This window comes from Diadema setosum, chromosome 5 (assembly GCF_964275005.1).
Source record: "Diadema setosum chromosome 5, eeDiaSeto1, whole genome shotgun sequence".
NCBI classification, from domain to species: Eukaryota; Metazoa; Echinodermata; class Echinoidea; order Diadematoida; family Diadematidae; genus Diadema; species Diadema setosum.
The window spans coordinates 3,775,309-3,847,397 of NC_092689.1; the positions used below are offsets into that span (position 1 = coordinate 3,775,309).

The 72,089-nt window shown below is 38.2% G+C and overlaps 2 protein-coding genes and 1 pseudogene across 2 annotated transcripts; all 3 read right to left on the minus strand.

Annotated features, from left to right (window-relative positions):
* The window catches only part of LOC140228434 (uncharacterized), a 6,647-nt pseudogene extending 6,389 nt beyond the window's left edge, over nucleotides 1-258 (minus strand).
* Nucleotides 259-6,473: 6,215 nt separating this feature from the next.
* Nucleotides 6,474-9,885, minus strand: LOC140229145 (uncharacterized). The gene is made up of 2 exons (XM_072309410.1): nucleotides 9,602-9,885; nucleotides 6,474-7,134 (listed from the first exon to the last, which is right to left on the minus strand). The coding sequence occupies exons 1-2, from the start codon at nucleotides 9,883-9,885 to the stop codon at nucleotides 6,474-6,476; spliced, it is 945 nt and encodes a 314-aa protein (XP_072165511.1).
* A 4,062-nt stretch (nucleotides 9,886-13,947) lies between these two features.
* On the minus strand, nucleotides 13,948-39,758 carry LOC140228435 (uncharacterized). Its single transcript, XM_072308653.1, has 4 exons — nucleotides 39,675-39,758; nucleotides 21,342-21,677; nucleotides 16,804-17,117; nucleotides 13,948-14,602 (listed from the first exon to the last, which is right to left on the minus strand). The coding sequence occupies exons 1-4, from the start codon at nucleotides 39,756-39,758 to the stop codon at nucleotides 13,948-13,950; spliced, it is 1,389 nt and encodes a 462-aa protein (XP_072164754.1).
* Between the last annotated feature and the right edge of the window lie 32,331 nt (nucleotides 39,759-72,089).

A 72,089-nucleotide genomic window follows, 5' to 3' on the forward strand; every position in this document is an offset into this window, starting at 1 on the left:
TTAAAACCATACCAATCCTATCAGCAGCTAATTGGAAGTCTTCTTCGTGTCCATCATACAGTTTCGGAATTCGGCTCTTTTCCAGCCTTCTTCATTTTCCTCTTCGGCAAAATGGCAGAAGCCGTAGGGCTCGAACCACACTTCGCAGTCGGGAATACCGCTCATACATTTAGAGAAGGCCGTGGAGATCATTCGCGGCGTCATCCACAGGATGGCTTTGCCCGTCCCTTCGACGACGTTGGGATGTTGATGAGCCATGGCTAGGTGTTAACACGGGAATGCTATGTGATAGAGGCGGCACTCGATCAGATAGGGTTGCGCATGAATATTTGCGCGCTTTGTTGTGTGAGCAGGTTTGGAACATAACCAATAACGCTTTGGGGTGCACTAACTTCCCTCGGTTTTATTGATTCAACAAAGGTAATTACGGTTCGTCCATTTATAAAAAAAGAAAAAGAAACAAAGAAAGGAAAATAAAACCAGTGTGCAGGAAGTAATACATAGTGTAGAATATATAACCTTAATATTCCCTTCTCTTTTTCCACTCTATTTTCATGATTTTCTGTCTCTTTATTAATGTTAAGATAATTTTTAAACCTTGGAAGTCTAGGGATTGTTTCTTAAGTTAAAAAAAAACACACAAATGAACATAAATACTTTGTGCAACTTATAAATACATGTATTTGAACGTCCTGCAGTTTTTGGAAGTGGGTATAAAGGAAGAATTCGGATGCACAAGATAGTGATGTGTGTAGGAGAAAAGGGGGTTATGGGTCACCTAGGACCTCACGCATTAACTTTTGTTCCTTGTGTTTGTCGCGGAGCATTTTTGGAGCAGTTTTCGGAGGAACATTATGCCTTGACGTTGTCACCGTCACCAATCTGATATAAACGCCTTTTCAATACGGCAATTAAAAACATACAAAAATGTGCGTTTACGATCGGCGATTCTCCCAAAACGATGTTCCTGGGGAAATATACATAACGCAAAAATTACCGTTACGTCATGTCAACACCTTTCCGGCTCATGAAAATACGTGCGCGCCGCGGTATCGCGGTTAAGCAAACTCTTTCGAATGCCGCGCAAGGCACGCAAGGTGCAATTCGCATATACCGTACGTCCCAATAAAAAAAATTACAACGGGACCCTCCGCAATGATATTTTTAAAAATATTGAATCAATCTAAATACAAATTCAGGGTATGAAAATATAACTCATTGTCCACATCTTACAGAAAACCCCATTCAATTTGCTTCATTGGTCAAAGAGAAATGGGGAATTTTGTAGAGGATATCGGGAATCTCTTCCTTCCAAGTTCTTTCTATTATTAACACACATTTGGCCCCGTTTTATCAAAAGATAAAATCGATTTTAAATTTCCTTACCACACAGGCCGCCATAGACTTACAGTTGAAATTAACTATATAATCGATTTTAACTCTTCATAAAACAGGGCCCTGTATCATCGAAGTGCTAAACTTGGAAGAATCAGACTCATGACATGCTTTACAACAATCCACATTTCTCTGTGACCGCTTAACCAAATCGAATGGGGTTTTCTGCAAAATAGAGCTAAAACGTTATATTTTAAGACACTGAAGTAGCATTTAGTCAATTTAATCATATTGGCTGTTATCAATGCGAAAATCTGATTGTATTTTTTTTTTGGGGGGGGGGGGGGGACATACTGTATAGCGCTGTCAAACTCGAGTTCCCTCGCTGTTTTGGTTCTGTATATAGACAAATATACATGAACAGCTCGCTACAATAGAGGGATTATAAGTTTTCAACAAGTAAATCTCCACAACTATACTTCGTAACGATATGTCAATATGGAGTCTTTCTCTCTCAATGGCTACACTCTCGTTCATGTCGAGGTGGTGATGTCGCCCTCTTTCAAAATAGAAGGGATGGTATGGAATTTACATTCTTTTCTAAAAAGCCGGCCATGCAGCAGTACACTGTTTATTGAAATACAATAGTACCTCAAGGAAACAAATCCATTGTTGTTGCTACAGACTAACCAATACTGACATCTCACGCAGATTCTTTCCGGCTACCTATGAGATATCAATGTTGGCAAAAAAGAATGTTGATTTGATGGGCAAATTCAATATTAATTTGCTCAATTACAAAAGAAATAACAAAACTATGTATTAGTTTCCTCGAATCATTCTTTTAATTTGGTTTATTTTCCTCTATTACAAAACCTACAAGGATTATGCCTCATATTGCCATCTTGATTGATAACACATTTTGCATTTGTATTGACATAACTTACAAATGTGGTCTTATTTCTTTTAATATTTCATATCGCTTTCTCATATTTCATATAAGCACCCAAAACAAAACCCATGAACACTATATATATATATATGTAAATTATGTACACACACACACATACACATAAAAACCGACAAAGACAAGACTGATAACAATGAGTAAGAAAGGCTATTTTTATTCAGCAGCTCAAATCTGTTGATTGGTCTGACATCTATATGATACTGACAATGTTACCAAATCATATCATGTGTTCAGTCAAAAACTCTGCCACTAACATGAAATAGGTCATTCTCCGTTTGTTCGAGTCGCCGTACATGTTTTTTTTTTTTTTAACTGATAAAAAGAAAGCATGTTGAGATTGTACAGAATTTTTATCAGAAATCCAACCGACAAAACACGCATGGCTTATGTCACTCATAAAAATAGATTGACGAAAATTTGACAACGTCCGAGCATCATTTTGCAAGGACCATCCTAACAGGCATGGTGAAAAAAAGAAGAAGAAGAAGAAAAGATTACCCGGAGTTGTCGCCGTAACTCTAGTTTGAACGGCTTGAGATAAGCATCTGTGATGTAAAGGTTACTCAAATTATATTTGCCAGCACATCCACGTACCTGTCAGCAATAGTGATATTTCGCAATATCAATAGAAAAAACTTTTACTATTGATGCAAAATAATGAAATGGATGCTTTCCATCTTTCCCTCTGTGAGTGTTAAGAGACCGTTTCTGTAATTATTACAAAGCATGGATGTTTCTTTTCCTACAGTCTAGTAATGCTGCGTTTACACCATGTTCCCGGCGGCCACGGCAGCCCCGTTTCAGGTGACAGTGGACAAAGCGGGACGGACGTGAAACAAAGCGGCGAGAAGGGATAGGTAAACGTGACATGCCGTGATTGTCGTGGATGCCGTGTCAGATTTTCAAACTCTCAAAAAAAAAAAAAAAAATTGCCACGGCAGTCCCGGTGCTAATGAGGAATATTGTATACCGTCATAAAACGGGGTGAGAGCAACGAAACAGGACGGCACGTGATAGGCCATAACAGAACTTAGCGGCGGGCAGTAGCGGGACGCGACGGAAAATATTGATAGTCTAACCTGACCAGACACCGACACCAGACACCAACAATGAATAGGACCTAGTAAAATGTCGAAAGAATGATACAGCACTATAACCATAGCATTTTTTTCGAAATTGATCAGTTAAAGTACGTAAATTTTGTTATTCTCGTGTGCCCAATTAAAGACTACTGTGACGTATATATGGCTACTAAGCAATCTCTGCAAATCGGCACACAAATAACCGAGTCTTCAGTCCATAGCTTGAAACTGTGCTGTGGTGTCCTATTCTCTGTCTTTGCTATGTACAGCTTACATCTCACACTTTACACCTTGCATCTTGCACTGTGTCTGTACACCTTACACCTTAGTTGCACCGTACACCGTACACTTTGCATGTTCAATCGTTAAGGTCAAATTAAATGAACAACAATAATAAGCATTTGTGCTCAGTTATACATCATGGATTTTGTATGAATGATGGATAAACAAAATTAATGCTATAACACTGCTCATTTAGCCTGACACTTGGGTTTATAATCACATCCAACCCCTTTCTCTTTATCTCCAATTATTGTCAAATACACCTGCTGTTTCCCTGTTTCAGACCTAATTCAACGCACACGGTCCCAGAATCTAAACAATACAAAACTACTATCTTATACTTATCCTATAGGGATTGCATCATCATAACCAATTAATATCCAAGTCCTATGGAATTCATGCCGTACAACTGCACTCATTAGTATTCACATACTAGGTGATAGGCCCTGTTACAGCCTTGTAACAATTCTACGCACCAAACTTGTTTGCTTAATCAATTTTACTTATTAATTCCTATACACCCCGTTGTACTTTATACATACAGTACGAATATTATCCTTCCTCCTACTTTCATCTGTCATATCACAGCACCTTCATTTTCATGCTTTACGCAACCCTTTTTTTACACTGCACATTCATACGCTACTATTGACTTGCACATAACTAACATACATGTACATGCTCCAGCGTACATACACATGTAAATCGTTCAAACTTTTACACCTACATTTTCGCATATACAATTATACCTTTTATCATCTTTATACTCATACATCATTTCAACATTCCTCAACGAAAATCTTATCTTTGCAATACTTACAACATTGGACTTACACCGATTAGCGTGAATTTACTTGTAGAAATCACTGCCCACAAACACCCTGGTCTGTGATTTTTTAGTCTGGCAACCAACGCCCCCTATCGACCGAATAACTCAATCCAAACCATAGAGCTGTAGAGCTCTATGATCCAAACAAATCCCCGCTTCTGACGCCACTGAAACAAACACATACTTCGAACTTACAACTACACAAAAGTAAACTGTGTTTTCGTTATTCATTTGCTTGATGATCCCAGTGTGAAAGAGCGTTGAGATAATGAAGCACAACAGACGAACAGGAAACAAAATTTTCATATTTAATCTCTTTGTGTTGCATTGATCGACATTCATTTTCGAATGTTTTACCTTTTCCCACTTTGCTCAGTTTCTAACCTGCCTTACAATACCATACGTCTAGTGTTTACACGGGTCGATGAACAGACAAGGAGAAGAGCGGGGCTCAGATTCAACATAGTGTGGAATCAATATTTTAAAATCAGAAGTTTGAAACAGAGTATACTCGGGGGTCTCTGTTCACTCCTATGTCTGTCTCTTCGAAAACAAAACCAAATAGGATCGTTTTGTGTTGTTGTTGTTTTGTTTTGTTTTGTTTTTGTCCCACTCTTGGTTTAAAGTATAGATGACTTTTTTTTTTCTTGACCTAAAGATTTGAAACAAATAGTGTAGAAAGGAACATCTTTCATGACCGAGGAATAAGCGAACTAAGAACATCATTTCCTATTCACTAGAAAGTGTGTACTCTTGACCATTATTGTTGATCCGCAGGAAAGTTATGTTACATTTTGAAATTAGATAACCTTATCCTCGATTTTGATCAAACTCCTGGCATTTGACTTGTACGACTGTACGTTTCTGTTCATAGTTTTCACCACTATAATTATAGGAACAAGAACAAGGAGTGGGGTGGAACTAGAACATGTAGCAGTGGAGCTTTTGTAATTCAGCTGCCAAAGGAAGAAAATAATGCTAAGCAGAAACCTGGAAAGTACATCGTGCTTTCTTCTTGTGTGTGCTCCTTTTCTTCTGTCTGCCCACGGAGATGTTTAGTGATGGAGAAGACTAACCTTTGTACCAATGCTACGCGGGTCTATCGCATGCAAATGTTGATATTGCTATGACAAAAGACGACGCTTCTGTTGTATGTATACGCATCATTCCTCAATATATGCGTCATTCCTCAATGTACGCGTCATTCCTCAATCAGAACAAGCAAGCAGCAGTTTGCTTTCGCTAGTTTCAATATTTTCGGCAGCAGTTATTTAGTGTGTAGAGAATAGGACACCAGAATGAAAATCAGTATAAAAACAAAACAAAACAAAACGAAAAAAGAAACCCCAGTACTTCTTTTACTGTACAATGATACTCAAGTACGCAGAACTACGCATTAACCAATTACTTAATCTGGAAGATTTTTTTTTATATACAAGTGCTAAGCCTGGAGAACAAGACTATGCTAAAAACATTTTCTTGCAGTCTCATAACATTCTAGAACTCTCTGGCGATAGACACCGTCGCGTCGATTGTTTGCTGTGCATATAGTTGTCTCAGCAGGAAAATGAATCGACGGGAGAAAAAATATTGAACTTGCATGTAACTTCAAGGGATGGTTTTAAAAAATGGATGAGGTGAAGATTCAGCATTCAACTTTTTGCGAGATATCTAGAAGCAACTTTATGAAATGTTAAAGAGCATGCAATTCTAAGAGGAATTCAAAGTTTATCTGATGAAAGTCAGTTTCAAAATAGCTGCGATATAAAAAAAAACAACAAAGAAAAACAAAGCAATCGTATATAAAAGGTGAGTCCCACCTTTTATTAGGATCGCTCTGTTTTGGGTATTTCAGCCATTTTAAAGGCAATTTCCATCAAATAAATTTTGAATTCCTCTCAGAAATGTGTGCTCTTTCAAATTTCATAGGAGCGTTCTCATCATCTCAAAGAAAACCGAAAACTATACCATCCTTTTAAGCAGAAACATTGACTTTTAGTCTATTTCGATACATCTCTTCGTATAGCGGCATCGCCTCTTCTCCAAGAGCGATGACGTCGGGGGTCAGCTTGTCCTTAGGTGGAATCGGTGCACTTGCATTAAACTTCGAGCTTTCCAGAGCCACGCCCATGAATGCTTTGTTTTGGTATAAGGTGTCTGCAGGCCACTTCCAAGTCGCAGTCACTTCCCGTGAAGCCTCCCACTCCAACATGGACTCGGAGTAGGGGAAACCCATGGCCTGGCAGTACTTGGACATCACCTCACCGGGATGGTTGAGTAGGTCGGAGGCATCGATCACCATCGTGGACGGGTCGATGTTCTCCTTCACGTACTTCCACAGATTGTAGTGATGCTGGTACGCATCTTCGAAGTAGTAATCGGCTAAATAGTAGCGCATGTCAAATGTATCTTCTTTGTTTTGTGATTCATCTAGTAGGTTGCCGGCGCTCAGTTGCTTGAATCCAGCCTTACGCAGGGAATTGTAGACCAAGAAAGGATTCCGGATTAGAAAGGCGTGTTTGAATCCAGCTGGGAGATACATCCGTAGACGTTCATCAGTCATCCCCGAACTCTGATCTTTTACAAAGACGTATTTCCAGTCAGATTGTTCTAACTTCCTCTTCACGTTCGGGTACCTAAATAGCAAAGAGAGAAAAAAAAAGGTGAACTCTGGGAACTCACATGAAATGAAATGCATAATATATCTTGATTAATTACCTCGGTATCCAGTACGTATATGTACGAGTGAATATGAGCAATGCATACTTTGCGGTGGTAACAAAAAAAGAATAAACAAATCGATGAGGTGACTTATTGAAAAGCAGAGCTTGAAAAGCGTAGAGCACTAAAAAATGTCAAAACAATATCTAATAATGTTATATCTACAGTGATCTATTTACAGTTATCACTGGTTAGAGCATCTTACGACAAATAGATACTACAGGTAATTTAAGAAACCCAGATCATACATGATATCTATTTTAGATTATTTTAACGTATCATGGAGGACACACAAACTTAAAATGAAATAATGTTGCGGCACAGACACTATTCATTGAGCCATACGTGCAGAAATAATATAGTGACAAAAACTAACAGTACATGCAAGCACACACCCATTTTGATAAAACACACGTAGGGCAAATTGAAGAGTCTGGGAACATGTCATGAGATACCATGACATCATTGACGAGAAGCTGACCTTTCGGGTTTAAAGGGCAAGTCCACCTTCATATACATAAGGATTGAGAGAATGCAGCAATATTAGTAGAACAAATCAGTGAAAGTATGAGGAAAATCGAACAATCCGTTCAAAAGTTATGAATTTTTCAAGTATTTGCGCAGTCACTGCTGGATGAGAAGACTACTGCAGATGACTACTGTCACATGCGTACAACGATATAAGAAAAATAAAGAAAGAATTTCACAAAACTTTACTTTTTGAATAAAGTGCGTATTTCTTCGACTTGCTACTGACGTATGTTAAGGTTAATATTATTCCCCAAGCCTTCTGAAAGAGAGAAGTCGAGTGTTCTTTTGTTACGCAAGAATACGTTGAATTTTGTTTATTCTTTCTTTATATCGTTGTACTCACGTGACATCACAAGCTATAGTAGTCTTTTCATCCAGCCGTGACTGAGCAGAAACTTAAAAAATTCATAATTTTGAACGGATTGTCCAATTTTCCTCAAACTCTCACTGATGTGTTCTACTAATATTGCTGCATTCACTCAACCCACATGTCTATGAAGGTGAACTTGTCCTTTAACGGGCGTAGTATTTACATTGCATTATGCCAACATTCTATATGCCCTGATATTTACCTAAAGTCAACCTCTTCCCTTAAAGCAGCGTGGGAAAATTCATGTTCAAATCATTTACGTGTTAAAGTGCATGCAGCAAAACTTTAATCGACTGCTACGTTTGAAGCAGCACAAAGCTGGCACAAAACATTTCAATGGGAAATTGCCCATTTTGTATAATGTATTATTATGTTTCTTGTTTCCTTTTTGAGACTCTGAGGCTGCCATCACTATCAAGCACGTGCTTAAAGACGGCAGGCTCCTGCATATATTTTTCCTTCCTCTTTATTTGGAAACAAGTGTATCATCGATTCCTTTGATCTCATTGTTGTTATCTTTAAACTTTAAAGATTGTGATTATGATATTATGAATGTAATATTGCTCTTTTCCTTATTCTGTTGCCAGATACACCTGTTGTGATTTTCATAATGTATGAGTTCCTTGAAAAAATGCAGAAATAAATCGAACTGAAACTGAAACTGAATGGCTTATGGAATCATTACGTCTGAAGTTGCATCAATAAAGGGCCAAATAATAGTGAATAAATATTTTTAAAAATCACTCCTTGGAGATAACCTAACAAAAGAATCAGGTCATAACAATAGCCTTATATAGAAAAGGTTAAAACATCTGAATACAGTCGAAGCTATAAGGAAGAAATTCGGTATAAAGAAAAACAAATATCCAATATTCTGTACATTACATTTCTTGGTTTTGCACCTTTCGAGTCTTGTAATGAAATAAACAAAAAATCTAATTAAAATCTCTATCAAAACTGAAAGGAGAGGATCGACGTGTTAGTTATTTGATCATCGCCCTCCACTGACCTTTTTGTTTCGTTCATTTTTTTTAACTGAACTTAAATGGAATTTTCCGTGTCTGATTTTGTTCAAATTATGAACTGATTCATTCGAATACTGAGGACTTTACCTCACAATGTTTCAGTTTCAGTAGCTATTACAAACCCCGTAACATAATGTAATCATAAAGATGTGTTTTTTGTTCAAGGAAATGATTTTATTTATCTACATAAACCCTTATTACTTTGTAGTGTTGTGGTGTACCTGTTATATCATTACGGGACATTTAAAAAAATCTATTGCACTGGGTACCCTATTGTTGCCTTATAGTCTTCATCAACTACCTGTCAACTGGAGTATTATAAGAATGCTTTGAACAACTTGTAACATTTGGGTGCTTCTGGCTGCAACAAAGCCAGTGCCAAAGTGGTTAGGAATACTCTCGAATTCACGCACAAATCAGCAAGGGCATCAAACGAACATTGAGTATGATACTTACTGCAGTCTTTCGATGTCAAAATCACAAGAGAGAATTTTACCAAGTCTCTCCGCAGCCATCTGAAAGGGTTCTTCGTAGCCAGCGGAACTGATCGGCACATCAGTAGTTCCAGCTTTCCCCATTTCTTCCCGGGCGAAATTGCAGTAGCCGTAGGGCTCGAACCAAACTTCGCAGTCGGGAATACCGCCCATACATTTAGCAAAGGCCGTCGAGACCATTCGCGGCGTCGTCCACAGGATGGCTTTGCCCGTCCCTTCGACGACGTTTGGCTGTTGGTTTTCCATGACCAGGCTTCAAAGCCACCGTCAAAGATACAAATGCTAGGAATCTCTTTGACTGTGAGAAAGAAACGGTACAATTAAAAAAAAAAAACCAATGTGCGTGAGACAGCGGTAGACGGTGATTCCGGTTTTAGTTCAGGACCCCATACGTACACCTCCAAGCGTTTATCTCAACAGTGTGATAATGATAAAAGCACTGGTAATAACATGTGGAGCACACAGGTTTGTCGATAAATGGGGGGGGGGGGGGTGTGCTGTCACTGTTTCACCGTCACTGCTATGACTAATTGCTATATTTGGGTATTACATAGTATACTTTTGTACACTGCAAAAGCATCAGTTTTAGATTTAACACAACGGGTTTTAAATCTATCACCGATCAAGTGTCAATAGAGGACCACACCCACAGGTGTAGAAAGTATGTTGTGATGGTGTTGGAAAGTGTTCACCTGGCACTACGTGTTAATTTGACACTGCAGCTGGTGATTTTTTGACACTGCGCTGGTGTTAATTCAACAATGACACCGCATGGTGTTGGTTTGATATTGCTGGTGTTAATGTCAATGGCAAAACACCCGCCCAGCTTCAATAGCAGACCACACCAACTGGTGTTTCTGTGGTGTAAATGTGTTCACACCTTTTTTTAAAAACAAAATCAAGTACTTTATCGGAAAATTCTTGATCGTCTTGTTGAAGTTCAAAATCAACAAGAAAAACAGTAACTAAGAAACTATTCAACAAAAATTGTATATTTTGAAATGACACCCGGAGATGTTGATCTAACACCACAAATGAGCACCGAAAATTTGACACCAGCTCGGTGTTTCGTATTTAACACCGGACTTTTTGCAGTGTACTAATTAGATAGATATTATTTGGGCATTACACACGCATTATCGATTATGTATATATGTATATATATATATATATATATATATATATATATCGTAATATACAACTGTGACAATAAAGACAATAGATGTCGCATGATTTGTCTGTTCATACAAACACTGAATATAATGGATTGAGTATGATTCAGCATGAGCTAACGTCTTCAGGGTGTATTTTGGCAACATACTACTTTGGCAATTACAAGACATAACACAATGAGGATAATCGTAGTTACGGTAAATGAAAGTAAATATAAAGGGCATATATGAAATTACAGACATGTCGTATTCAATTCAATTCGATTCAATTCTAATCGTCCAATAGAAAACATTATAGGAAATTCAATGCGGGATTTCTAGATTATGTAAATGATGGTGCTTAAAATGTCGAGAACACGAAAAAGCACATGATAAATAAATAACTGAACATACATATAACGAAAAATGGTAAACAGAAATAGATAAAGATAGAAGACTATAGTTTACCTGCTTGGCAGACGTGTGTGCTGCTTGGGATGTGTTGAGGCTACTATGTGGAGGAATGACGAGGAATCATGTGATATACCAGCAGTGGCGGATCGGCGGGGGGGGGGGGGGGGGGGGCGCCCGACTGGCGTTTGCGCCCCTTTTTTCTTTGTCAGCCGATGAAACCCGGAAATGGCACGAGAAACAAAAAAAAATTGCACGTGTAAGCCGATGAAACCCGGAAGTGGCTTTTTGGTTTTGATTGTTTGTTTGTTTGGTTGTTTGTTTGTTTGTTTGTTTTTGCTTGTCTGCTGATAAGCTGAGCAGTATAAGCCATGATGTTATGCCTTTCCAGAGGACGTCAACAAATTCAAGCTTCAGCGTAAGATGACGGTCTTCTGCATTTTGTTTGTATTAATTCGATTGAAATATCAATGATTTTCCATGATTTTGTTTTTGTATGATTATAACTCACCTTTACAATATTTCATTATTGGCACATTATATATGATTATATTTATATTAATTTTGTGTTGGATATAGGCCTAATATGATTCGTATTATAAAAATTGTTTGTTTCGTTGTATATACTTTGTGAAAAATGCAAAAATTAAATCAAATCAAATCAAACCCGGATGTGGCACCATTTTTTTTTTCTCCACCCCCACCTTTCTGGAATTCCTGGATCCGCCCGTGTACCATGTATAGGGTGAGAAAGATGGTGTGTGTGCGGTGGTGGGTGTCTGGCAGGGTTTGGGTTTGATGGTGGCTTTAAATAGGTGAGTATGTCAGTAGAGGATTGTTTGGAGAGTATAAACTAATGGACATTCTGGTGGTTATTATCATGCAGTCTTTGACATTATATTCATGTTTATTTACATCAACTTGTTATCCTTCATTGTTCATCGTGTTATGTCTAATAATTGCCAAATATGTTGCCAAATCATGTCCTCAAGTAGTTAGCTCATGCTGAAATCAAATCAATTTAGATTTAGTATGTTAATTTCTCTCTATGGTTTGTTATGGTCAAGACTTGTCCATGTTTGTAAAAGCAGACAGTAATGCTAAGGAAGACCAAAAGTCGAAGGCTGCTTCCCTTTACCCACCTGTCGTTGTGCGACATCTGTTATCTTCATTGCCACAATAATCATCAACCTTCCCAAGATGACAAAAGCGTTTAGCAAAAATATAAGCGTCGTACCACTATAGTATTATGATTCCTTATTCATATGGCGCGAAAATATATCACATTATAAACGCCCATCAGACCGCTGAGCGCTTTCTTTTATGCCGTCAAACGGTGTATATATACGAGGTGTGTAAGACCCGTGGCGACGGGGGTGGGGTGGGGTGGGGTGGGAGGGGAGGGCAGATATTGTGTCGAGCGACCTGGACCTAACAGAGATAGAAAGGCCACGTTTCGGGAAGATCGGTAACCCCTGTATAACCCGATTCGAATCTACACATGCTCTGGGGTATTTTGGAACAGAAGAAACTTCATTATGAAAAACCACTCCTACCTAATAATCAAACCTCTGCAAATTGTTACAAACGTTAAGATACTGGGCACTTACTAAAAGTCTTAAGCCATAAAGCAAACTTAACGGATACGGACCATATGGCTTGCAAAAAAAAAAAACACCAACAAAAAACAACTACTTAATCATTAAATCAAATCAATGAAGATGAGATTGAATTGTATTTCCATTGATGTCATGCCAAATATTTGTTTTAATATGAATCATAAATGCGCGAAATATTGCAACAGCTCTACGCATTAGACTTTTATATATGACATTTTGACGATCTTTTGTCATTGCATAAAAACAGTTTGATACTATAGTTTCTGAGATACAGATTATAGGTATGAGCTTTAGATGCCCCTCAAATAATGGGGATGTGCTATACTTCATCACAATTCATGCCGAACACATCAGACTTCATGCAAACATTTGCTAACAGATTGTCCTAGAAATTCATTTGCTTTTCACTTGATATCGTTGGGTCAGTACACCGCGATCCCTTGTTTATCAGTCAACTTTTGCTCGGCCAACAAACCTCTATCCGTTCCCCGGAATCTGGCAACACCAACGTTTTTACGGGACCTGGGGCTAGGCATGTTCTGTTGAATGGTGTAGATCCCACAGTTCCTGTAGAGATTTGGAAGTGATTTACGTAATATGTCCACCTCACTGATTCATACGCACGTGTCATTGTGCACCGTGACTTTTATACTACATGGGCATGTTGCAAACTTTGGTGGCACAGATTCTTCTTGCCACGGGGATCTTGAAGATCGACCTTGATAAATGATTCCTATGGATCACGTATCTCCAAAGAACAAGTCTCCTATGAACATACTCTCTAAGGAAACCAAAAAGTCAAAAAGTGGCACGATAAGTCCCTAAAAATTAAATGGTTGATAGTTTTCGCGTTCATCACAAACTGCTCAATATGGCTTACTTCTGATGTCGCAAACCACATACGTTTGGCGGTGCGGTCCGAACTACTTGTAAAGTGTCGAGAATCCTAGTGTTTAATCCCACAGATTACCTTTTGAATAGATCTGTGAAAGCATTATATGAATATCATATGTGATAAGATTAAAACACAAACAATGGCATTTAGTCATGAAAAAAAAAGTCTTATTGGCAAATACCAATAAAAAAGGGTAAGATTACTAAAAATGAAGCAAAGAATCCTTGATTGCCTAGGAAGCGGAAACCTTGATTCTGGAGAGAAACATCTCCTCGTAATACGGCATTGCCTCGTCTGCCAGGTCAATGACATCGGGAGGGAGATCATCCCTTGGTGGAACAGGTGGAGCTGCCAAGAACCCGGTGCTCTCCACGGCAGCGGCCTTGAAGATCTTACTACGATACCGGTTAGGTGACGGCCACTTCCATGTCTTGAGCACCTCTTCAGAAGCCTCCCACTCCAACATGGACTCGGAGTAGGGGAAACCCATGGCCTGGCAGTACTTGGACATCACCTCACCGGGATGGTTGAGTAGGTCGGAGGCATCGATCACCATCACGGACGGGTCGATCTTCTCCTTCACGTACTTCCACAGGTTGTAGTGATGCTGGAACATATTCTCCAAGTAATACACAGCTACGAACTGACGCAAGTCGAAGGTTTTCTCCTGTGCGTCCGTTGGCAATATGTTGCTTGCTTTCAGCTGCCTGAATCCAGCTTTGCGCAAGGAGTTGTACACCTGGAGGGGGTGTCTGAGAAGAAAGCAATGTCTGTATCCCAAAGGGAAATATTTCTTCTTGTCATCTGTATTCATCCCGCAGCTTTCGTCCTTCACAAAGACGTACTTGCTTTTGGATTCCTCTAATCTCTTCTGTACACTGGAATACCTGTAATGACACACAATATATATATATATATTTTATATATATATATTTTTTTTTTTTTTGGGGGGGGGGGAGGGGGAGGGGAGGTGGGAGTTAATCAACGGAAGTGTACTTTCAAATGAAGATTACTCAGCTAGTACGGCTTGATTGCTGCAAACGTTCATGTTCACTTTCGTGAGGCATTGGTAAATTCTAGTCAATTCAAAAGTAAATTTATTGAATTTATAGCCATAAGAATAGTGCTAAGAAAAGGAGACAAACATGAAGTGTACAATTTAAGTACAGAACAAGCTATTCAATATACCATCCTTTCGAAAGATTTGAAGGAAATTATATCAATATACAACAATGGAAATGATTTAGAAGGCCAGAGAATAATATTATACAATATTCTGTGGAGGCAGTCCTCAGTAAGAACCATGATTACTTGTTCAATGCAGTACAATGCTCTCAGATACAATGCGAACTAATTTTGCACGTCAAATTGCGAGATTTGTTGGTAGCAATAAATAGTGCCATAGAGTATTTGAGTACCGTCAATATGGCTTTACGTTGGCTTGAGGTTTGAAGGATATGCAACTGTTTTGAGGGTTTTGAATACGCACCACGTGGAACGTATTGGTAAAATTTCGTTTTTCATAACATGTAGTATTTTCAGGAATGACATGCGTTTTTCAATGCAAATTTAAGGTGTTAATGGTCCTTTTTGCTGGTACCGTTACCTAATATAGATACTTCATAGATATTTCGTTCCACATTAAAGTTAGATGAACATTCCAGGGTAAATGCTGTTAGAAACTAACAACCAGAATTGCCTGGACGATTTGATTCATTTCATAAACTGCAGAATTCAACACATGTGGAAGTTTAGTTAACAGTCTGCCAAGCTATGATTCTGTCTAAGTGAGCAAGTAAACCTCACAATGTATTAACACAAACTATCTATATTATAATAGTAAAGAATGTTGATGTCCCTATCAGACAAGACACATTTAAGAGCAATGCTAAAATGTAAAAAAGAAAAAAATGACATTAATCAGTCATTATACAAACATGCAATGCCGGCATCACTGTCCTGCAGATACTAGGTGTTACAAAAAAGATTTCCCACTTTTGATCCTTAATAGTTCAAAAACTATATATCAGACAACACTGACATTGATATGAGCAGTAGCTGAATTGTGTACAATTTTGTTGAAGGCAATTTCAAAATGGCAGCATAATTCAGTTTCATTAAATTAAACATTAATGTTTCAGTTAGGTTTCAGATTTTTCTCTATTTTCAAACCTTTGTACAAAACTTTAACTTTGCACAGATTGGTGTGTATGGGAGTGTGTAGTTGACACACAGACAATGGTCCTGGACAATGACCAAGGTTTGAATACTCCATTATTTATTCATGAGAAATTCCACTGTCACAGCTAGACCTCCATGCATTAAAAACGGAAAACGCTAACAATTTTCTCCATTGCATTTGATAATTTTCATTCAGTACTCCTCAGAGTCAAAGTACCGGGGGCATTTTGGGCTTGGATATACTGTATTTCTCCCTCTGCTACAGTTTGTGTAATTCGATCTATTCATGCTGGTTTAAGCCTAAAAGGTTTTCAGCTCTTTATAATTATTTAGAATTCGAAGGGAAATGTTTCATAATCGTTAGATTTTCCCGTTACTTCATGAAGGAGATCCTGTGTACGTCACCCCTGAAATCATTGCAGATTTCCTTTCGTCCCTCTAGCATGATGTTTTTCATATCAATTAAATGCTATCATTCTTATTTTCAGCATTTTATTACTTTAAATATCAGTTGCCTAAGAATGATTTGTTGTATTTTTTTATTTTGTACATGTATCTTCAGTTTTTGCTTTATTTTGTTATTAACATTTTGTACTTTTCCATTTTTTTTCATTTTTTTCTGAAGAGATAAAAGTGTGTGTGTGTGTGTGCGTGTGTGTTTGCGGAACGATGTTGGTGTGGGATGGGGTCTGCAGCCTAAGCCGCCCCCCCCCCACACACACACACATACACGTTTGGTTTCCCGGCCCCAAATATTCCTTCAACAGTTATCATTTACAAACCTTTGTACTCACATTATCATCACAATGAAAGAATGATGCAGAAATAAAGACAAATTGAACTCGTCTAAGATTTGATGACAATGTCAACATGCTCATTGACATTGAGACAAACACTTTAAACTTACGTCAGTTGATCGGCCACAAATTCGCAGTTGAAAACTATACCAAGCCTCTCGCTGGCAAGTGAGAATTCTCTTTCGTGTCCATCATAACTTCGCGGGATGTCGATAATTCCTGCCTTCTTCATTTCCTCTTCTGCGAAATGACAGAAACCGTAGGGCTCGTACCAAATTTCGCAGTCGGGAATGCCGCTCATACACCTAGCCAAAGCCGTGGAGATCATTCGGGGTGTCATCCACATGACGGCCCTGCCTGCTCCCTCCCGATCGTTTGGATCTTGTTGCGCCATGGCTTTCGGGTTCACTCGAGCAACTGCCGGCTGATCAGGCCAAAGTAGTGCCGTTATGTTTTTACACACTCTTAACTGGATAGAGAAACATAGGGTCTACTTTTAACGAGCTTGATCCGGCGCCCCGAGGTTTAATAGGTATAGGCTACTCAGCGAGGTTCATAACAACTGGCATAGATCGCAGTGGGATAAGGGATAAGACTGCTCGGTTTGAAGGTTATCTACATTGTCATGCGGATCGCCTTTTGACTTTGTTAGAATGTCTTTGTTTGTTTATTCTTTCTTTCTGTAATCTATAATTTCTTTTCTGTATATTTTGGAATCGTATCATCATTCAGATCATTTTAAAACAAAAACTCAAATCAATGCTGTTTAATGATTATAGTTTTGTCTGGTTAGAATCTTTTTGCGTTATCCTCTTTCAATGCATGGCGGACCAATTTGAAGTGTACGCTTGCTTTGCCTCTGGTTTCAGCGTTCACGCTCCTATAAAAATCATTACACTAGTACTCATACAAACATGTACTTTGAATTCGTTATGAACTTGATTGTAGACACATTATGCTCGTATAATTGTGTATTTATATACTGGTTTTTTTTCACTCAGTTCTTTTTTTTTCCCTTTTCTTTCTCTTTCCTTTTACCTCTTTTGCTCTTTATTCCTTCCTATTTAAGCTTTTATGTATAGTTTTGTCATTAGTACTTTGTGCCCTATCTCCACTGCAAAACGAATTCACGTTGGCATTTTGTTTTCCTTGAACCCGCGGTTACAAGCTTTGCTTTTGCGGTTCTTTCAGATTTGACATGTTAATGAGAATTGTTTTTTATGTACATATGCTGACACACTTTCTAGTCAAGATCCACTTTATATCCATGGTTTGTATCTTGCTTGTATATATATATATATATATATATATATATATATATTATTATTATTATTATTATTATTATTATTATTATTATTATTATTATTATTAATGGTATCTTTATTCAACAAATCATTGATCGCAGCCTGAGGCTGAATTACAAATGATTTTACAAAAGTGAGAATATACATACACAGTATTACATAAAAATACAAATGTAAAATTACAAAATCAAGCTGACACGCAGGCTCACACAAAACAAGAACAATTCGAACAAGAAAGAAACTCTCAGACACTGCATACACAAGAAATAATGAAAATTTGAATTGACATGGACCATTGACCCTAAAGTTTCCAAAATAATCACTGCCAATCAGTACATGAATATTCATTAAATTCCATAAAATTACATTATACCTTAAACCATTTCCGGGTATGAGACAAAAAAAAAATATCACATATTAATTTTATGTTTGACCTTTAACTGTAATATTTTCAAAACAATTTCTGCCCACCAATACATACATATTCATTTAATTCCATGAAAGTTCCTTGAACCATTTCCCAAATATATATAAACAAAATTATTTTCACTTGGCGTTTGACATTTGAGCTCAAGCCCCCCCCCCCCCCCCCCCGGAAAAAAAAAATTAAATAATACGAATACACACTGAGTTTCAAAATATACCCTCCAGCATTGCACAAGCAAGGGAAAAACAAAGAAGAAGAAATATACATTTGGCCTTCATCTTTAATCCTAAAATTTCAAATATATATAACATAACATAAACATAAATATTCATTAACTTACATGAATGTACATTGTACCTTAAACCATTTCCGGGTATGAGGGAAAAAATATAACATTTTCACTTTATGTTTGACCTTTAACCCTGATATTTCCAAAACAATTTTTGCCCATCAATACATACATATTCACTTAGTTCAATGAAAATTCCTTGCACCATTCCCCAGATATATAAAAAAAAGTATATATATATGAAGAGTTTGTTTGCAAAAACCGATAAGTCCATTTTTTAAGATCCCGAAGTACGGTCTCTGTCACAAAGCACAAAACAATACCCTTCAAATGACACATTGGTCACTACACACAAAGGTACATTCTTGAAGCCATGGTCAAAAGAACCAAAAATTCTCTCACTATTCCCCCATTTCTCTTGACCCTCAATCGCAAATATCTCCATTTGACAAATATGGACTTATCGGTTTATGCAAACAAACTCCTCATATATATATATATATATATATATATATATATATTCACTCCACGTTTAATCTTTGACCTTTGACTTCACGGCCCGAAATATTCTCTCAAATAACGTAATTACACCTCAGGTCATTGATATACATAACAGGTTTGAAATCAATTTAAAAAAAAAAATGTTTACCATGACAACGCTTTTCGTGACCAACACAATAATCATACCTTTCACATTCATATTTCAATACCACAATGTACACCAACTTTAATTTCAGTTACTTCACAATTGCCTATAATAAAAAAAATCTCATCCAACTATTTCCCTATTTATTGTGAAGTATTCAATAACCCAATAAGATATGGAATTGGGCTTCTCTTGTACCTTTCTGTTCTACACCTCACAGTGTGATATTGTGTTGACCTTATTAATGATGAAGAGTACCTGGTCTGTCGAGGTGCTGGTAACCAGTGCCTGAATTGTTGTGACTTAAGCAGTGACTTGGCAAATTTGCAGCATACATCATGCCTGCGAGCCTCAAGAGACTGAAGTTGTGTTATTTCGAGAGCATTGAGATAAGTGCCATAGGATTCGCCTAAGATCGTTCGTAGGGCTCGTTTTTGCACCCTTTCAATTTGGAGTGACAGCTGTTGTGTAAGACCCGGATGCCACACCGGGACAGCGTATTCAACCAGGGGTCTGATGTAACCTGTGTACACTTTTAACAAATCTTTCATTGGAAGTTTAAAAGATTTCAATGATCTTAACATGAACAATCTCTTACTAACCTTTGACAGCATGGCACTCACGTAGCTGTCCCATTTGAGGCTAGACTGCACAAGTACACCTGGGATTTTTACCACATCCACTTCAGCCAAAGTCTGGCCATTTAGACTACATTGTGTAAAAGGCAACTGGGTTTTACCAAAATCAACCCTCATGACATGACATTTAAAAGCATTCAGTTGCATGTTATTTGTAGTGCACCATCTGTCTAATTTCTGAAGGGTACCTTGCATTTCACCGACCGATCCTCGTTGTGTTGCTTCCGCTATCGTCATGTCGTCTACATATTTCCAATGTTCAATACTGGATGGCATCAAGGCGTCGTTAATGAGAATCAGGAATAACACTGGGCCCAAACGTGTTCCTTGTGGTACTCCCGCATGGAGAGATCTACTTGAGGACAGGCAACCACGGTAGTGAACACGCTGGGGTCGGTCAGTGAGGAAGTTGGCAATCCAAGATATGAGAGAAGGATGGACTTGTAATTCAACCAACTTTGACATGATTATTGAGTGGTCTACTCTATCAAAAGCTTTGGAGAAATCTGTTGTAACTACCACGGGAGTAGTACCTAGCTTGTCGGCGTTTTTGGATAAAAAGTTGACAATATCCACTAAGCAGTGCGTACATGACATACCAGCTCTACTACCAAATTGTTTACTGTCAAGGGAGGGATCAATGGCAGACACCAACCAATTAGTGATAAACAACTCAGCAAGTTTTGCAAAATGATCTGTAAGTGCTATTGGTCTAAGCTTATCGATTCTGGCTGGTTTCTCTTTCGGGACAGGAACTACTATTGCTTGCTTCCACTGATGTGGCACAACACGTTCAGTATAGGAACTGTTCAGAATGTGACATAACGGGGAGCTTAATTCAAGTGAAAACATCTTTATCACTCTCGCCGGGATTCCATCAGGTCCACAAGACTTCCCTGGACTCACTTTTTGCAACTCTCGCATCACTTCCCATTGTTCAAGTCTTGGAAGTGGTGGGGTATCAGACGTCAAGGGTGGGAGTTTGGATATGTCAAGGGGTGCGATACCACTTGAGACGCTTATGAAATGGGAATTGATGGTTTCAGCGACACTAACGTCTGCTTTCGACTGATCAACATCCGGAACATGGATTATCTCGTTTAACTGGCTACGTGACGTCATGAGCTTAATGTTTTTGTACCATGACGCAGGATCATCATTCTTCAATTTGGCAACACGATCATGATAGAATTCTTTCTTCGCTCGGTGAATGCTCCTGCAGATTTTATTGCGACAGGATTTCCAAGCACTTATGGGGCCGTTCACAAAGAGATGTTGTCGTTTACTTATCAGCGATTTCACTTCAGGGGTGATCCATGGTTTGTCTCTGTTGTGGGCTCGTACCTCCTTCTGAGGGAAGAATGTGTTCAGGGCTTGGTGAAGGATGGAGTAGAACTCATCACATTTAGTCTGGGTATCTGGGGCATCATGAACACCAGACCAGGACTGATTTGAGATCCACCTACCAAAACATCTTGCGTCAGAGTCACGGATAGGTCTCAAGACACGCCTAGTCAACACATTGGGCTCTCGGGGAAATACTTCCTTGGGAAACCAGGTTACCACGTTGTGGTCACTTTTGCCGAGGGGGGAAAGAATGGCAACTTGTTTGTAGAAGTCCCCGAGATTTGTTAAGATCTTATCCAGGATTGAGCCAGATCTTGTGGGTTTGTCCACTACCTGTCGAAGAGAGAAATTGGCATAAATGACATCTGTATCTAGCCGATATATATATATATATATATATATATATATATATATAGATATATATATATATATATATATATATTTATTTATTTATATATATATATATATATATATATATATATATATGTATATATATATATATATATATATATATATATATATATATATATATATGTATATATATAACACATAACACATAGACATGAAGTGAAATATGCAAATAAATGTGCTGGAACTATTCACTGTGTCTCGAGTGTCCAAGACCAGTGCAGATTCAGCAATTCAATTCAGTTCAATTCAATTATAAAAATCGCCAAAATCAAATCAAAGTCACCTTCATTCTTGCACCAGTCATTACCCATGGCCAGGGATAGAAAACCTCCTCTTATCAATATAATCTCTCAACAGTGACGTCAACTAAACTGCTAAACGCCATTTTGTGAAATCATAACCATACGTCACTAATCACTAATTGGTGTGCATAAACATAAGTTCATGAGTCAACATACTCTTCATCATGCATTATCCACGTGTGCCGCATGAAGAGCGCCTTGAAATTTTACTCTAAAGGGTATCTCAAGCATTTGAAAATACGCACGCACAGCTCTTACAGCTCTTAAAAAATGGACATTTTTCTTTTTTGTCTTTGTGTTTTGGTCTTCTTTTTTGCATGCATCAGATGCCTCGGAATAAGTTCAGCGAATTTCAAGTCGATTTGACTTCATAATAACATGACGTCATACGAGACCAGTAAATTTGAAATTACTCGCGGGCAACTTGTCGCATGGAATATTTCGTTAAGAAATCAGTCATTTCGTCGATGAAATGATTATTTTGTAACGAAATGACAACGTTTTGTAACTAATTGAACATTTCGTCCACGAAATGATAATTTCGTTAACGAAACGGTCATTTTGTCGACGAAATGACCAATTTCGTAAAGAAATATTCCGTGTGACACTTGGCGCTCCATGGTTTTTGTCCATGGTTTAAACCATGGTTTCTTTTGTACCACCTTCGTGAATTCGGGCCTATGGGTTTTAAAATTGTGCCCTCCATTTTTCAGTGGTGGTCGGAATCACGTCCACAGATTCGGTTGAAATTGAAACATAGGCTTCGATTTGGAAGGAGATTTTTTTTTTGTGTGTTGTTTTTGTTTTGCAAAACGTATTAAGTATGTGGGTAGAACCTGTAGATTATCGTGTCATTTTACTATCGCTGCCATATTCTGCACACATTTCGATCATGTCACAAGCATCATTCATAAATTAGCAACTTCTTGATCAGGCGCAAAAAGTTTAATAAATATTCATTTCTGTATCATTTGCAAGAATACATATCCTATCGCTTCCAAACGGATTATTCATGGAGCAGAAGTTCTTAATCAGAAAGCATCTTGGATATGCAAATGTGTGTCCAATGTAAAAATTCTTTATTTCTGTACTTAGTATCTTGGCAAATGCATGTTATATTGACCCCATATTTTGCACACATTAAAACCTTGTGAAATAGATCATTTCACAAAGGAACAACGTCTTGATCAGAGGCCATCTGGGCTGTGCAAAGGAGGTTCAACGTTCAACAATACTTTATTCAGTCTCTTGCTCAATGTTTGTCTGATCGCTCACATATTTTGTACACATAAATTATAGGCTATGCTAGAATCATGTCATAGAATAACATTTTTTTTTTTTTTAATCAGACGAGATCTTGACTATGACTATTAGGGTAAAAGGTCTGCAAAGTAATATAGGCCTATGGATCTTTGAATATTGTATTGGCGACTTATATTTGTCGAAGATGGGCAGAATATATTTCCTATTCTGTGAAGGTCCCCAAATAAAATCTCGCTATATGTTGAAATTCATTGTCGAAGGAATAAGAAGAAGCATAAAGTCTGTCTTATATATCCCTTTCAAACAAGCTCCTCTTGTTCGAGAGAGATAGAGAGGACCAGTCATGAAGGTCACGAGAAAGACGTTTATCGCGCTGCGGGGTATATAGGAGAAAGACGTCTTTGAGCACATAGATAGGGAGCTCAAAGTCATAGGGAAGGAGATGATACAAGGGCATGAGAAAGTCAAAATAAGAAGCAAGCACAAAGGGCTGAAGGACAGTGAGAGGTAAGGGCGAAGGATGAGGACAATAACTCTGAAAGTCAGGACAAAGTTGAACTTGGGAGAGCAAGGCAAGAGTTCTGACAGACCAAGCAAAGTCAAAATGAGTAGGGACAGAGGGAAAGTTCTGAAGTGAGAGCAAGGTCAAAGCGAGGGAAGGACAGAATGGACATGTGAAGGTCAGAAGAACAAGTGAGCACATGGTCAAAGTGGTGAGAGCATAAAATAGACTTGTGAAGGTCAGTGAAGTACAAAGGAAAATGAACAAAGAGAGAACTCCGCTGAATGCAAAGCAATTGAGATTGGGCTAGCTAAATTAGTAATTTGCAATAGCGTTAGCGAGACATCCTCTACACAGACTAGTACAACGATCATGAAAGCAATGAAAAACGTGTAATGCTATATACATAATGTTACATCAAACATCTTAACTAAAATGCGTGACAATATTTTATCCTGTATACAGGTAATTGCAAATACATACCCGACGCCCTCATTATACTTTGCACACATTATAGACCAGGATACATGGATCATTTTTATAACATAACACCTTCTAGATCATTTTAGATCTTGACCACGTAACTGACGATCAAAGGTCAAATATCATAATTTGACTTTGTCTGTAGAACTCATTGCTGCCATATTTTGCATAATAATGGCATCAGATTCATTTCAGATAACTTTATTCCAAGAACATCTTCCTTTATATTTTTAAGACTGAAGATGGAATTTCATATAGTCACCATTACCATGATTACTGTGGAATATAGCTAGCTGCAGATCACCTCATTCGTCATCAATGACGAATTCAAAGTCTAGGTTATTTATCAGTGACGACAAAGAAGGGCATAAGGATGGTCATTTCCATTATTACTGCTATTTCTATTGCTGGAAGTAAAGAAAAATCTTGATTTACTCTCATTTCCTCAGTTCACTGTCCTCATTCAATTTGCTGTTTCTGTTCCTCCCTAACTTTCATCATTTTCTCATCTCGGATGTAGGCGATCTAGACTGCGGCTGCCGTCTACAATGAGGTAAACATTAATAAATGTCAGTAATGCTTACACGTATCTATCGTTATTCTTTGATGATTTATGCCTCTTTAAAGGACAGATGTTAGCTAAATGAATGTTCGTCAATCATTGCATGCGATGCACTTTGAACAGTCAAACAGTCAAGTACATAATGATATCCTTGAACATCGTGAATGTTATCAAGCACGCGCCAGAAGCTCCCGCCCACAAATGATAATCGCACAAAATCAACGTGAAATACAAAGTCAACGTTGGAAAGAACCCCGCCGCCTTCCATATAGACAAAACACAACAGAGCATCAGAATCGAAGAAGAGCCATACGGGCGATGTCTACACTGTTGACGCGTGCCCATGAATTTATCACTCATGTATAATAATGAACCTGTTGCACCCCCCCTTTATTTTCGCCCCTTACCCTCCCCTTGCGTTAGCACAATATGTGTCGTGCCTTAGTGGGTTTAAACAATTTTGTGGTAGCAAGACGTACATACACATATCATAATGAGTCCTGAACATTATTTTGTAAAGTGTGAGCAAGTTCTTCAATTAAAAAAACAACAACAAACAAACAAAAACAAAAACAAAAAAACACTGTTCTACAGGACCTCTAATCGAAGTCGTGCAGGTCCTATTAATAATGATGAATATATTAAACGTAGTGCTTTACAAGTTATCGGGGTCAAATTTTCGCCAAAATATGGCAATGCGAGTAGGTTTGGAGGTATAGGAGTTGATTGTTCAAAGATAGATGTAATTTAGTCTCCTTTTCACTCTATTTGGAATGTAGAGCCCTTGTATACAGGCCTCTTCTTCTGGAATGTCAGCTAGGACGCCCTCTTTGCCAGCATTTCCGCTGCGTTCTGCTACAAAGATCTCATAAGTAACTGTGGTAATATAGGAATAAAACTGATGATCACGTCATATATAATAATATGAAAGATGTAATGGATCAACGTGATCGTTTTGCCAAAGTGCGGTCATTGCTTCAAACAAGGAGTATCTGCCTTATCAAAGAGTAATATAATGACCGTTCAACAATAAGAAGGTGAATTCCGATTTACAAATTAATTATCATACATGTATTTATGTGTTGTGACTGCCAAAGATTTAATTTTTCTTTTATTGTGTGTTTTATACTCATTGTATTTCTTCCATGCCCCGGGAGGGGCCGTTTTAAGAAATAAAATTCATTGTCATTGTCATTGTCATTGTCATTGTCATTGTCATAACATTTTTTTTTTAAATCTCAGAATATGGCTGGATAGTCCACATTCAGCTGCACTTTGGCCTTCCATGAGGTCCAGTTGGGTGTGAGGCGGGACCACTTCACCGGGTTAACACCCTGCTCTTTGCGATGAATGAATGAAGCGGGATCTTTTACATGCATGAGTTGAGCCAGCTCTTACAAAATAATGACACCTCCATTTTATTCCCTATCAGGACAAGAGTGGACGATATGATTACACACAACATAACAACATAGCTTAGACAGAAATCCAACCAGGATCCTTTGACACTGGCGGCAGACGCGCTACCGATTGAGCGAAGTCACCGTTCATGTCTTGTCGGCTCCTTTGCCAACAATTACGTTCACGATTGCTACATGACAGGTTGTATAGGATTCTGTCATCACATGCATCTTGATAATGGGTAGCAAAGAGCTGTGAGTGATACCGTAGTGTAGCGCCAGCTATAGTTTCAAATTGTTCACTGTGTTCATAAGATTTCTATTATGTATGAACTGATGACATTTTATTACAATTTCACATGGCAGCCATATTAAAGCTGTGTTCGCACATTGTGCATGAATCACAAGAGATAGCATTCGCATATCTGCAAATGATTATGTATTTAGATGAGGTAGAGTATAATATAGCTTTATTGCGGAAGCTTCTTCCAAGATCGGTGATAGCTGAGCTTGCAGTGCAGCACGTGATGATAATCATAACTTAGAACTATGACATTATAGCAACTTTGAAATTTGCACGATGATGAGAAAGATTGCAGGGAAAGACAAGGTAGATTGCTTTCTGCAGGAATTGAAGATATTTGAACTTAATGTAAGATAAATGGGCATTCAATTTAACAGTCTACGTATGACACTAAAGCCCTGCTTTAACAGACCTAACCCCGACAACGCAGAGACAACCTGAGAACAAAGTTCCTCTCCAGCAGGGGAGAAAGAGAGGGGTACCGTTTAGATACACACCGAAAATCTTCTCCGCGTAAGTTTCCATTACAACCTTACCTACCCCTTATGCGCGAAGGGGTGTGGTTACAATCCACGCACGCGTGATCGGCGAGCGGTGCGACATTTTGTTTGGACTATTGCGCATGCGTGTTGAGTATATCAAAGAAACGCTTTGATAGAATGGTTATCGGGGTATGTCCGGGTAATTACCCGAGCTATCTTGAGTAGAATTAGGCAAGAGTTACCGCTACATTGTCCGAGCAACATTTTGCTGGGATTGTTTTAACAGGCAGGGTAACAAAAAATGATAATAATAATAACTAGAAATGTCGCTTTGGCGACTGGTATGCCTCCGCCATAATGCATGATTTTCCCAATAGGTCTAGATAGTACATGTGGACAATGTGTGATTACATTTTCACAAAATTGGCAAAATATTGAAATGAAAAGTTTGTCACAAATGTGTTGAATGTTCACCTTCCTTGACCTAGGTTTAATTGGATGAATAGGAGAGCATGTATCTAGGGATTTAAGGACTTTAACTTGACTTTGACCCATTCATACATTTAGGCATTGAGTAATTTTCAAGGTACAGGTGTGGAGAAAAAGTGCAATTTCTGAATTGAATAGTAAATTGTTACCATTTTCATCTGGCCCTTGACCCTAAAATTCATAAGATAATTACTTTCAGGTGGAACATGCATATTATGTACTAAGTTTCAAGATAACTTGAGCCACTTCCGAGATATGGAGGAAAAAGTTAGTTCAGCACTTTCACTTGATCTTTGACCTTTTGACCTTTGAGGCAAAAAAAGAAGAAAAAAAAAAGACTTTCCAGAGAATTTCTATTAGGTTACACACGCATACACCAAGTGTAAAAAAAAAATAACCCTGCTGGCACTGCATAAATATGAGGGTAATAGTAAAATTTTGAAGTCTTGCACTTGACCTTTGACCCCTGACCTTTGACCCCATGAACCCTACATTCTCTAGATAATCACTTCCAGTCAGTACATGTATATACTATGTTCCATGAAGATACCTTGAACAATTTTCCAAGGTACGGAGAAAAAAAAGAAGTTTTAATATTTCTACTTGACCTTTTGACCTTTGACCTTTGACTTCATGACCCAAACTTTCACCAGAGAATCTTAATTGGGTAATACATGTATAAACTAAGTTTCAAGAAAATCTCTTCAGGCATTCAATAGATATGGTGGAAATAGTGAAATTTTATGTATTTGACCCTGACCTTTTGACCTTTGACCTCATGATCCAAACTTTCACCAGAGAATCTTAATTGGGTATTACATGTATACACTAAGTTTCAAGAAAATATCTTCAGGCATTCAATAGATATGGTGGAAATAGTGAAATTTTATGTATTTGACCTTGACCTTTTGACCTTTGACCTTGAGCATGTGCACCCAAAAGTTGATAGGCACAACTTCACCCCCTAATACACATACATGCCAAGTTTCATTAGGATACCTCAACAGGTTTCGATAGTTACCTTGTCCACAAAATTCATTACGGGCGGACGGAAGGACGGACGGACGGACGGACGGACGGAAGGACGGACGGACGGAAGGACGGACGGACGGACGGACGGACGGACAACCCGAAAACATAATGCCTCCGGCACCACTTCGTGGCGGAGGCATAAAAATAAGGGGGAACAAAGATTGCCCGGACGTTGTCGCGATACCTCTTGTTTGAAAGGCTCTGTGAAAACGGGGCTTAATGATCTTGAGGCTGGGGAGGTATAACAATGGAACTATTTTTTTGTGCCACTCGGGCCTCCCTTGCATCTAGTCGCCAGAAGGATGGAATGGTAGGGGTGGGCACAGATGAAAGTTGGTACTCATTAAAGGGTGTGTACAGTTCTGGTCGAGGAGAGGATTTAGCTTTTAACGTTTTGCGAGATATTCAGAAACCACTCTAAGAGATGTCAAAGAGCATGCAATTCTAAGGGGTATCAAAAGTTTATTTGATGAAAATCGGTTTTGAAATGGCTGAGATATCTAAAAACAAGGTGAAGCAAAGAGATCCTAATAAAAGGCGTGAACTGTTTCCCTTTATTATTATCACTCTTTTTGGATATCTCAGCCATTTGAAAATCAATTTTCATTAAACGTTGAATCCTTCTTAAAATTACAGGCTCTTTCATATTTCATGAGATGTTTCTCATTATCTCACTTAGGAATGTTCAAAACATGAATCCCCACCTCAACCAGTACTGTACAGTCCCTTTAATATGGTAGAGGCAAATCCCGTGATTACTGGCAGCCATAGAGTGCAGTTTCCTGAAGCCTCCGAAAAATTGGGACAAGTTTCCAGCACACCCTCGCTGAGTAACTATAGAGTCAGGACCTCGATCCCCATGAACCCGCATGCAGGGTTTCGTTCAGTAGTTCTTACTACGCGACCTAGCGAGCCATCCGTAGCATGTTTGCAGATACCCTTCTATACTGATTCATGTCATGATAAACATAAGCGAAATAACTTGGTAATTTGACAACTTAATCAGGCTAAAAACTAACAAATTTATACCATGTATGCATAAATGCATTCTATATTAAAAAACGTGTTTCATAAGATCAATACAATTTGGATTAATTTCAAATTCAAATTTGTAAGATCACAAGTGCTGATCTACATTTTTAACAAACATGTCGGACAAAAAGAACCAGCGTGAATCGAACCTGTCATCTACTCCTTCCTAGGCAGCGACACTATACCACCAGATTATCCCTGGTTGCCGGCAGTGACACGATGAACTTGGAACAAGATGATCCACATGTTTGTTAAAAATGTAGATCAGCAGCTGCGATCTTACAAATTTAATCTGTACAGAGGGTAGACTAATTGAAGAAAACTCATACCCCATATCTTCACCACTCTGCTTAATAATCACTTGCTTTCATCTGATATGCCTTGTCTGCCTTGGACTAAACAATGTCGGAATTTGGAGCTTGGGTATTTGGTTCCAAGCACCACATCTTGCATCAATAGACACTGAACAACACAAACGCAACTTTGAGAAAACTAACCACGAGACACTTAAAAGAAGATTTTCTTCCAATAGTGCAGACGATATGCAAACATTCCAGTTAAGCATTTATAAGTCGATTCACAATATTTGACGCCAGCTGCGCGCGTAGCAAGGTTTTATGGCAAACATTCAGATACACTGTACACTATTCCAGATATCCTACATCAACATGTTAAACTTTTCCCACCACGATTTCAAGGTACATAGAAGCAAACACATTACAGTGCAGAGAATGTAACAGCGTTTGTCATGTTAACGTCGACTCATTTGCTTTTGCTTGCATACACTTGTGTGTTTTGATTCAGGACTGAGTGCGCAGTGGAATTTCTTGAGATTGACGAGAAAATTGTCCTAGGCCCGAATTCACGAAGGTGGAACAAATGAAGCCATGGTTTAAACCATGGACAAAAACCATGGAGCGCCAAGTGTCGCACGGAATATTTCGTTGCGAAATTGGTCATTTCGTCGACAAAATGTCCGTTTAGATACACACCGAAAATCTTCTCCGCGTAAGTTCCATTACAACCTTACCTACCCCTTATGCGCGAAGGGGTGTGGTTACAATCCACGCACCGGTGATCGGCGAGCGACGCGACATTTTGTTTGGACTATTGCGCATGCGTGTTGAGTATATCAAAGAAACGTTTTAATAGAATGGTTATCGGGGTATAATGTCCGGGTAATTACCCGAGCTATCTTGAGTAGAATTAGGCAAGAGTTACCGCTACATTGTCCGAGCAACATTTTGCTGGGATTGTTTTAACAGGCAGGGTAACAAAAAATGATAATAATAATAAAAATAAGGGGGAAAAAAGATTGCCCGGACGTTGTCGCGATACCTCTTGTTTGAAAGGCTCTGTGAAAACGGGGCTTAATGATCTTGAGGCTGGGGAGGTATACCGATAGAACTATTTTTTATGCAACTCGGGCCTCCCTTGCATCTAGTCGCCAGAAGGATGGAATGGTAGTTGTTGTTGTTGTTGTTCATTGTCCATCTGTGAAGATGGCTGGATAGCCCATATTCAGCTACACTAAGCTGTTCTTCCATGGGGTCCAGTTGGATATGGGGTGGGACCACTTCACCGGGTTAGACACCCTGCTCTTTGCGATGAATGAATGAAGCAGGATCTTTTACGTGCATGAGCTGTGACTCTCTCATACACGGGACCTCCATTTTATGTCCTATCCGAGGTAGGGGTGGGCACAGATGAAAGTTGGTACTCATTAAACGGTGTGTACAGTTCTGGTCGAGGAGAGGATTTAGCTTTTAACGTTTTGCGAGATATTCAGAAACCACTCTATGAGATGTCAAAGAGCATGCAATTCTAAGGGGTATCAAAAGTTTATTTGATGAAAATCGGTTTTGAAATGGCTGAGATATCTAAAAACAAGGTGAAACAAAGAGATGCTAATAAAAGGCGTGAACTGTTTCCCTTTATTATTATCATCACTTTTTTGGATATCTCAGCCATTTGAAAACCAATTTTCATTGAATAAACGTTGAATCCTTCTTAAAATTACATGCTCTTTCATATTTCATGAGATGTTTCTCATTATCTCACTTAGGAATGTTCAAAACATGAATCCCCACCTCAACCAGTACTGTACAGTCCCTTTAATATGGTAGAGGCAAATCCCGTGATTACTGGCAGCCATAGAGTGCAGTTTCCTGAAGCCTCTGAAAAATTGGGACAAGTTTCCAGCACACCCTCGCTGAGTAACTATAGAGTCAGGACCTCCCCATGAACCCGCATGCAGGGTTTCGTCCAGCAGTTCTTACTAAGGGACCTAGCGAGCCATCCGTAGCATGTTTGCAGATACCCTTCTATACTGATTCATGTCATGATAAACATAAGCGAAATAACTTGGTAATTTGACAACTTAATTAGGCTAAAAACTAACAAATTTATACCATGTATACATAAATGCATTCTATATTAAAAAACGTGTTTCATAAGATCAATACAATTTGGATTAATTTCAAATTTAAATTTGTAAGATCACAAGTGCTGATCTACAATTTTAACAAACATGTCGGACAAAAAGAACCAGCGTGAATCGAACCTGTCATGTACTCCTTTCCAGACAGCGACACTATACCACCAGATTATCCCTGGTTGCCGGCAGTGACACGATGAACTTGGAACAAGATGATCCACATGTTTGTTAAAAACGTAGATCAGCAGCTGCGATCTTACAAATTTAATCTGTACAGAGGGTAGACTAATTGAAGAAAACTCATACCCCATATCTTCACCACTCTGCTTAATAATCACTTGCTTTCACCTGATATGCCTTGTCCGCCTTGGACTAAACAATGTCGGAATTTGGAGCTTGGGTATTTGGTTCCAAGCACCACATATTGCATCAATAGACACTGAACAACACAAACGCAACTTTGAGAAAACTAACCACGAGACACTTAAAAGAAGATTTTCTTCCAATAGTGCAGACGATATGCAAACATTCCAGTTAAGCATTTATAAGTCGATTCACAATTTTTGACGCCAGCTGCACGCGTAGCAAGGTTTTATGGCAAATATAATATCAGATACACTGTACACTATTCCAGATATCCTACATCAACATGTTAAACTTTTCCCACCACGATTTCAAGGTACATAGAAGCAAACACATTACAGTGCAGAGAATGTAACAGCGTTTGTCATGTTAACGTCGACTCATTTGCTTTTGCTTGCATACACTTGTGTGTTTTGATTCAGGACTGAGTGCGCAGTGGATTATGTTTTTGAGATCATGTTACAATAAAAAAAAAAACAACAAACACGCTCAAGCATATAGTTAATTTCTTGAGATTGACGAGAAAATTGTCCTAGGCCCGAATTCACGAAGGTGGAACAAATGAAGCCATGGTTTAAACCATGGACAAAAACCATGGAGCGCCAAGTGTCGCACGGAATATTTCGTTGCGAAATTGGTCATTTCGTCGACAAAATGTCCGTTTAGATACACACCGAAAATCTTCTCCGCGTAAGTTTCCATTACAACCTTACCTACCCCTTATGCGCGAAGGGGTGTGGTTACAATCCACGCACCCGTGATCGGCGAGCGGTGCGACATTTTGTTTGGACTATTGCGCATGCGTGTTGAGTATATCAAAGAAACGTTTTGATAGAATGGTTATCGGGGTATAATGTCCGGGTAATTACCCGAGCTATCTTGAGTAGAATTGAGTTTATTTTTATTTCACCACGGGTCACTCACTTCAGCCAATGGCTGTTCTTCTGTGAGTCCGTGAAGTAAAAAATCATACAATTACAAAATACAACATTTTATACATAGTATAGGAAACTTTAAAAAAAAAAGAATTAAATACAAAAATCAAACAAACAGACACTCAAAAACAAATCATAGGAAATCATGCATACTACATAAAGAAAATGAGAATTAAGATACTGAAAAAAAAAACAAAGGAAAACGATTAATGCACAGTGTTACAGTTCAATGCAAACAATTACTGCGTATATAATTTATCCACCTTATGTTTAAATGTAAAAAAAGATACACTTTGCTTTACATCATCTGATAAATTATTCCATAATTTAGCGCCTCGATATGTTACACTACGTTTCTTAAAATTAGTTCTTGGGTGTGGTACATCTAGTTTCAATATTCCTTTTCTCAGTATATAAGTAGTCGGCTTAAATAGAAATAAATTACATACAATTTGTGGCATAATCCTATTTACAATTTTATACATCACATACAATAACTGTTTATCACTTCTTTCAATAAATGTATCTATCTTTAACTTTGCATTTGTTTGTATCAAATCAAATAATGCTTCACTCGAAAATCTCCATTTTACATTCATAGAAACTCTCAATGCTCTATTTAATAATTTCTGAATTTTATCAATACGTCTTTTCCCCGCGTTTCGCCAGATTATACTACAGTAATCAATCCTACTTTGAATAATAGTTTTACAGAAAATCAATGCCATTTGCTCTGTTATAATTGCTCTGTTATAATTAGGCAAGAGTTACCGCTACATTGTCCGAGCAACATTTTGCTGGGATTGTTTTAACAGGTAGGGTAACAAAAAATGATAATAATAATAAAAATAAGGGGGAACAAAGATTGCCCGGACGTTGTCGCGATACCTCTTGTTTGAAAGGCTCTGTGAAAACGGGGCTTAATGATCTTGAGGCTGGGGAGGTATACCGATAGAACTGTTTTTTATGCCACTCGGGGCTCCCTTGCATCTCGTCGCCAGAAGGATGGAATGGTAGGGGTGGGCACAGATGAAAGTTGGTACTCATTAAAGGGTGTGTACAGTTCTGGTCGAGGAGAGGATTTAGCTTTTAACGTTTTGCGAGATATTCAGAAACCACTCTATGAGATGTCAAAGAGCATGCAATTCTAAGGGGTATCAAAAGTTTATTTGATGAAAATCGGTTTTGAAATGGCTGAGATATCTACAAACAAGGTGAAACAAAGAGATCCTAATAAAAGGCGTGAACTGTTTTCCTTTATTATTATCACTTTTTTTGGATATCTCAGCCATTTGAAAACCAATTTTCATTAAATAAACGTTGAATCCTTCTTAAAATTACATGCTCTTTCATATTTCATGAGATGTGTCTCATTATCTCACTTAGGAATGTTCAAAACATGAATCCCCACCTCAACCAGTACTGTACAGTCCCTTTAATATGGTAGAGGCAAATCCCGTGATTACGGGCAGCCACAGAGTGCAGTTTCCTGAAGCCTCCGAAAAATTGGGACAAGTTTCCAGCACACCCTCGCTGAGTAACTATAGAGTCAGGACCTCGATCCCCATGAACCCGCATGCAGGGTTTCGTTCAGCAGTTCACTACGCAACCTAGCGAGCCATCCGTAGCATGTTTGCAGATACCCTTCTATACTGATTCATGTCATGATAAACATAAGCGAAATAACTTGGTAATTTGACAACTTAATCAGGCTAAAAACTAACAAATTTATACCATGTATACATAAATGCATTCGATATTAAAAAAAAACGTGTTTCATAAGATCAATACAATTTGGATTAATTTCAAATTTAAATTTGTAAGATCACAAGTGCTGATCTACATTTTTAACAAACATGTCGGACAAAAAGAACCAGCGTGAATCGAACCTGTCATGTACTCCTTCCTAGGCAGCGACACTATACCACCAGATTATCCCTGGTTGCCGGCAGTGACACGATGAACTTGGAACAAGATGATTCACATGTTTGTTAAAAACGGAGATCAGCAGCTGCGATCTTACAAATTTCATCTGTACAGAGGGTAGACTAATTGAAGAAAACTCATACCCCATATCTTCACCACTCTGCTTAATAATCACTTGCTTTCACCTGATATGCCTTGTCCGCCTTTGACTAAACAATGTCGGAATTTGGAGCTTGGGTATTTGGTTCCAAGCACCACATATTGCATCAATAGACACTGAACAACACAAACGCAACTTTGAGAAAACTAACCATGAGACACTTAAAAGAAATTTTTCTTCCAATAGTGCAGACGATATCCAGACATTCCAATTAAGCATTTATAAGTTGATTCACAATTTTTGACGCCAGCTGCACGCGTAGCAAGGTTTTATGGCAAACATTAATATCAGATACACTGTACACTATTCCAGATATCCTACATCAACATGTTAAACTTTTCCCACCACGATTTCAAGGTACATAGAAGCAAACACATTACAGTGCAGAGAATGTAACAGCGTTTGTCATGTTAACGTCGACTCATTTGCTTTTGCTTGCATGCACTTGTGTGTTTTGATTCAGGACTGAGTGCGCAGTGGATTATGTTTTTGAGATCATGTAACAAAAAAAAAAAAAAAAAAAAGACACGCTCATGCATATAGTTAATTTCTTGAGATTGACGAGAAAATTGTCCTAGGCCCGAATTCACGAAGGTGGAACAAATGAAGCCATGGTTTAAACCATGGACAAAAACCATGGAGCGCCAAGTGTCGCACGGAATATTTCGTTGCGAAATTGGTCATTTCGTCGACAAAATGTCCGTTTAGATACACACCGAAAATCTTCTCCGCGTAAGTTTCCATTACAACCTTACCTACCCCTTATGCGCGAAGGGGTGTGGTTACAATCCACGCACCGGTGATCGGCGAGCGACGCGACATTTTGTTTGGACTATTGCGCATGCGTGTTGAGTATATCAAAGAAACGTTTTGATAGAATGGATATCGGGGTATAATGTCCGGGTAATTACCCGAGCTATCTTGAGTAGAATTAGGCAAGAGTTACCGCTACATTGTCCGAGCAACATTTTGCTGGGATTGTTTTAACAGGCAGGGTAACAAAAAATGATAATAATAATAAAAATAAGGGGGAAAAAAGATTGCCCGGACGTTGTCGCGATACCTCTTGTTTGAAAGGCTCTGTGAAAACGGGGCTTAATGATCTTGAGGCTGGGGAGGTATACCGATAGAACTATTTTTTATGCAACTCGGGCCTCCCTTGCATCTAGTCGCCAGAAGGATGGAATGGTAGTTGTTGTTGTTGTTGTTCATTTTCCATCTGTGAAGATGGCTGGATAGCCCATATTCAGCTACACTAAGCTGTTCTTCCATGGGGTCCAGTTGGATATGGGGTGGGACCACTTCACCGGGTTAGACACCCTGCTCTTTGCGATGAATGAATGAAGCAGGATCTTTTACGTGCATGAGCTGTGACTCTCTCATACACGGGACCTCCATTTTATGTCCTATCCGAGGTAGGGGTGGGCACAGATGAAAGTTGGTACTCATTAAACGGTGTGTACAGTTCTGGTCGAGGAGAGGATTTAGCTTTTAACGTTTTGCGAGATATTCAGAAACCACTCTATGAGATGTCAAAGAGCATGCAATTCTAAGGGGTATCAAAAGTTTATTTGATGAAAATCGGTTTTGAAATGGCTGAGATATCTAAAAACAAGGTGAAACAGAGAGATGCTAATAAAAGGCGTGAACTGTTTCCCTTTATTATTATCATCACTTTTTTGGATATCTCAGCCATTTGAAAACCAATTTTCATTAAATAAACGTTGAATCCTTCTTAAAATTACATGCTCTTTCATATTTCATGAGATGTTTCTCATTATCTCACTTAGGAATGTTCAAAACATGAATCCCCACCTCAACCAGTACTGTACAGTCCCTTTAATATGGTAGAGGCAAATCCCGTGATTACTGGCAGCCATAGAGTGCAGTTTCCTGAAGCCTCTGAAAAATTGGGACAAGTTTCCAGCACACCCTCGCTGAGTAACTATAGAGTCAGGACCTCCCCATGAACCCGCATGCAGGGTTTCGTCCAGCAGTTCTTACTACGGGACCTAGCGAGCCATCCGTAGCATGTTTGCAGATACCCTTCTATACTGATTCATGTCATGATAAACATAAGCGAAATAACTTGGTAATTTGACAACTTAATCAGGCTAAAAACTAACAAATTTATACCATGTATACATAAATGCATTCTATATTAAAAAACGTGTTTCATAAGATCAATACAATTTGGATTAATTTCAAATTTAAATTTGTAAGATCACAAGTGCTGATCTACATTTTTAACAAACATGTCGGACAAAAAGAACCAGCGTGAATCGAACCTGTCATGTACTCCTTTCCAGACAGCGACACTATACCACCAGATTATCCCTGGTTGCCGGCAGTGACACGATGAACTTGGAACAAGATGATCCACATGTTTGTTAAAAACGTAGATCAGCAGCTGCGATCTTACAAATTTAATCTGTACAGAGGGTAGACTAATTGAAGAAAACTCATACCCCATATCTTCACCACTCTGCTTAATAATCACTTGCTTTCACCTGATATGCCTTGTCCGCCTTGGACTAAACAATGTCGGAATTTGGAGCTTGGGTATTTGGTTCCAAGCACCACATATTGCATCAATAGACACTGAACAACACAAACGCAACTTTGAGAAAACTAACCACGAGACACTTAAAAGAAGATTTTCTTCCAATAGTGCAGACGATATGCAAACATTCCAGTTAAGCATTTATAAGTTGATTCACAATTTTTGACGCCAGCTGCACTCGTAGCAAGGTTTTATGGCAAACATTAATATCAGATACACTGTACACTATTCCAGATATCCTACATCAACATGTTAAACTTTTCCCACCACGATTTCAAGGTACATAGAAGCAAACACATTACAGTGCAGAGAATGTAACAGCGTTTGTCATGTTAACGTCGACTCATTTGCTTTTGCTTGCATGCACTTGTGTGTTTTGATTCAGGACTGAGTGCGCAGTGGATTATGTTTTTGAGATCATGTTACAATAAAAAAAAAAAAAACACGCTCAAGCATATACTTAATTTCTTGAGATTGACGAGAAAATTGTCCTAGGCCCGAATTCACGAAGGTGGAACAAATGAAGCCATGATTTAAACCATGGACAAAAACAATGGAGCGCCAAGTGTCGCACGGAGTATTTCGTTGCGAAATTGGTCATTTTGTCGACAAAATGTCCGTTTTGTTAACGAAATTATCATTTCGTGGACGAAATGTTCATTTAGTTACAAAATGTTGTCATTTCGTTACAAAATAATCATATCATCGACGGAATGACTGATTTTGTAACGAAATATTCCATGCGACACTTGGCGCTCCATGGTTTTTGTCCATGGTTTCATTTGTACCACCTTCGTGAATTCGGGCCATTTTTTGTCTTGCTTGCATTGTGTGAGCCGAGTGTGATGGACCACAATCACAGAAACAAACGAATGTCGCCCTCACGTGGGCTTAACCATACAGCATTGATCAGTCCTACCACAGAGGAGAGATTCATCCGTCCTCAGTGGGATTATTTCAAACGCAGGAAATTGGAAGACGCTCGTTGAACCATGATCGTCATTGGAAAGCTTGCTGAGATTTATCTATGATGCCCAGACACTGGCGACCGGAGCTAACGTCTCTCCAGGGAGCTTCGAATGAGGCTGGTATTCGTAGTTTCTGTGAAATAAAAGTGTGTTAGTAGTTTACGTACAAATTACTTGTGTGGAAAAAAAAAAGGATTGTAGAAACAAAAACCGAGAGCGGTTGGTTCTGCACACGTAGACAAGATGTATTGAAAAGAATACGTTTTATTTAAGACAAGAAAAATTACCTAGATAGATTAGATCAGTATTTTGGCAAAACTAAGCGAGACTTGATGGTTTTAGTGGAGTTTGCATTGTCAGGTTGCCAATTTGCAGTGCGCTCATGCTAGATCTAACCAAATTATAGGGAACGAGGCTGGAATTTTCAGCTTAAGCTTAAAGGTAATATGAGTTACTTTTTGACGTATGTCATTTGAATACCAAATGCCACAATCTTCGCACGCAGACTTACAAAGCTTGCCAGCGAAGACTTATACTCCAATATTAACCACATCATGACTAACTAGTAAGCATCCCATTGTTGTGTCACGGCACAAAATATCTCGTGGCAATAGCAGGGTTAAAGTAAAGCATTTCGCGATACGTCACACTTACGTCAGTGTGGTAACAGACAGGCACCAGCTGATGGGATGATCAGAATCCGACAAGCATATTACCTTCCTGAGTCCTCGATACAACTGAACCTCACCAGGGCCTTCACCGATGCAGACTGGATTACAGGAAACGGCCGCGGTATCCATACCGGCAAGTTCCGTCGTAGTTGAGCATGGCTGTAAATCCCTCGATTTTAAGCAGTCTATCCAATCAGCTCGAGCTTATCGAACCTGAATTTCTCACGTTTGCCCCCTGTGTGAACCCGATGGACTGCACTCTAAAATCTCTGCCAATATTTTCATAAAAGCTTTCGATTGAGTCCTCATGCGCACTCTGCTGAACCACAGAACAAAGCATTTTTTTTCAACTACCTGTATAACGACACGCTTTGAGGTAACTCTTCTAAAGGTGCTTTGAGTCATTGTGAATTTTATTTTACATGTAAACAATATATCGGGAAACTTAACAGTGACGTTAAATATATATATATATATATATATATATATATATATATATATATATATATGATTTAACCATGTTACATTTCAGCGTCCCCATTCAGCTTCCATACAAGTTGACGCTTCACATTATTCTTTTTTTTTAAGGAACAAAAGAAAAAAGAGAATAAAGTTACATAGAGTGCCAAACGTAGGCATTAACGCATGATATGCGTTTTGTGCTTACTTCCTGCTGCCCTCTGTGCATCGAATTTCTCCTGCATATACATATACATACATACATACATAACATGCACAATACATGCAGGAGAAAATGGCATACAGTACTGTTTTAATGACCTGTAGGTCTTAAAAACAGTTTCGTTTGATGGATTAGTGATGAAAGGTGATCAACGGAGTCATCCCACTAGACCGACACCCACGAGTCATACAGCCCACGAGTTTGACATTGAAAACAGGTTCATGAGTCATACAGCTCACGAGTCATGCAGCCCATGAGTTCGACACTAGGCAAATAAAGCCCATGAGTTCGACACTAGGTTAAAAACAGCCCATGAGTTCGAAAGATACAACACGGGGCTTAATGTGTCGGTCTCGTGGGCCTTGTTAGCTTAGTGTCGAACTAATGGGCTGTATGACTCGTGAGCTGTATAATTCATGGGCTGTATGACTTGTGAGCTGTCTGACTCGTGGACTGCATGACTCGTGGGTGTCGGTCTCGTGACGTGCACCCTCATCAACATGACAAACACAGCACAAACACATTGCAATGAACATGCAGTGGGAAGATCTAGCCATGAAAGTAGCATGTGCGCCCCTGGTCCCATGGCTACGCACCAAAGCACTTAATTCCGGTATAAGAGGAGGCATTAGTAATTGTCTATCATACTTAAGTCTCTACAAAGTCTAATTAGTGTGACGGATTAGTCTAGCTTTGGTCCGTTGAGGGTAGTGGAGAGCATAGATCAACATCAAGAGCTAAATTGTGGTTCATGACACAGAATTCTCCCTCCCCACCCCCATTTTCACTCTCTCCCTTTCTTCCTGTTTACGAGTCTTTTCGTCGTATTTCTCTCTCTTCCTCTCTTATTGCACACTTCTGAATTCCCTCTACTTCCGTCAAATCTACAACTTGCTCCACTTTAGCCAATCTATAAAAAAAATAATAATGTGCCATACATATAGGTGTATGGATGTGTGTGTGTGTGTCTGTCTGTCTGTCTGTCTGCCTGCCTGTCCGATTCTATATATATCATTATGCACGTCATAGAACAGTACATTATCGACTACAGTTTTATCTTTTTTGTTTTCCTGTGTTTAATAACGTCAATTAAAACAAACTATTTTTTTCTAGCATATCCGTCTTCGGCATTTATTTTTTGTTTTGTTTTTGTTTTTAATAGGAAATTGTTTGTCTTCATGATTTATGTGTAAGGAAGAGTCTTATACATACTGAACAAAATAACTTTAACACTATTGATTGAAGCAGATTCAGCTTTCTTCGCATAAAAAGGAATGATCAGGTAAGACCATCACAATCTATGTTTAAATATAGCTATGGATCAACATAATGCCTCTTTTGTTTCATGATAAAGGGTCAAGTCATCCATGTTATAAGTTGAAAATCATTGAGTCAGGCTGTGATTGTTATTTCCGGGTTTTTTTTTATTTGTTTGTTTGTGTGTTTGTTTTTATCAACATTCATACAATGCGGTATCAAGGTATAGAATAACCTCCATTTTACGATCTGCCTGACTGAGATTTTGTTGTTTAATATTGCAATATTTGATATATAAATAACAACCATTTCCCTACAACTACTCAGACCACTTCTATAACTAATTATCAATATCACTACGGCTACAAGCACTTCCACCACTTCTATATACTCTTTCTGCCATCATTATTTCTACCATAATAACTGCTAATGATGGTACTTTCTATACAGCCGCTACCCCCTCTAGTACAACTATTATTCTTATCACTATACTTCAGCCATCATTACCATTACTACTAGGACCATAAAGACATAGTACTTCTAGCACTACCTATGCCACCACTGCTGCGAGTGCAGCTGTTACTACAACTACCACTGGCACTATTACTGCAAGATGACTCCTACAAATTAGTTAGTTCTACTACTCCTGTTGCAATGATTTTCATCGCCACTGTTTAGTTGACACCAAAGGCAGTGAGAATGGAGCAGACATTCCATCGCAAATCCCTGGAAGACAAGGAAATGCCAGGCAGTTTTCACTGTAGTTTCCAAAGATATAGGTTAAGAGGTTTCATGTTTTTTTAAAGTACAATTTGGAGTGATTCCCAAGATAGTTTGGCACAAAGGGTAGTTTAAGAGGGAGGAAGGAAGAGATAGAGAAAAAAATTATGTAGAGAGATAGGGAGATGGAGCGTCTTACTACTAAGAGGCAGGATTTAAGAGGAAGTAACAGGAGAAAACTGTGAACACTGGGGAAAACTGAGGTGACTGTGCATGGCTAATGACTCTGAAATGGTTCTGCGAGGGTAAATAGGAACATGGAAGTACATCCATGGTAGGAATTGGTTGGTATTGGTACATTGATCATATAAGAATTAAGTGATGACGGAGGTTCGCTATGTTCGAAAAAAAGTAAAGCAAAGCAAAGTAAATGGGAAAAAAAAAGAAAATCAAAGAGAGCAAAACAAAAGAAGCTGTGGAGCAGGAGCGAAGTGTGAGACGCATTTAACTCTGAGATGGTTGTGCGAGGGTAAGTGGGAATTAGTTGGTATTGGGACATTGATCATATAAAGACTGAAGTGATGACGGAGGTGTGCTAGGTTAGAAAACAAAGCAAAGCAAAGTTAATGAAAAAAAATCAAAGAGAGCAAAACAAAATAAGCTGTGGAGCAGGAGCGAAGTGGGAGACGCACTTGCTTGGGAAGAGTTCTGTGTCGTCTGAGATATCACGTTGTATGTATGTGTGTGTGTTGTGTGTGTGTGTTTTTAGTTTAGGGAAAGCATCCACATTTGAATGGATAACGTGAATTCACGAGTGGATCTTATCTTCGACAGTTAAGTTTTCGCAGTTTGGCAACTGCGTGTGAAGAGTGGAGCAGCCTGACTTGTCGTGACACCGAACACCAGGCACAGCGATCATCACCACGTTTTTCCTCTCCTCTCCGGTGACCTAGCTGATTGATGAATAGGATGCAGACTGGCACTTCAGGAAAAAAAAATGCTCCTGAAAAGCGCGTACTGATCAGAGTAACATTTGTTTTATGAATTCCTCAACATTGTTCTTCTTTCGCCTACAAACTACGAATAGAGACGAAGATGAGCCGCATGCCCAACATTTCGTCATGGGTTCACGTCGCTCTTCTAATTTATTACTCCGTCTTTTTTTTCTCAATTCAATTCAAATGAGAAATTGGGAATTTTCTGCATTGAATATATATATCACAAATGAAATACAGTCATTTCTTTTTATTTTCAAGACAATAAAACATACAGTGTGTACATCCGAACATGATTGAGATATACGTGTACAGATTGAAGAAAAGGAATAAGAGAACACGTCAATTGGGAACCACTCGGGATGTAATGAATCAAATGATCTGACTGAATTATGGCACATGCATTAGGAGTGTGAATGCAGAATACTGTCGTAAAATAAGCATATAGCTTGAAGAAAAGACAGCCAAATATATACAGCCTTTTTCTCCGATGAGTATAAAAACTTCAAAATTTAGGCATCTACGCACTTTCAAGCTTCTGCGTCTCGTTCGTCCGCTGAGACTTCTTCACCCTGATGTATTTGATCCGACCAGTACAGGTCTTCATACTGACCAGGGAGGTGAGCGTGTCCCAGCATTGACGCACCCACAAGGATCGAGAAGGGCCTGAGATACCTTGGGGTGACGTACCCATTAACTGTTCAGAAACAAGCCATCATGGTCAAAGAAAATGTGTTTGAAAAACCAGTAGAAAGTTCGACCCCACCATAAACACGGCAATCAGGGACTATACCTATACCTCATGGGCAGGAATTTGAGGTCGCCTCGTGTGTTTTTTTTTTGTCTAGCAACACAACAAAGCAACCCTCGTACGCTGCAAAATAAAAGAAGCAAAAGATATAACAGAAAAAAAATACAAAACATAAAATTTTTCGGCATCATTGAGTTGTTTGTCGACAGTTTAGAGGTTACAGCTAATTTAGATGATCTTGTGTCGCATTTGCTAAGCTCGGTCGATTCCCTGGATATATAGTATTTCTAAGGTAACAGAAAGGCTTGTTTATAACAGACTGTATGATTTTTTTTTATACAATATGATATACTTAACCAAGACCAGTAGGGTTTATTCTAATGATACAGATATGGTACTAGCCCAATTATACGATAGAGTGTCGACTGCCTTAGCTGAACAAAAACCTGTTATTGGTGTTTTCATGGACCTAAGCAATACATTCAGTGCTCTTGACCACACTATCAACATACGTAAATTGCAGTGCTATGGAGTTCGTGGCATTCCACTAGAATGGTTCAAAGAAATATGTGTGCTATGAATCTGTCAACTCTGAAGTATTACCTACACAATGTGGCGCACCACAAGGATCCATACTGGGAACGCTACTATTTCTCGTGTATATTAATGATATTTCAAACTCATCTAAGTAACTGCAATATATTATGTTTGCCGATGACACCAATGTATTCTGTTCCAATTCTGATTTTCATTCACTCCTAAGAACTCTCAGTACTGAATTACCGAAATTATCTACATGGTTTCAAGAGTAATAGATTATCACTCAATTAGAAAAAGACAAATTTTATGTATTTTCATAATAAGAAGCATAAAAATGAAATGCAACATTAAAACTTTATGGTGGATGGTATATTATTGGAACAAAAAGAAAGTATCAAATTTCTCGGAATACAATATGAATGAAAGTATGAAATGGAACACTCATGTGCAATACATCTCTGATAAAGTGTCTCGTAATGTTGATATACTTCATAAGTTAAGGTATTATGTCCCTCAGAATATTTTATTTACACTATATAACTCGTTGATATTATCGCACATTTCATATTGCAACATTGTACGGGCAACTTCAAAAAAGTCACATTGATAGTACATTACTTCTACAAAAGAAAGCTATATGTGTATGCACCAACTCAAGTTCAAGTTGAAGTTTATTTTCATATTTCCACTTTCTCAGTGATGGGATTACAAAATGATTGACAATAAAACAAGAATACAAAATACATACAACCATATCTTTTGATTGGAGAAGAAAAAAAAATAACCAAAAACATATAAACTTAACACAAATGTATATGGTCATATCGTCTGAGGATGTCACAAGTAAATGTCAGAAATATGATGGGGCCTACATAAAAGCAATGACGCTTGTAAAACTGTAGGTTCATAGGCATGAAATTATACGGAGAACGGATATGTTTATCTTGACCGACTAAAATTATACCAGTGCAAAAATCAATATAAGAATGAACTAATGAACCACATGAATATCGCTCAAACCAGACTGTACAGATCTCGCCGTGTTTGAAAAAAATAATGTAATAGATTTAATATAATGGTACCATTAAATAACTTGATGCTGCGGACAAAGACAAAAGACTGGGAGTATTAAAAAAAATGCTAAAAGCCTGGTAGAGTGTATCCACTAAGTAACTAGTAGCTACCAACCTCACACATGAAGTTTCAAACTGTGTCCCGCGTATGACAAGAGTTCGCCTTGTTGGGTATTACAATCCATTCGACTCAAATCATATCTGGCACACGTCTTTATCGAAAGAAACGAAGTATTTCCTATTTCTTCCTGATGTTCGAAACGTCTTGTGTTTTGGGCAGACAGGTTGTGAATTATTTTCTCTCTCTTGTTAGTCAAGATTTCTAACGACAATCTGACAGTGAGATGAGTTTTGACACGTGCTTCTCTGATGTTTGTGGGTGTGGAATTATTCAACCATTTCCTGTCTTCCATGGGCAGTTGTTTGTGTCAATAAAACATTTCCAAGGGATCTGATGACGTGCTATACGTATAGAATATGTTGATTATTATCTTTTGCCTGGAAATAAAAGTGTTTGTGTAGAAACAACCAAGTTAATCCATTTGTTTGTGTAAATATTAACGAGAGAAATGTTCAGAAAAAAACACGAGATAATGGTTGACTCTTTTGAGTTGTACTATGCTGACATAGAGACGATGAAATAGGGCTTAAAAGTGTGGAAAAAAAAGTTAATCTATTGACCATGAGAAGAACTTATTTGGTCGAGATATACTTAGTAAGTAGCATTGAAGAAGAAGCTCACGACAAATGAGAAGGAGGAAGGTCACGACAAATGAGAAGGAGGAAGGTCGATGAACCCAAGGTGTCTTAAATGTCCCCTTTCTGTAAAAAAATATGATAGATTTTCATTTTAAAAATCTTTGATTCCAAATATTCTATTCTGAATATCGTTCGTATGATTTTCTTTTTCTTTTTGGTAAATAGCATGATTGATATTTTGATAAAGACAGGAGGTATGAATGAGTGCAATGGCGGGGGACAGTGCATCAACATGATAGTACACAACCAAAAAAGGTACCCTCCCCCATCAAGATACCATACCTGTTTAACTTTAACTATCATGATTATAAAGTTTTGAGTGTTTCCACACTTGTTAACTAACTTCAGCGTAAAAATGAGAAAGATCTCTCTAGTCACGCATACACGTTAAAGACCAAGAGGCTTCCACAGCCTCGATTCATATGAAACAATTATGACAAATTATTTGAGATATAATACAACAATCAACGTGCCGCATACGATGCTGATAGTGAAAATAACTAAGAAATACATTCTGTACCTTAGAATATTTACAATCTCAGTCGTTCTCCCAATGTCCTTTGTAGTGTATATATATATATATATATATATATATATATATATATATATATATGATTATTATGTATTGTTTGAATTCAATAATGACATTTTATATTTGATTGTATACACAGTTGTATGTCACTCCGCAATTCAGCCACTTGGCTGCCATGGCAGTATTGTGAATAAACCAGATTGAATTTAATTAAATTTAGTAGGTTATATTGTTGCATGTGGACTTTCTGTATTTTATTTTGTAACATTTATTTGATCGGATTTTTTTTTGTTTCTTTTAATCGTTTCCCCGAGTTATAGTATGGTCTAAAAAAATTGTATTGCATAGTTCGCCTAAAACACCGCGGTTGCACAAGCTTACGCAGGCCCCATCATATTTCTCGCATTATGACCATAGTTCAACTCTCATGTATACAGACCTTGTGTTTATATCAAGACAAACTTTTGTACATTCCGGTGAAGTTTCATCTTGTTTACGTTTTGTATTATTTTCGTGCTTATATACTTTTATTGTGCTATATGTGAGAAAAATGAAAACTAATTGAAATGAAATAAGAACGTCAGAACAGAGTCCTGCTAGTTTAGCAGTGATATTATAACGTGATGGTTCTGCAGACTGTCACTATTGTAAGTTTGTAAAAAAAAAAATAGTTAGAAACGAAAACTGCGTGACAAGTTCGATAAAGACGTATTTGAAGCCGTGTAATAAGTGACGAAAATGTTAGCCTTCACAGATATCTATAAATGTGCTCCTGGCGATAATTCGTCGAGGTGAATTCCAATATTTGTGAATGTTCCACCCTCGTAAATCACTGAAAAGTATATTCTGCGTCTTCATTGAACCCGATCCCCCCAAATGTCATGATTGCAAGCTGAATGTTAATGGCTGTGTCTGTGTACTCCTACGAAACTCAAAAGCTTAACATTTTTAAAATCTAAAAAGCCGTGTTTGGAGGAATATTGTCAGACATGTTGAGCATAAAGATCCTCAAGTCACAGTAAATCAAATAAAAGTTTGGCAGAAAATCGGAAAAACTTCCGAGTTTGGACAATCTTGAGTCATTCAAAGATAGTGTCTGAAGAACAAAGACCAGACACTTCACCACTCCTGTAAGTGACTTTGCTGTGAAGTGCGTGCCCCTTCGAGTGTACACACGCATGCGCGCGATTATCCACTCCCACATAGTCATACAAACACATTTACAAACTTTGTTATACGCTTGCGTGACGTGAACATCAATAGGATGCTGTTCTCCACCGGCATAAAATGATCTGATGCTGACATCCTGTGAAGATTATGAAAGAACACCATATCATTGAATGTTAGAAAATAATTACAAAGACAAATATAAAGTGTCTCCCCAAAAGTTTTGGAATGAATGTTTTTATCACCAAAAACAAGTGCTCTATATTGGTCCGTTCACGTACGTAAGACTGCTACCCTTTGGTCTTCAGAGAATCCCAAAGCAATACAAGTAAAAATATCAAACATTAGCCTTCCGAGTTTATTGTCATACTTGAAGAAAGCCACAGAATACATGTAGTGTAAGAGGGAAAGAAATTTGACTATAAAAAAGGGAAATAATGATTACCATATTCATTGCTAATTTTATAGTGCTTCTGGCCTACTTTAAAATCCAGAATTTGATGAACAGAAAGACATATGCAATTCCAAATGAAAACAAGTACCCCAACTCTGTTACCTGATACATCTTTGAAAAAGGAACCGTAAACTATTGGAACTTGCAGACTTATTCTTGGGATGTAATATAAAAACAACCATTCATAAGTTACCACATTTTTCTATTACAACAGCACTACAATGTACATAATTCACCTTCATTTAAGAGTTTTCAGAAGGATTAAAGGTTTTGTGAATATAAACATGTTTCTGAAAACATGCGGATCTTTTCTACAGGGAGCACGAGCAACTACGACTGATGGGCTGAAGCTTCAAAAAAATCTAGGTAATTCGCCCTAAACATTTGCAAACACCAATCAACTGTTCAAAATTTGTAACAGTACCAAGGAAAAAGATGATATACAGTTTCTGATAAATATTCAATATGCCCCCCCCCCCAAAAAAGAAATTTGTGAAAGTGACTACGACTAGGTGTGAATTTTTTGTGTGTTTGCGAAAGGTAATGGTTTTTTTTTTAATGTATACACCCCCCAACCCCCCCCCCAAAAAAAACACACTTTTTTTCTACAAAAAGCCATTTGTACCGATTGTGAGAATTAAAATCCCGAAGGGGCAAAAGTCTTGCCAAATTCTTCAAAAACAATGCAAAAGAAATCGGTTAACGACTCGAATATTGTATTCTCTACTCCTTTTTTACCCATTGCATATTTTTTTAATTTCTGCCCTTTCTGTTCTGGGGTTTTGTTTCTGTTTAAAACAAAAATACAGAAAGGAAGGCTGTACACAAGGTAAAGATTGCTAATTTCTTTACATTATATAATATTATGACATTCTAGTTTTACAAAAGGAAATGTTTGCTTGCTGTGTCTTAATATACACTGGACACACGCATGAATGAGTTATATATATTATTTTGCCTAATCACTCTCCTAATCGCATATATCGTAATATTTTATCATATGTATACTGTCCAATGTATTTTGTAATGTTTTATTATGTAATCTTTGTCAATATATTCTTGTACCTTATTTATTTGACAGGGATCAGCCTTTGAATAGTGATATATATATATATATATATATATATATATATATATATATATATATATATGTATGTATAACTTTTTAATATCCTGCATGGTGTAAGTTGCAAATATTGTAATGTTTATATTTTCTTATTACTTTATTAGTGGAAATGAATGATTTGAAGAAAAAAAAAAATGAATTGAGAAATGAGACGGTATCATCTGTTCATTGTGGAGATACGTAGCTCCATGATCTGATCCAGAATATTCTCCTGATTGGGAGAAGACTTGGGAAGAGATTTATAGTGATCAATGGAAGCGAGGTTGCTGATCCAGATGGGAAAGATAGAGGAAAGAGATGGAGAGGGAGAGGGAAAGATGGACAGAGAGAGAAAAAAAAACCAGGAGGATGGAAGGATGATAAAGAAGAAGGAGGAGGAGGAGGAGGAGAAGGAGAAGCAAATACCAATACAAATAGAGTTTGGTGAAAAGGAAGAAAGGATGGAAGTAGAGATGTGGATGAAGAGACGCATACGAAAATACATACGCACGAACACATGCGGAGATACGCTAACATACGCAAACAGACACACAAGCAAACACACACACACACACACACGAGCAAATACACACGCACACACCATTTGCACACACATACGCGCAAACACATGAGAGTTTCGATGTTGGTTTGTGATTCAAATATCGACTCATTTTTTTTTTTTTTATTTTTTTTTTTTTTTTGCGAGCAGCCAATCCGAGAGTCGACGGTTGTTTGTGCGCCAGTTGGCCGAGTTAATTCGAGGCACAATGTTGGGAGAGGATGTTGGGAGAGGATGTGAGGAAAGGATGTTGGAAGAGGATGCGAGCAGAGAGGATCTGGCTTGTTCTCTTACCCTGGACGCCATTGATCTGTTTACCGGGTCCTCAACAACTTAATCTCTCTCTCTCTCCTTCTCCCTCTTTCTACCAGCCCAGTCCTCGTCCTCCTCGTGACCCTCTCACTGTGAATTTGTTTCTTCCCCATCTCCATCTTTCTCTCTCTCCACTCTTTCTCAATCTCTTTATTTTCTTTACATCTATAGTCTGCTATTTCCTCTTCATCTCTTTCTCCATCCCCTCACGCACACACACATACACATACACACACACACACATACACAGACACAAACACACACACATACACACAGACTGACAGACACCCACACTGTCTCTATCTCTGTGTTACCGTTATAAATCGTTCATCTTTTTCCTTCAGTTGCTTCCCTTGAACTACCATTTCTTTTTTTTCTTTCAATCAATCTCACTTTCTCTTTTACTCTGTGCGTGTCTCTAGAAATCTAAATTCATATTGCTTAATGTTTCATCTTTCCCTTCTTCACTTTAGTCATGCTCCCGTCCTCTCTCTCCCTTTCTTTATCTATTTCATCTATCTATCTATCTATCCATCTATCTATCTATCTATATCCCTCTCTATCTTTCTCTTAATTTCTCTCTTTCCCCTGATTCTCTTTCTACCTTTCAACAGATTATTTTTTCCCGAACAATTTACATGTCACATTTTTTTTTCTTTTTTGGTCTATAACAAGATCCATCCCGGGTTGAAAACAAACAAACATATGAGACACTGAACACAAACAAATCCTGAAAAATCCTGCGGTGAGCGGATAAACCAGGTGCATTAAACGACTTGACACGAGAGCCACTGTACACGTGTTCTGAGTTTCCCTGGCAAATCTGGATTATCATGATGTTGTTTTCGGTTGTTTCTTACCGATAGCGTGAGAGAGAGCGACTGTTTTACTCCAACACAGGAACCGCTTCCGGATATTGTGCCGTATCATCTTAAAATAGTGTTCAGTTTGATTACAATTGACGCGCGGAAATATAGAAATTGTGTTTTCTCTCTCATTTCAGGCGTATCGCCGCAAAGGTATCACAGAGAGTCTAATTCGCGGTCAGGATACAAAATCTAATACCAAATAAACTTTAAAAATGGCATATTTCTTCCATAAACTGACGGCACATCCGCATGAACATCAATTCTTAGGGGGCATCATTGATGCGAATTGAATATTTTTTAAACCACTCATAAGAAATAAAAGTAAGCGAAAGCCTGTGTTTCTGTCTAAAATTGGGCAGTAGCAATTGATTGATTTTTGATATGACTGCATATTAATTTTATTCCGTTTTGGAGATTTTCTTTTCATGTAATCTACCGTGAGGATTGTTGTTTTAATTTTTGCAATTATTATATAAACAAACACACACTGTCATTCCTCCTGAGGAAAAGCCGTTAATTCGAAATGACAACCATCAGCATTGCTACACATGATATAGATAAGTGCTCTTTCCAGCTCCCTTTTTTTTTTTCATCTTAACGTCGCTTTTGCTAGTTCGTTTGCCGCCTCATTTCTGCTTCCGCCATGTCCTACAGCATTTCCCCTTCCTCATCATCTTCTCTGTAATCACCATAGTTACTTCTCTACCTCCTTTCCTAAAATGTATTTCTATTTTAGATTCATTGGTGAGGGAATTACATTTGTACATGACTAATCATGTCGCGACAACGCGGCAGTCTTGTATACAGTCTTGCGGGGTGTCGATCCATCCGACATGCTCTTGTGACCTTTACTCAAGATATGGAACACTCTAAAGGACAGCGAATTGAGTGTATGCGCTAATTTCAACAAGGTTTACTCTTCTTCCACCTGGATATGGAAATTCCTTGCATCTATCACTCTCCACTAAATGATTGCTTTTATTTCCATCTTCACGCTTTGTTGACTCAACAAATATTTTTGTCACACACTGCATGAGACATGAGAGGCGAGAAAAAAGGTGTTCTGCCTCTAGTTGCTTTATATATTTCTATAGGACAACCTGTCTATCTTATATATATATATATATATATATATATATATATACAATCATATATATACAATTATATACACACATATATATATATATATATATATATATATATATACAATCATATATATACAATTATATACATATATATATATATATATATATATATATATATATATATATATATGGGGTTGGGGGCTTTTGTTGCTGTTGTTCTTTGTTTTTGGTAGTCCTGGATGTGTTCAAGCTCATCAGATGTGTCACGGTGTTCACCAACGTGACAACTTGTCAGATTTGCTGTCCCTGTATCTGCGATTTATTTTTCATCATTTTAGTCATGATTTACTAAAGACTTGCCCAAAGCACAAGAATCCTGTTCTTGTACTGTATACACCATGTGTCTATTCTCTCCTTCTTTTATATCCGTTCTTCTGAATTCTTACCGGTATATGTACACAATATTCTTTGCAATATATTCAATCCAGGATGCATTTTATCATCACTCTTACATCATAGAATCCAGTTTGCTTGTATCCACGATGGCACGTGTTGTAGTTTCATTTTTCCTTTTCCCCTTTTTTCATTATTTTCCTTTTTTTTTCTTCCTAATTTGATCAGTTGGCATTAATTCCTTTGTTTTTTGTTCATAGCTTTGCTTTTTAGTGGGACCCTCCATTTCCATTCCCATACTTCTTTAATTTTTACTACGCAAATGCATATATATATATATATATATACATAAAATACAATTATTTTTTCTTAATTGAGTTACTCATTATCACATGTATTTTATTAATTTACATTATTTGTAATCATTACAAATATGTTCTGTATATACATTGTATATAATTTCATGTGTTTGTTTGATGGAAATGAAAAATAAATTTGAACTTTGAATTGATCATGATCATTGTTATGATGTATACGTTTAATACATCATAATACCCTATTATAGAGAGTAAGAGAGTTCATGATGTGAATCATAATCTTCTATTTCACATCTTGTGACTAATCATCAGACTGACAAATTAGCACCAACATAAGAATAAATATTTCTCTGTTATCATATTGTACGTGTGTATAGTACATGGATGGCTAGGTAGCTAGATATAGGCAGCATGTACACAGCATTTTAACAAACAGCATTAGCAATGTATCAAGGTATATTTTGAGCGGAAAACAGTCGAATTAAATCAAACTAGCAGCTCAATCCCGAATACACATGTGTTACAGTGTGACATGTTTGCGGAGGCAACTTATTTTGGGTAATTGTGGTCGAATTTGGAAAGTCCTTTCAAACTTGAAGTCCTTCACTTATTCAAGTAGTTCTGGTCTCGTGCTCAGACATGCTGTCTGTATCTTTCTCTTTCTGATATTGTCATTGAAATACGTTGTCGCTCTGGTACTACTATACTGTTGTTAATGTGTGTTTGTTTAGTTTTATCTATCTTTTTGTTTTTGCTTGCATGCCTGTTGCTGCTCAAAATCTCTAGGCCCCATTCATTGGTATACGAAAGGAAGACATAAGCAAAGAGAATCAGAGTTAGCGAAGCAGAATACACACTCACTCACACACACACAGACACACACAGACACAGACACACACAAACACACACTCAATAGGATATGTGGAACACATGCGTCCGAGCATGATCTCAAACGGGTCGGGGATGATGACTTAGTAATGATACTGATACATTTGGATTTCTATCGGGGCTTTTTTTATCAAAAATTGAAATCGATAGTGGTCACGTGTTACCGCATAAGAACACATCACGCGTAGAATAACCTCCCCAAGCTCTTCCGTTCGTTTCCTTTTTTGTGTTTGTTTGTTTGTTTGTGTGTGTGGGTGTGGGTGTGTGTGTCCGTGTGTTTGAAATACTCGTGCGAAATGGCTCTTTCATGGGAATAATATTAATGGTCCTTCCACGCGAAGTAAGATGACATAAAGCGATCCACTGAGTGTAAGTCCTACTACTTTTCACTGACACCTGTGTGTACGCCCTATAAAGCCGATCCAGTTTTGGATCTCCCTCAACATGTCATATTTTTCACATTTTTGTTGGACGTTTCAGTTATATTAATGTAGCACTTATAATTAGATATCCCAAGGATACTTTTTGATTCCATTTTGTAGGATATTCTTCAGCATATTCATCTGAGATTTGTCATTCTCTTTTTTTTTTTCAACTGGATGTCTTGATTTTCTGTGGAGTCCGCACTTTGTCCCACATGTGACAATAATCCACTTCCGAGTTAGCTCATTGGTACGAATGGCCTTTCTTTTTTTTTTTTCTAAGTCCGTTTACAGGGGCACTTCACTCGTTTTCAGAGCGACAAAATGCATAAGCTTTACGTAACAATTTAAGGGACTTATCAATTCTGTTCAAACAAAGAATGAACTTTCGTAGACCAGACGACCAGATTGATCCGTCAGTTAACATTTGGGAAAGCATCCATTTCATTGTTGACGTTGGAAAATTTGGGGTTATACTGTGTCTGAAGATGGAAAGTTGGGGTTCACTCTCACTGGTAGTCAACATTCTCATATTCAGTGATGCATTAGTGAATGAATGGAGCTTTGCTGTGCTCTTAAACACGTGCATTTGAGATTTTTTTTTGTCAACCCTTTTTCAACTGGATATCTGACATTCCTCTGGAGTTTGAACTGTGCCCCACATGGATTGTCACCCCCATTGTGTGTGTGTGTGTGTGTGTTTGTGTTGGTTTTTTTTTCTCTCTTCCCGTGGGCCATTCTGTGGGTATGCCCTTGTGCAATCTTGACTGTCAATTCCTCTCATCACACAATGGATATATATATATATATATATATATGTATATGTATATATATATATATATATATATATATATATATGAGAAATGACGCAAACTTTGCAGTACAATACTTGATTTTCATTAGTTAAATACTAGTTCAGCATTGCATTGTTATCGCAAATCCAGGCCGGATTATTAAATTTCGAAAGTCCCTAATCTGGCATCGTTTTGGACATTTTGTTATGCCTCTCAGCGATGTAACCTGTGATATTTGTCTCACAACAGTTTGTGATCCCCGGTGAGCGCATGGTATAACACAGTCTGTCTCCTACATGAACAGAGAAAGAAAGAGGAGAGAGAAAGAGAGAGAGGAGGAGAGAGAGGATGGGAAGGAGGAGAGAGGGAGGAGTGATTATAAGGCGAGGAACAAAATATTCCACATGGGACACCCGTGTCCACACACGATTACTGGTACGCAGTGTATATGATATTCAAGTGGGGCATTTCACAAGTGGGACGGAGGTGATCCTGGTCACGTGTTGTGGCGTAACAAGTTGTCACGTGCGAGTTTCAAGCTGCTCATTTTTTTTTTCTTTTGTACAGATTCGGACCCCCTAAAAAAGTTTTAAAATTAGACCAGCTCCAATTCCTAAAACAGTTAAGCATTATCCCCATCTTGAAGGAAACAAAAATAATAGAGGAATGAAGGAGAGAAAAACAAATGATGTTTTGATATCCCCGAGGGTGGAGTTATGCTCCACGTCATACCTACCGAACCATGTTTATCAAATTTTTTGCTCCATCTCGCATTCCTCAACCGCGGTTACTACTGGGGGGGGGGGGGGAGCGATAGTGGCGTACGGGGCGCATGAGTAGAAACACGCCGATTAAAGATTTTGAATGGTTTAAGCGGGCGACTTCAGCTGAAGAGCTCAAGATAGGTCGAGTCACGTGTTGTGGCGTAAGAATACGTCACGTGTGAGATAAGCATGTCCCTATCTAGATACTCTTGCCGGTCTCTCTTCGAATTAATGACAAAATGAAGATTCTTCCTATTGACCGCAGTGCGATATCTGCCTACACTTGTGTTGAACGACAGATATGAAACCGTGGCTCGCCACAACAGTACGAAGATGTTTGCATAAATTCTCCTCCACTGATAACAGTCAAGACAGATTTGATGGAGCCGAAAGAAATAAATCTAAATCTAAAGTAAATGACTGAATTGATTTGTTCTTCGATCGGTTTATTAATGTGCAAAAAGTATGACATAAATCGTCATTATTTTCTGGTCGATTGGTAATACAACCACTTACCTTAAAGACCTCGTCGCTACGTTATTGCAACATGTTTAATAAACAACCCCTCGTTCGGCGATTGTCTGCGTTTGTAACGTCACGGGGAAAAAACACAAAAAACAATAAACCCGGAAAGTGGTAAGACGCTGGCAGGATGCCGAGTGTGGCGGTTCGTGCGGTGCGGGTTTGTGCTACGTGACGAGTTGGAGCAAACATCTGCCACATCTATCAATCTCTCGGCTGAATAAAGAGATGTGAAACGCATCCCCATATAAATTAATCTAACGATGTCACTGTCCCCTGCCACTCTCGTGCTATCAAGAAAGGTGTTTGTGTGTGTGTGGGGGGGGGGGGGATAGTAGAGGAAATTTCCCTACTAATTTCCCCACTTCTATATGAACATGGCCATATTGTTGCCAAGTTAGTGATAAAGGTCCACTCGAAAAGCAATATTATGCTGACCTTATTCTTGATTTTCATTTTCAAATGTTTGCGTAACCTTGTCCTGTACTCATTATAGAAGACCAAATATGTGGAATATTACTGACAATTTTCTCTATAGATAAGTGCATGTTCATGAAGTATGTGATTGAAAATTGATATTAAAATGAAGTTTTTCTCTGGTACTTAGTTTTTTATTTTATATTAAAGGGCTGTACAGTTCGATCTCAGAAAAGAAAAAAAAAAGAACAATAGAAAGACATCTCATTTTGTTAAAAGATAAACATCGTTAATGCACCCTTTAGTAGAAGCGTTTGTAATCTTGCAAATCACAAGTAGCATTTTGGCGTCAGCTGGTCACTTCGTAAAAGCATACGTTTACACTGTTTGTATATGCCCTAAGATAACTTAATTTCAAAGCAGAGTATTTCTATATCGTAATAGGAAAAACATAATTATGTTGAAGATATCAATAATAATGATAATGATATCGAGTCGGATTCTATATTAACTGGGGCAGCTTCTTTTTCTGTTATTTTCGCAGCATTGCCTGAATTCAGTGCACACAAGTCGTGAACCCACGTGGACTGCCTGTGGAAGATGGGGGGGGGGGGGGGTGGGAGGGGATGGCTGGAGGGAGGTGGGTTGATGGGGTTAGACATGAAGATTTCGCCGCGTTGCGGGAGCTCTTGTCAGGGCGATATCATACCTCTCCAGCACGTGCGATCACCGATACGGTATGATATATTTCACGGAAAGCGCCTCCTATGAGCAGCTCAGGACGTTGTCTGTCAAGTGCACTCGCCTCTTACCGAATAATAAAATGCATTGCAGGGGAGGCGAAAAGCTTAGAAGCGAGATGAGCCCATCAAGCATATAGGTTTGGCCTGAAGGCAGGAATTGTTGAGCTGGCATTGAATGGAGGCGTCTGAGAAAGAAAAGGCATATCGCATCTTACACTACTAATGCTGTCAGTCCTATTTTCGATGATATTAACACGAGGTTGCGATTTGCAAAGAAATCGTTTCTACTCCTATCAAACCATTTGGATCGTCTGTTCTTCACTTATCATCTTCATGTTTTATAGTTATCATGGTAAAACAATACAGAACCATCGGTTATGATTACATGGACAGCTAGTGAGGGATCTTCATTAGATATGAACACAGCCAATCACTCACTATCGAACGAACATCACTTACGTGCTTAGATTCATCGTATTTTTTTTTTTTTTTTGGGGGGGGGAGTGGGAAAGGGGTATTTTCCAAATATCTCATGGCATGTATAATTGCATGTATAATAGTCTCATGATATTCAGCAAAATCTTTGCACAAGTCAAGCGGATTAGAGATTTGGTAATGATGAAATCTTGTAAAATCTAATTTTGCGTTAGTCTGCAGTTCCTTATCAGAACCAAAAGTAGGAGTAGTAGTTGTTACGCACTGCTGATAGATGATGACGATCAAAGATGTAAATAACTACGATGCGAAAGAGAGATACTTATGTTAACAATGATTACGATCAATACAGTGATGGAAATGGAAAACTTGTAAGATCATTATTAGCATCTTTCTGTCACTTCATAATGTTTTTGTCACAACGAGTAAAGTCTTAATTTCGTCTGCAAAAATAAATGCAAAAGAAAACGTGTGGATTTGTCTTTTTAATTCAAAGCTTTCTTATACTTTTTTTTTCTCGCTATATAAAACTTGCAAACTTTAACATGGCGTGGATTTCCACCTTATTAATATAATTACTTCTCTTCTAAAGGGCACTGCCATTATCATCACCCAAGGAGAGCCAGGTAGATTACCTCTTCTTTCATATGAGCCAGGAGAGACGTTGATGGTAAAGCACCTTTTCTGAAGATGAGCGGGCCGTCTGGGAATCGACAGCGAGAACTTTTGGATTAAGAGTCCACATGTAATCGAGCCAGCAGAAACCCACTCTTCCCTGCATTAATATCATTGCACGCGCCTACTCCAGTGGATTTGGCTAAATATAGCTACTGCAGTCTAACTGAAAGTGCGCCGCCTAAGGCGATTTAGGGCAACAATACGTAGATTGATAAGAAAAAAAAAAACCTGATAAAATGTTTTTAAAAAATCGCAACTTAAGAAGTAAGTTCTTGTTTTTCATTGATATATGTATGTCTCTTTAAAATTCAACACTTATATTAGAATGAATGTTCTTTTCTATCCACATCGCTCGTTGATGGCATCAAAGACTGAATCAATTATCATTTTAAACCACACAAAACACTGACAAATCCAATTTGCTTCCTCACGATACGTCTCATCGTCAAGAACCGCGGCATTGACGCATCAATGTTTGATGCCATGAAGACCGGTGGATCAAACGATGAAATTGTTTCTTGCTTCAATGATGTTTGAGAGCAGTAAGCACAGGTTGTGGAACAAAATAATTATATGTCATGTTTCATCACATATCAGTTGTCGAGTTGCATGTTTTATGCCTTTCTTGTGGAGTTCAAAATATTCTGAATTCTACTGTGCTTCGTACAGTCGAAAGCCCTTTCACAGTTAGGGATAATCTTTCCCTCTACTCGATATGCGATATAGAAGAGGATAATGTATATTTACTGCAGTTGCGCTGTAGAAATATACTTTATATTTAACATAAATTTGACTCCAACCCCCTCTGTTTTTGCAGCACAATCATGGATAGGAGGCTGCTTACTTCAAAATGCGATGAAGTACTTCTCGAGAAGAAGCGTCTGATGTTGTCGATTTCATGGTACTCAGCTGGAATTATGTTTGAATTCATACTACCACTGAAGTGCCTTTCTAAATTAAACGTCCCAACTTCAGCGCATATATACATCACTGTACATCCTCACTTGAATTGGGACATCAGTCTAGTACCTGCCAAAGGACGGAAACATTTTAACAGTGGATCGGTCTTTTAGCTAATATGTTTTGCAGCTTGTAGCTGCGAAAGCTTGTAAACACTTCAGTCTTGATCAGTGTTGACCATACTTCATCATCTCTCCTTAGGTTCTGGTCATTATCTAAATATCGACGAGCTCCTCATTAGTTCGTGATATCTGGCATATTCAGTATTAATCTCCATTATAACTCACTCTCAAAGCTAAAACCGCTGACATGGGCTATGTGGCTAGAACTAAGGCACATAATGAAGATATCTATCTCACAACACGTTACCACATTGGTTTTCACCTTTTCCGTCCTTGTCAGCTATTCCTCCGTTAAAACTAATCACTTTTTATAATTCTATCACCATCAAGTGCAATAATCGTTGGACAAAAATGAATATTTCATTCACGATTTCGCATTTGACCCAGACTTATGAGTCTGCAGTTCGTTATTTCGAAGCTTCACTATTCCGTATCAGTAGCTTCGTTCTTCCGAAGCTTCGTTGATCTGACAATGAAACAAGACTCCTTTGAGTTAATAAGATCAAATTATTTTTTATGAGACATGCTTTACAGATTCAGTTTTTCGGATCCAGGCGGTGGCGCACCGAGCGGCCCCCTTTAATTCTTATTAAAACAAAATAGATAAAAAGAAATATGGAGGGGGAGGCGTGCTCTCCCTTTAATTTTTGTAAAGGCGCCCCATCTTTACGGAATTCCTGGATCCACCCCTGCCTTAAAAACATCCTGTATCACCACTCATATTTTGAAATTGCACTATACGATTTGTTTTTTGACGTGGCCGCTAAGGAGGAGATGAATGATCAAGGGCGGAATCAACAGCTGAAAATGCTCTCGGAAGAATTAAGCAACAAGGATAATGTGATGCCCTGTCTAGGGGCTCAACCAAAGCAGCCATGGGACTCGAACCACCGACCTTGTGATTTCAGAGTATTTGACCAGATACAGTCAAGGTAGGGCATTTTTACTTGGCTTTCATCAGGTTCATACATCAAATATAAAGAAAATAATATGTAAAATTGACATGTAAAGGTAGGCCCTAGTTTACTCTCTACCCATGACCAATGGTAATCCACACACCTTATATTGTTTAAGTCTCATCCGAATCAAAATTTCATTAGATGCAAGTTATTTTGAGAAATGTTATGTTCGTCCCGCAATGTGCCATTATTATTGTCTTGAAGCTTCCCTGAAAGTGATGAAATGTATAGGCCCTACAGTCCTCTCTATTTATGAACTCATAATAGAGTTGTGTATTTCAACTTTTGACACCGGTGGCTTGCAGCGAGAGACACATTGTCCATGAAATCAATACCGCCATCATGAAACGAATTTGACTCCAATAATACTTATATACTCATATGTCATTGTCGGACAATGAGGCCTGGCTCAACTGAGGCCTGGCTCACTCTAATTGTTACGAAATTGTCATCTTTAAATTATGTATGATGAATGTTAGGAGGTCTATTGAATAGTGCCCTTACTCTCCAGTGTTTTTTCTTCTGTTATACATAAAGACACGCTTTTTTTTTTGTCGAGATGAAAATCTCCAAGCCGAAATATGACACACTTCATGTAAGAGATAAACCTCCTTTTGGTACCAGTTTCGTTAGAGTGCCACAAGCCCCTTTGAGACGATAGCAAAAGAAGTGTCCTATTACATTATATCACAATGACCACCTATAACGATATGCCAAAGTGAAAGCAAACCACAGAAAACAGAGGGTATAAAGCAACAATTCTTGCAATGGAAGTGTTGTATTGCCACTCTAGAGAAAAGTTTTCGCGCTTTTGTCGTAGGCAGACTTATTTCTATCTTTAAAGTTGAAAGGACTCTTGACTCTTCTTTCAGTTAAAAGGCAAATTCAACTGCATTCAACTGCAACTGCAGACATTTTGTACACTTAACCAATGTTTGAAGACGCAAGCTATTATATATATATATATATATATATATATATATATATATATGCATATTCATAATTATTATGCATAATAATTAATGGCATTTCCCATTCTTAAACATGTGACGACTACCTGCTCCGTTCAATCATCCCAGACTATTTATAACTATAGCTATTTCCCACCGGCCATTAGTTGTACCACCCCCCCCCCCAACCCGGTACACATTGTGCGTTACACGCACACACGTAAACTTATGCACTATCCATCTGTTGGTTTTTTTTTATTGTATTTATTGTTTCTTTTAATAGACATCCCTCCGAGGCGTCTTTGAGTAGTTTTTATCTAGAATTAACAGGGGGATAACTGTCCTTGGCTTGTAATCGACCGGTAATTGATGCTTAACGAGTAAGCGTTCTGGCATATGCTTTTTAGGAGGATGTTGTTACTGCCGGGAATTGACTTTAAAGAAGGAAATTGTAGTTCTGCTTTAACGTTTGAAAGGAAGGCGGTGACACAATCTTTCGTAGAAACCATATAGACTTATTGCTAATAAGACGATAGATTACTGTTCGCATAAAAGTTCAAAACCTCAACAGTTAGTCATTTTAGAGACATTTACATTTTACAAAACCCTCACACACACACACACAAACACATACACACATACACGTATAATGTATAAAATGGCGAAGCCCATATGAAACTTTATTCATATCTACTAAAGATGACAAAGATTCATTTCAACTGAACTTTACCCTCACGTCCTGAATAAGTGAACACTCAAAAATTTACATCATCATAACATCAATACAGTATTGATCATTTTTAAGCGAAACTCATGATCAAACAGGGGTAGTGATTCAAATGGGTGCTTGTATATTGGGGACCGCATTCGGTCACAGATGCACCGACACTGGTCGCAGTAGCTGAAATACAGTGGTAATCATCGACGACCAATCGTGTCATACTAAAACCGTTTTGTGGCTTAACTAATGACGATGAAACTTACAGTCGTCTCTACAGACGTGTGTGCTTCCCCTTTCGACACCGGCGGCTTGTAGCGAGAAACACATTGTCCATGAAATCAATACCACCATCATGAAATGAATTTGAATCCAATCATAATTGTAATTTGTCAGCGACGGACAATATGAGACTTGGCTCAACCTCATTTGATACGAAATTGTCATCTTTAAACGATGTGTGATTAATGTCAGAAGGTCTACCTACAGACGTCTTTAATCTCAAGCGCATTGTTGTTTTACATTATTACATGTCTCTGTGTCGAGATGAAAATTTCCAATGACACACTTTATGTAAAATATTCTCTCTTTTTTTTTACCAGCTCCTTTAGAGTGCCAACAGCTCCTCCCCGACACTTGCGAAAGAAGTGTCCCATTACATTATATCACGATGACCTCCTGGCACAATACCAAAGTGATTAAAAACAATAGCAGCAGAAAAAAAGGCTACAAAACAGCCAGTGTAGCGGTTGATTTGTTGTATCACCACTTCAGGGAAAAGTGTGTTGAAAAAGTTTTGGCGCTTATTATTGTCACAGGCAGACTTTTTTCATTAAAGCTTCAAGGACCCTTGAATTTCAGTCAAGAGGTAGCTACAACTCCGGACGACATATTTGTACAATTTGAAAAGAGAAAAGATTTGAAAGGGAAGCTTTACATAACTATTATAGATATATAAACGGTCTTACATCAGGCTTCCAGCATATTGCGAAATAAATAATCATGTCTTTGATAACCTGGATAGATATGATATTTGATTATCCGTCACTACGACTGTCCTCAGAGATGGCTGTACCAAAGCCTAGCTATCAAGGTATAATATCTCACAGAGGTGAGATACATACAAAGTGAAGAAGCGTGAGAGTATTGCGAAAGGATTGAATTAATGCTTCCTCGGCTTTTCTGTTCAAAGAATGGTAAATTACCATTTGTTCTTATCAAACAGGAAATAAGAGCGTCGAACTAGATCCAATCCTTTCTGTTAATATAATTTCTAAGAGTCCTTCCTTGTAAAACCTGGAAGGTTATCAACTAGCCTCCTCAGAAACAAATGGCTCCAATATGATCATTTAAGGTTGCTATGACAAATTCAATTTTTTTTGGGTTTTTTTTGTGTACATTCATTCATCAATAAGTTGTTATTCTTTCTTGAGTTTCGTAAACCACAAACATGTCTCATCTGCACATTCTACAGAACTCTACTTGAATCCGTCTTGCGACAGCTCCTTTAAGAGGGTTTCCGTTATTGATCATGTCAGGGGGCTCTTCGTATAAACCTGTAAAGCCTGGCCCCTTGCACTGGCCACCGTCTATCGTCTGCAACCACCCGTAAAGTTCCTTTGATCAACCTGTATAAATAGACGGCGCTGACCGAAACCCGGATGGTCTCCCGCCATTTCATCATTTTTGCAATTCGCACAACTCCTTCGACTATTTTAGACAAACAAACCAATATTGATTTGAAACTCGCAGATAATGCTATAAACGTGCCTCTCATGTGTGTGCATTCAATTATTAACCATGATTTTCCATCTCGATGGGCTTACTCCTCGAATTATTCTCTTCTCAAAAACATAAACGCTATCTCGAAGTAATATCTAAACTAAGGACGCTTTCAGACACACCGAGTTATCGTTTAGCAACATACCAGTATTTCATTGAGGGCAGTATATCGAAACGCTGCTCAAACAATCGTCCCGATGATAATATGACGTATATCCATATAATGTATCGATTTGAGATCATTTAGACACCTAAAAACGTGCTATATTCATTCGTCGTAAAAACCATGCAAGAACTCTCAGTTCTGAAGCGGACCGGGGGGGGGGGGGGCAGTAGAGAACCGACCTTTCATTCAATAGATGTTGACTGTAATTAACTTCTTGCGTCTCAGTTACAGTATATAGATAACAGAGGTTGATTTCAGTATTCTTTTAAAACAAAAGGCTACAACATTTTTGAACAATAATTGATGTGAATTATCTAGACATATGGATACACTGTCATTCTTTTTAAACTAATTTGTTTATCATGCTATAGCAGTGGCTGCAACGCCGACCTTTCCAGCCGAATTAGCAATACCCACTAATAACATTGATACACCATGAAAGTTCAACAATAATTACAGGTGAAATTATAACCTGCCTCCCCCGCCCCCTCTCCCACCCCACACACACACATACAGACTGAAATCCCTTTGCCGTCAGCTTATTCCAGAGACATGGATGTGGCCATGATTAGTCTTGAAATATGCAACACAAACAGTGTATATGGCCGTGTTCCATGTTGATTTGTCTTTAAATGCTTCTTCGTAGATTTCATGCTGATTGAGCCATACATTCGCAACTAAATTCATCACTCCAAATGAGAGGCATGCCTTTGATGATGAATATTGGAATGGTCTACTCCCTCACAACTACCGGCAACCATGGAAGCCTACTCCACGGTACTGGAGAGGTCTCAGACACAATTCATTTACAGCAGTAAATGACAAAATCGACAAGGGTGTAGACTTGGATATTGGATGATTCCATCAATCTAAGACGATGCCGCGGAACCACAATCCCCCTTGTGTTATGTTAGAAGACCGTTATTCGTTATTCAAATTCTTCGCCCCCAATAGCCATGCTTAACGATCTCGTGCCGCGTGACTTGGTTTCACATGGCATAGGAGGAACGTGCGTATAGACGGGAAATCATCAGTGAGATGAGCAGCCGTAGTGATGCTGAACGAGGGGGGGGGGGGGGGAGGGGAGGCAGAGTATCCAGGGCTGGATTTAATTTGATGGAGCTTGTCATGGATGATATGTTAGGGGGGGGGGGAAACACATCAGGCAATCCTGCCTACTCGATGACATAAAGCAGCATTTAGAGAATAAATCACTCCCTCGCTTCGTAAAGAGATAGGATACCTTTCTCAATAATCAATGGCAATCGAGGGAGAACCTAATTTCTTCGCGGAAGGAAGAAAATTTAACGAGAACCATAACATTCTGATATGAAACCTGGTCACGACCTATTAATCAAGTTCATGTTCGTTTGTTTGTCTGTATGTTTGTTTGTTTTTCTCTAATTCGAGGTCCCTTATCTTTATCTGGACAGCACAGAGCCTTTAAAAGTAATCAAACACTTTGCTTGCCACGAGACTGTAGATCACATGTTCACACAGGAACCACTGTGCTGATTTGTTGTGATAGTGAAAGAGAATTGTTTGCCGTACCTATAACTGGAAGAATTCACAGAAAGCGGTAAACAAACAAATAAACAAGGCTCCGAAACCAAACACTTCCGAAAAAACGGACTAAAAAACACTGTCGAAATCAGAGATAGACAAGAAACCGTATAAACAAGTGCTCGTGGATTTCAAGACACGAGAGGTTGATGCACATGACGGATTAGATTTGATATTCCTGTAAACTGGAGCAAAAGTGTGGGCAAGGGAAATTTTGAACTGTCGGAATTATAAAAATCCCACCGAACGGTGAATGGTTCTCTCATTTTGCCGGCAGGGGGTCATTTATTCTGTAATCTGATTCTATTTTCAGAACGCTAAGGAGCAATAGTTTCTCATTAAAACTTACAAAAGAAAAGAAAAAAAACCCTCTGCAGCACATTAATTATATACAGTGACAAACAGACCTAAATGCCGGTAAACACCGTAATGTGATATATATATATATATATATATATATATATATATATATATATATATATATATATATATATATGTATATATATAAGTGTGTGTGTGTGTGTTAATCATTCATTTCAGTTATTCCTGTCTTTGGCGTATATCATTCACTTTGTCATTTTTTATATGCACAATCAGAGTAGACCAAGCGTTCTGAAAGTAAAATCAGGATGTAGATCTAGATACGTATTGGTAAAAGGAACCGTTGATTACTATTTTGGTGATGAACTGGATCATGATCGGGATTCAGGATTCTGGTTTTTAAAGGATATATGCTTGTAATGTTCTGTGGTGTTAGTAACCTTATATGGCCTTGGGATGTGTGCTCTCCAAGTGCTTCCGATTCATATGAATGATCTTGAAATCACCCTCTTTCTTATTCACTACGAAATCAAATGAATTTGCAAAAGCAACTTTGTCAATTTTGGAATAAATGTCACATCAAGTACTGTATTATTACCGTGGTACTGTAGTTAAGGGTTGATTCCGTATTTTTGAGTCACAACATCAATTTCATTTCACTTCGCAGTATTTTACGTACGATTTTGTATTGATTTTGTGCAATTGTTTGTATTCTATTTTTTCAATTTCATTTTTGTCGGATAGGAAATTAATAGAATGAAATGAAATGAAATGAAATTTAATGAAATGCAATGAAATGCAATGAAATGCAATGAAATGAAATGAAAAGGAATGAAATGAAATGAAATGAAATGAAATTTAATGAAATGGAGTGCAATGCAACGCAAATGAAATGAAATGAAATGAAATGAAATGAAATGTAATAACATTTGATAAAATGAAATGAAATGAAAGCTCCAGATTTCTAAGTAAGAGATCATGAGTTCAAATTAAGGTTAGAGCAGACCTCATTCCTCCTGACCTCGATGTAAAAAGGATCACGTAGCAATGCCTGGGTAATAAAAACGAGAAGAAAGGGGTGCTTACGCTGAAGAGGTCTCCCCGGAGGAAAAGATATCATTTCGATCATTATCCCATGAGCCGTCGCCTGTCAAATCAATACAGCTTAACGAGTTATTACGATACACCTCCAAATGAGTTGATTTGCGGGGCTTTGATGAGTGGCGACATTTGCCAGCAAGTAGGACACCTAGTTTCACATAATTAAGAGCTTTCACTTTTCCATCTTCTTCTTCTTCTCATCACCGTCCCTCTTCGTTCTCACTCACTGACATTCCCTCTTTCTTCATCTTTTTCTGTGTGTATTAAGGTCTAACTTGCGAGCTTAAGAAAAAGCCTCACCAGTTTGATTCCTCATAACAGGGGGTTATTGATGTTTCCATGAGACGAGATAGTATGCTAATTTCAAATTCATGATTCATGATTCCCTTTAATAGATCACTGTCTGGTGATATATATATATATATATATATATATATATATATATCTATATATATATATATATATATATATATATATATATATATATATTATATGCGTATATATCTTTTTTTTTTCTTTTGCACTTTTTTGACAATATGAAATCTTTATAATGACCAGTTATCGAAACCAGACCACAGTGTAAGGAGGAAAAACCTTCTTTCTTTGACAATGAATGGCACAGAATTGAAGTTTATTGCTGTTAGGTAATTGCCACAAATGGAGACAAGAAAAAGGATAGAAAGAAACTTAGCGGTGCTGCAGATAAGAAAGAAAAAGAAAGAGATGTAACGATGCTGAGATAAATGAAGTGGGTTGAGAACGTTTGTGTGTGTGTATGTGTGTGTATGTTGAAGTAGCCCGACAGATTTGGGTTTCCGAATTTGAAGGACCCATGGGTTAAGAGCAATTCACTTGATATGTCGGATGATAGATTGATAAGTCAACACGACGTGACAATAACATATCTTGTGTTTATGTCCTCTCTCTCTCTCTCTCTCTTCTATCTCTCTTCTATCTCTGTCTCTCTGTCACTGTCTCTTTCTGCCTTGTCTCTCTCTCTCTCTCCCTCCCTCGACCGCGACATCCTGAGAGACCATGAACTTGTTTTCAGAGGGGAAATTGCCGAGTTTGCGTGAAAAGTCTAAATTTAGACAAGATGACGACATGCATGACATTTGCTGATAGGAAAAGTGAGAGGCTGCGGAGAGATATTCGTCATAGCGACGGGCACGGGCCAGTGGACGGGCTTTAGGCCAGCAAGGAAAGCTCGGTCGGTCTACAGGCAGACAAACATCCCGGACGGATGGCGGTCGTCGTGTACACGATGCGCCGCATAACGTGATAAATGAATGAGGATGATTTACTGCTGTTTATGTTTTTTCCCCAAAGTGATTCCTGCTAAGGCAAACAATCAATTAAAGAGAGTGAGTAGTGAGAGAGAGATAGAAAGAGAGAGAGAGAGTCAAGCCTTTACAAAATACAAACAAAAACCCTTTCAATAAGTCGTTACTGTGATAGACAACACTACTGCATCCCAAGACACACACGGATTTTCTCAGGGTTGGTTTTGTTTTACGTTGAATATAGCACAACTTGGGCGATTTGCCCTTATCATTTTTTTTTCTCATTTTGTTTGCTTGTTTGTTTGCTTGTTTTTGAGGGTTTACGGGACTTAATGCTCCAGAGAGGATTAAAAGGCAAGGTATAGGCAACGCAGACAATATGGACCAATCTAAGCTACTCTTAATGAAACAGCATCAAATGCCAACAAACAGTAGTAGAATGTAGATACATATTCCTTCTTTAACCCTCTTCGACCTACCGCCAAAACAAAATGTCCTCCACTCTGTGTAAAAACAGTTTGCCGTAGGTATTGACAGATGTTGACAGGGTTAAAGTGGAAGTTCTGTAGCTTACAGCTATGATTTAAAAAAAAAATCCATAAGATGTTTTACCGTAATTACCAAATGAACACAAGCCACTGTAAGTAAAACGGTTTCAAGTGCTGTTAATTTGTGAAAAACGAGCAGAGTTGATTACATTATAAACAAAATTCCAAAAAGAAATTAGGACGAAGATAGGAAATAAAATATTCTATCAGATAATGCGTCACAATCAGCCTTTCGTGTTTTATTTTGTGAAATTTATTTAGCTTATATAGGTATAGGAATAGGAATATATGTTTATTCCAAAAGATTAGGAAAGAGCTTATCACTGTTGACAAGAAGTGGTAAATGTAGCGTGTCAATAAAACCAGCATCTTCGAGTGATGTTAACATGTCCCCCTTCCTACGCTCTGTGGTCGTGTGAGCGAAGTCAAATCCTTGAGAGTGAAGTCAACCAACCCTCGCTCAGCTCAAGAAATTCTTCCATATGCGACTCTCCAGGGTCTTTCGTACTGGGAGTGTATGTGTGTGTGTGTGTGTGTGTGTGTGTGCGTGTGTGTGTGTGTGTGTGTGTATGTGTGTGTGTATGGTGTGTTTGTGCGTGCGTGTATGTGTGTGTGTGGGTGTGTGTGTGTGTGTGAGTGTGTGTGTGTGTGTTTATGCGTGTGTGTGTAAAACTAGGAAACTTAAAGCCATTATAACAAGCGATCAAAATTAGGAAAATCGTATGAAAAAGGTGTCAGAGAAGAGGGAAATGTCTACCGAAACAGATTATCAATATTACTTATGATAAGATATTCGAGCCATTGAGAAATCGCGAGTTAAAACTTTGAAAGCACAATAAGTGCCACAGTACAGTAGGTAAACGAGTTTCTTATGTAAATAAATGTGTGCTTTAGATCTTCTTAGACCCCTGCTTTTCAACCAGTGTCGGCCAAAAATGACATGAAGTAGAATTCGTATTCAGTCCTCTGGGCATGAATAATAATAATAATAATAATAATAATAATAATAATAATAATAATAATAATAATAATAATAATAGTAATAATAATAAAAACAATAATAATAATAACCATAGGAGACAAAGTGTGTCTAGGGTTTGAAAAGGTTGAGAAGAGCGGTCGTTTAGATTGCCTTTATAGTCTTCAATTTGTTAGTGTGTATGAGCGAATGTTGCCTGTACTTACATGTGTGTGTGTGTGTGTGTGTGTTTAAAGGCAGGTGCATGGTTGTACTTTGATGACAACGTCTAATCAAAACATCTCATCAGCGCCTTCATGAGATCGAGCAGAACGTTTACCGTGATCTCTTGAATCGCTAAAGAACAAACGTTATGATAACAGGCCGTTACCATGACTCCCACCCCACCCCACCCCACCCCCTTCCACATACAAGCATACATCACCAGCATTGTGACGTAACCACATCAAGTACGCTGCTCTCCAACGGCTATGGACCATGAAAGAGATTATTCCCGCGGGTTTAACCACTCATCCAGGGGTGTCTGTAAAGACGTTCTTTTCTCCTCATGTACGTAATAGAGTCGTGTGTTGGCCTGGAAACTTATTGTAGTCTGCTTCTATTCAGCACCTCTCGCGAAGATTATTTCATGACCAGAGCTCCCTATTATCAAAGGGGAAAAAAGACAAGAATGGGAAAATTTATATTTATACATAAACTTCTGAATGATGCTGTGGAAATAATTGCGAAAGATGCAATTGAAGAACAAAGGAATATTTCAGGAGAAACGTAGTTATTTGCCGTCATAACATCCTCTGGCAAAGAGGAAGTTTTGCGGATATCCGCTTGCTCCGAAATTTGTTGATGACGTAAATGGGATGACCAAGGAGTAAAGTGCATGAATATACATGCATGCTTTCCTTCGAGGTTCCTCATCAATGTTTTACTTCTAACGCCCAGTGTCTGTTGTGTGTTTGAGACATTAACTTCAGTTTTATCTCCTATTCGGGGAAGAGAATCCTTCCCAACTGAACAGACCAGAGTGTGAAACACAGTGTTTAATTCTAAAGCTCTAAGATGGTGAAGGCAGTTTCAAATACAAATAGTGTCTTCATAGTTTGTTCGCATTGTCGACTCTGTGAAGACTATGTGTAAACAGAAAGTCGAAGTGTGTGCTCGCAGAGTCGACTTTGTGAACACACTGTGGAAACATTGTAGACACACTGTGATGGACACACTGTGGAAACACAGTAGACACACTGTGAACATACTGTAAACACACTGTGGACACACTGTGGACACATTGTAAACGCATTGTGGGATGCTGTGTTTAGGAATAACCCTTTACTGAAAACGATAAAGTTAATTTCGGGTTTAAGGCTGGCTACAATAAGTTAAAGTATTCGGCACACATTGCAATTATCTTTTTTCACAATTTTTGAGAAAATATAGATCCTTATCAGGATAAGCAAATAACGTGGTGAATGCGACAGCATAAGATCGTTGTATTACGTGATTTGATATCTTTACTAGATTTGTATTCATCACTACACGGTTGTCGAAGAGTTCGTGTTTAGTAGTGTTTACCCCATCATGATGACCAATTCAACCAGGAGGCTCCGTTGACCACATACTCTATGGGGAAGAAAGCCATTTGAATGTACAGTCTAGTTGTTAATGTGAAATAAATAAAGGTGACCCTTAATCAATGAGATTTCGATCTATACGGCACTCTCAGCAAGAGTTGATTTTCATGAAACCACATCGTTATCAGAACTAATATAAGCACCAAAGCT

What these genes read in the sequence shown, in the direction of transcription:
- LOC140228435 (XM_072308653.1), bottom strand. Translation starts at nt 39,758, where the DNA reads ATGGATACCGCGGCCGTTTCCTGTAATCCAGTCTGCATCGGTGAAGGC. An exon ending in TGTATCGAGGACTCAGGAAG is followed by an intron (nt 21,678 to 39,674) that starts GTAATATGCTTG and finishes TCTCTTCGACAG; the next exon opens with GTAGTGGACAAACCCACAAG. An exon ending in CATTCTTCCCTCAGAAGGAG is followed by an intron (nt 17,118 to 21,341) that starts GTACGAGCCCAC and finishes TGGCCTGATCAG; the next exon opens with CCGGCAGTTGCTCGAGTGAA.
- LOC140229145 (XM_072309410.1), bottom strand. Translation starts at nt 9,885, where the DNA reads ATGGAAAACCAACAGCCAAACGTCGTCGAAGGGACGGGCAAAGCCATC. An exon ending in TTTGACATCGAAAGACTGCA is followed by an intron (nt 7,135 to 9,601) that starts GTAAGTATCATA and finishes TTTGCTATTTAG; the next exon opens with GTACCCGAACGTGAAGAGGA.